The following is a 72,089-nucleotide window of genomic DNA, read 5'->3' as shown; positions in this document are numbered from 1 at the left end:
CTGGGTTCTGTTCTAGCCAAGGGCACGCACCTTGGTTGCAGGCTCCATCCCTGGGCAGGTCGGGAGCCAACCAATCACGTGTCTCTCTCACATCCACGTTTTTTTCTCTCTCACCCTTCCATTCTCTCTGAAAAGCAAGGGAAAATATCTTTGAGTGAGGATTTTTAAAAAAAGAATCGATTTGCCCACAGCAGAGGCAGCTTGGGGATCCAGCGGGGATCTCAGATGGAACTGCTGCTCAAAACCATGTGCCAGTAGGCATAGCCGCAGAAAGGAAAAGCGTCCATCTCAGTGCGAGCAAACCCTTGGAAGCTGGCTTAGCTCTCCGCTAGCCTTCAGCAGCGCCGCTCATACAGCTGTTGCTGAGGCGACAGTCTCCATTGTGTGGGCAGCCTCCCAGGGTAACTGACAGCCACAGAGGTCAGGAGAGGGGGAGAGGCCACGGGACAGACATCAAAGGCAATTATCACAACCCCCAGCTTGCTGCGAATGGAGGCAGTCACTCAGAATGTCATTTTGGAAATAAATTCCCTAGACGGATTAAAAATTTTAATAGTCACCTGAGTAAAAATGAGACCCCAGAGCTTTCTGTGAGAAAGATGTTTTGAACAACAGCAGAGCACCATCTGCTTCCTGGGGTTGGGTATTTCCTGGTTTGCAAACACACGCCTTCCCAGCACCTCAAAAGCTGTTTGATTCCATTTCCAAAGTAGTCGCATCTGTTTTCCATTTCACAGTAAGTTCATACATTCCTTCCTGCCAGCTTGCAGTAAATAGTTACGTAGCACCTACTATGTGCAAAACATTGCTTCAGGTAATATGAAATTTTGACCACAGAGGTGGACAGGGGAGCACATTAAAGTAAACCAGAGATCTCGCATTAATTCACTCTGTCAATTATGTTTGTCTGCATTGGCTCCAGGCCGTCAGGTAAAATTCCTCTCCAGTTGACCATAAAATCTGATAAAGCTGATGTTTTGATGGTCCCAGAGAATTAAGCTCACCCCTAACCCATTTTTTTTGGTTAATATTGGAAAGTAGATTCCAAATTCAAATGCTCTAATTTTGTTTTAGTACTTTACATACTTACATTTTAGTCTATGTATTTCTCAACTTCTTTTTTGGTAATACACCTACATATACCCTAAATTTGAGGTCCCATACCTTATTATTTTGCAACTCCCATTTTTCATTTGATAATACACTCCAAAGATCTTTTTATATCTATAAATATCCAGGCTAGCCTTCCTCTCCCCACACACACTCAGAATGTCTCCACTGAAGATTCACTTATAAATGAATGTTTCACTTAAAAAAATAAAAACTTAACCTAAGATAAATAAATAACTAAATTTGTAATTTTTCTTCATAACACATATCACTAGCTAAAATGAAATACTCTTTTATATTACTTATTCATCCTCTCCTTATCCCTGTTGACTGTCATGTTCTCCCACCTTAATGCAAGCTCCAGAATGCAGAGAACTTGTCTGCTGTATTCCCCATGTCTGAAACAATTCCTGCACCTAGTAGGAACTTCATAGATACTTGTTTAATGAATGATTGAATAATTAACAAAAATAATTTACTTTAAATGCTAAGATATATCTACTCTTTTATTAAATTTTTACTATTTTACTTTTGTAACCTTGTGGTTTATATCATTTTAAAATAGCCATAGAAGAACTTCCCCCAAAAGACAGAAAAACCAAAAAAAAGATATAAAAAAATAAGTTAACTAACCATAGAAGATATACTCCTAAAAACATAAAAACTTTAAGAATAGCCCAGTGGGGAGTGGCTCAGCGGTTGAGCATCAACCTAGGATCCAGAAGTTCACGGTTCAATTCCCAGTCCCAGCACATGCCTGGGTTGCAGGCTCGATCCCCAGTCGGGGCGTGCAGGAGGCAGCCGATCAATGACTCTCTCATTATTGATGTTTCCATATCTCGTTCTCCCTCTCCCTTCCTCTTTCTGAAATCAGTAAAGATATATATATATATATATATATATATATATATATATGTAAAATTTTAAGACATAATATAAAAAGGGTAAATAATTCTTTTAACATTTGGTGGGTAAAGCTTAAAAAAATGGTGAACTACTTCCAAATACAAATTTGAAAAAGTAAGAAAAATTTTTAAATACATTTTATTTTATTTTTTCCATCACCATTTATCCCCTCTATGCCCTCTTCCACCTCCACCCAGCCCCCTCCACTCCCAAAATCACCACACTTTTGTCCATGTCCATGAGTTCTTTTTCCTCTTTTTTTCTTTTTGGTTCAATTCCCTTCATTCCCCAACCCCAAAAGTAGGAAATTTGATTTTAAATAACCTGTTCTAAAAAGTTAACTAGAACAACCTGAAATCTAATATGTTCTTTTCAAGAAGTCATGGTAATCTTCCCACGACTGAAATTCAAGGAACACTGAACACCTGAAATGAGCAGAAGAATCACTGGCTGAACTATGGACAGAAGAAAAAATATTAAGGATTGTAGTTATATGCTCCATTATATAGTCACTTGCTCATACAGACCGCTTGCCTGAAAACATGAACTTCTTCTTTATGCCTGGCTCACAATCCTTCTTTGAGTACAGATATTGTTGAAACATAGAACTTACGGGCTGCAAGAGGCTGAAGTTGTTGCTTCTTGGGAATGTGTTTCTAGATCTCTCTAAATGAGAAACAAAGAATGATATTCTTCCTGTGTTCCTTGCATGGAACAAAGGAACCTCAGAGTAACATGCAAGAATCAGAGAGAAAATGAGGCTCAACCACAATAATAAGAGCTCTGGATTATTCTGTTTGTTGATCATCATTAAAGATACTGTGTATGATTCACAAAACAAAACAAAAAAGAGAAGAAATTTTCTCTTCATTTTAACAAATGTTTACTGTGGGCATTCTCAAGGTCCATGGTGGGATCACTGCCATGGGGCCCTTTCTTTATAATCTTGTGGAAGATAAATCTGAAAAACAGTCTTCGTATAAATGAAAATATGGGGTCCCTTGTTAAAATGTTTTTAAGAATTTCAAGACAGTGACAACAGAGCATTGAATCAAGCAAAGGCTCCTTGTTATTTCAGGGCCCCATGTGACTGCGCAGGTTGCATACTCATTGAAGCTGTCCCTGAAGAAAACAGCAAACCATTAAGATAAAATAGAATGAAATAAATGCTAGAGAAATGCATAAGATGCTGAAGAAATAAAAAATAAAAAATAAAGCAGCTATTAGGCACTCATACTACAGAAAGGAGGCTAAAAGATTACACATAAAAATGTCAATACCTCCTCCAAGGGCAGTGCATTTAGGGCAGAGGAGGGTAGGGAGTTGATACAGGGGAATTTTCTTGTTTGGTCTCTGTACTTCTCTGTTGTTTGACTCTTTTACAGTGAGTTTGTATTTATTTATGTATTTGTTATTCAAATAAATGACTTACCAAAGAACCTAGGCTATAGCCTACTGTTTCTTAATGTTTATCTCAGGAGTCAAAAGGAAGACAAACTTTGGTATTAGTTCTTTATTTCTGCACTAAGTCAAGGCTGAGTAGCTTAAAACAACAATCAACACTAGTTCAGACAATTCTGGGAATTTGGGAGCTTCTTTGCTAGGTGTTTCTGGCTTGGGGTGTCTCATGAAGTTGTGGTCAAGATGTCAGCTGGGGCTGCACTCTCATCTTAAGGCTTGATGTGGCTAAAGGATCCACTTATGAGACAGGCCAGTAAGCCAGGACAAGTGGAATAGGGAAACAGACAGGTAGGTGAACAAACTGGTTGAGCAATTTACAGTCAGATACAGAAGGTGACATCCTTAGATATAACATCTAGGCCTCAGTTGTATTTCAGCTCCAGGCCCAGAAAAGCAGCAAAACCAGGTGAATGACACCAGGACCAGCTGCAATGACTAATGACCCCCCTGTGCTAGCACTGACCAATCAGTAGAGACCACAACTCTGAAGGAGCACACCTGGAAAATTGATGAATACTCTGCTAAAACACTCCCCTAAAATTCCCACCTGCAAGAGAAAAATAAAAACCCTCAAGGCAAGGAACCCAGCATGAGCTCTCCCTCTGGGAAGCACACCCATGCCATTCCCTTCCTCCTCTTCTCCCCCCCCCCCCCCCCCCCCGCCCAGGCACACATCTTTTTTTTTTTTAAATATATCTTTATTGATTTCAGAGAGAGAGGAAGGGAGAAGGAGAGATAGAAACATCAATGATGAGAAGGTCATTAATTGGCTGCCTCCTGCATATCCCCTACTGGGGATCGAGCCTGCAACCTTGGCATGTGCCCTGCCCAGGAATCGAACCTTGATTTCCTGGATCCTAGGTTGTTGCTCAACCACTGAGTCATGCCTGCCAGGCAAATGATTCCAATCTTTAGTAAGAATATGGAGCAACTGGAACTTTCATACATCATTTACAGGATTATAATTGGCACAAGCTAAAAAACCCCCAACTATTTAGCATTGCCTACTGAAACTTTGCACACATATACACTTTGACCCAACAATTGCACTCCAAGGTACATACCCAACAGAAATGTACATATGGTCACAATAAATGTCCAAGAATGGTCATAGCAGCTGGGCAGATTGTATTTTTCCAAAGATGGCTATGACAATTGCTCCTGTCTGATATGCTTTCCTATACTGTAACCTAGGAACTCCTCACAGGCGAGGTAGGATCTGCGTGTCCTCCCTTTGAACCTAGGCAAGCTTGTGACTCACTTGTACCACATAAGATGCTGTGGTGTGTGACTTTCAAAGTCAAGTCAATGGAGGGTGGTAGAATATACCACCCCCAAACAAGCCACTTTGACATTAAGATTATTTTGAGCTCAAGGCAATTCAGAAAAAGGAAAATATAATAAAAGCTCTCTGCCTTCTCTCTACTTGGCTAAATGCAGGACATAAATTTTTGAAGTTGCCCTGTCTTCTCTCTATCAGGAAGAAGGGCAGTAAATCACCAAAGACAGACAATTCAAGACCTTATCAGCTCGGAGATGGCACCATAGCAGACCTTGCTGAAACTAGCCCTTATCTCCCATTAGTTTTCTCATATATTTACCTTCCTATAATTTGCCTTCCTAAAAACTTGAAGTCCTTTTTATTTGTCTTGTCACTTCTCTAAAAATGTATAGTTCTTTTGTTAAAATGTTATATAAGCTCAAGTTCTAACAACCCCTTGCGTTACTCATCAGAGCGTTCCCATATGTGTGTGCTATGCTCACGTTAATAAATTTCTGTTCGTTTTTCTTTTTTTTATTAAAGTATAGTTGGCATACAATATTATATTAGCTTTAGGTGTATAACATAGTGATTCTATATTTATATAACCTATAATGTCATTATCATGATAAGTGTAGTAATCATCCGTCACCATACAAAGTTACTGTATTATTGACTATATTCCCTGTGCTTTATACTACATCCCCACGACTTCTTTATTTTATAACAACTGAAATTTTGTACCTCTTATTCCCCTTCACTTTTTTCACCCATCTCTCTCCCCTCTGGCAATCATCAGTTTGTTCTCTGTATCTATGAGTCTGTTTCTATTTTATTCTTTTTTTTTTAAGATTCCACATATAAGTGAAATCACACAGTATTTGCCTTCCTCTGTCTGACTTGTTTCATTTAGCATAATACCCACTAGATCCATCCATGCTATCACAAATGGCAAGATTTTATTCTTTTTTATTAATGAATAATATTCCACTCAGTCTAACATATACCTATATTCTATATATCTCACATCTTCTTTATCCCTTCATCTATCAATGGACACCTAGGATGCTTCCATAGGTTGGCTATTGTAAATAATGCTGCATGTTTTCCTCTTGTTAATCTGTTTGTTTGTTTTTGCCAGTCACATTTGCAGGGCCCAACTAATGAAACTAAAGTGGATAGAGGGAAAATAGTCGTCCCCCACCCCACATCAGAAAAAACCACGTAGCTTCTACCTTATTCCTGAGGACACTCATGCCTGCAAATGTGAGCCACCATGTAAGAAGTCTCCCTGAAGCCAAACTCCCAGACAGTCCACATAGAGGTGACCCAATTGGCAGTACTTGGTCTTATACTCTCAGCTCAGATGCCAGATATGTACTGGCTTCACCATCAATTAATCCCCTGTCATTGAATCTTTTCAGCCAGGGCCCCAGACCTCAGACATCATCAGAGTAGAGATAAGCCAACTCCACAGTGCCTTTTCCAAATTCCTGAATCATAATATCTGTGAGCATGAGGAAATGGTTGCTCCTTTACACTGCTCTCTGTAATGGTCAAAAGCTGAAAACAACCCAATGCCCACTAATAGTAGAAGGAATAAATGGCAGCGTATTCATCTAATGAAATATTTGGTGGCAATGAGGACTACGGATACATACAACAACATGGAAGACTTCACACGTATAATGCTGGGTAAAAGAAGCAAATACAAAAGAAGACACACCATATGATTTTATTTACATAAAATTTCCAAAGGGCAAAACTTATCTCTAGTACTAGAGATCAGGCTGTAGTTTGCTCTGGTGGGGGTAGTGACTGGGAGAGCACATGAGGAGGGTTTCTGAGATGTTAGCAATATTCTGGTTGGTTCCATAGGTGTGTTCATTCTGTAAAAGTTTATTGAGCTGTACACTTTTGATGCTCGTATTTTAAAAAAAAAATTTTTTTTTATTGATTTCAGAGAGAGGAAGGGAGAGGGAGAGAGAGATAGAAACATCAATGATGAGTTCCTCAAAAAATTAAAAATGGAGCTGCCGTTCGACCCAGTGATTCCACTCCTAGGAATGTATCCTAAGAATCCTGAAACATTCATCAGAGAGGATAGATGTACCCCGATGTTCATAGCAGCACAGTTTACAATAGCTAAGATCTGGAAACAGCCCAAGTGCCCATCAGTAGATGAGTGGATAAAAAAGCTGTGGGACCTTCACACCATGGAATACTATGCGGCTGTAAAGAAGAAGGATCTCGTACCCTTTGGGACAGTATGGATGGTCCTGGAGAATATTATGCTGAGCGAAATAAGCCAGGCAGAGAAAGACAAATATCACATGATTTCACTTATACGTGGAATCTAAAGAACTTAATAAACTGATGAACAGAATAGATTCAATGACATGGAAGCATAGTTGAGACTGACGAAATGTCAGAGGGATGGAGGAGGGCGGGTCTGTGGAGGGGGAGAGAGTAACCAAAGAATTTATATGCATATATACACAACCCAAGGACATGGACAATGGTGGGGAGAGGGACTGGGGAGGGGGAAGGAACGGGGTGGAATGGGTCATTGGGGAGAAAAAGGGACATCTGTAATATTTTAAGCAATAATAAAACTTAAAAGAAAAAAAGGAAATATCAATGATGACTCATCCATTGGCTGCCTCCTGCACGCCCCCTACTGGGGATTGAGCCTGGAACTCAGGTGTGTGCCCTGACCCTGAATCAAACCATGATCTCCTGGTTCATGGGTCTACAGTTAACCATTGAGCCACACCGGCCAGGTACGATATGCGCACTTTTTTGTTTTTAGGTTAAACTTCAATAAAAATTTTAAAAGATGCTGGCCATGACCCACAGATTGATTTCCCAACCCACAAAGAGATTATGACTCACAGTTCTATGAGAACGGTGCCCTGTGGAGTCATACAGGACAGTGGCCCACGGTGACCTTGCCTCAGGCAGCCACATGGGCAGTTCAGGTCAGTTGCTCATGAATGAGCATCCCTCACACAAAACACACTGCCTCCCAGAGCCAACTGCCCTGAATACAAAGTTATGGGAAGACTATCCTTCCCCTTCAAATCAGTATTGAATTGGAGTGTGACCCTAAAGAAGGCTGAAATACCTTGGTTTTTGTGAAGAACGTGGACTTGGATATTTGATAGGCTTGGGCTTTGAATGGCAGCAGGTTGATTTAACCTGAATGAAAATATTTCTTTAGCACCTACTCTGTACTAACACTTTATGTGTACAATGTCATGTTTCATCAGAACAAACCTATGCAGTAACTTAGTTACTAGACCTGTCTCCAATTTACAGATGAGAAAAGTAAGGCCAGGATAGGTTAAATCACCTGCTGGAGGTCCCACAGTTAGGTTCATTAGACAGTGTTTATAAGAGTCTAAGGATGGAACCTAACATATTACTATATTTATTGAGTTGCCTGAATACATGAGCAAACTTAAAATTGAAGGAATGAGCCCGGCTGGGCGTGGCTCAGCAGTTGAGCGTCGACCTGGGATCCAGGCAATCAGGGTTCGATTTCTGGTCAGGGCACATGCCCAGGTTGCAGGCTCAATCAATGACTCTCTCATCATTGATGTTTCTGCCTCTCTCTCTCCCTCTCCTTTCCTCTCTCTGAAATCAATAAAGATATATTTAAAAAGAAAAATAAAAAAATAAAAAAAATAAAATAAAATTGAAGGAATGAGAAGTATGGAACTAGTCAGCCAAAAGTGGAAGGAAGAGCTCACTGATGAGGCTGAAGAGTCCTGGCCAAGAGCAAAGTCAGGCTGGGAATACATAAGTCTGGTTTGAGTTTCATTCTCTCTTTTTGACTCATCTTTGACTCAGTTGAGTCATTTCAGTTTTTCCTTCATACTATTGTTAGGTTTGTTTTCCTTCTATAGATCACTGCTTTTAGAGAAATGATTGTTAAGAGATCTTTGACTCCAGATCTTTGCTGTGATGAGCTTCTTTCTATCATTCAGATCTCTGGTTAAAAGGCCACCTTCCTCAGAAAAGCCCTTTTCTAACCACCTTGCCTAAAAGATCCCTCCTGTCTTTCTCCGACTCCTTTTATTCTTTTTTTCCTAAGTAATCATCAGTGCTTGAAAACATACTGTTTACTTGTTTATTCCCCCAAAGATTTGTCTGTTTTGTTCACCCAACACCTCCAGTGCCTAGAGTAGTGCCTAGAAGGAATGTGTTGTTGTTAGTATTGGGAAAGGAAAGAAGGAAGGGAGATAGGGAGGGAGACAGGGAGGGAGGGAGACAGGGAGAGAGGGAGACAGGGAGGGAGGGAGAGGGGGTGAAGAAGGGGAGTTGTATAAATATACTTGAGGACTTTGAGATGACATTTTGCATTTAAGACTGTATGGGTGATAGTAGCTGCTATAAGAGATGAACCGCCTCAAATCTCAACACCCTAATACATAAAAGCGTACTTCTCACTCACAAAACAGTCTAATGCAGATGTTCCTGGTTGGGCAGTTCTCTGGCAAGTTGTTGAGGGATCCAGGCTCCTTCCATATAAAACTGTGGCTCCCAAGGAGTCATCTTCCTTCCTGTCAGCTGGGAGGGTTCAAGGGCATGGAGATGGATGGATGGGAGTTTTAAGGGGCCAGGCCTGGAAGTGGTACATATCACTTTTGACCACATTCCATTTGGCACACCTGGTGGAAGGTTGGGAAGTACAGTTTAGCTGCATCCCTAGGAGGGGAAGAAAACAGATTTGATGAAAGGCTAGCCAATCTCTCCCACTGTGGTTAAAGAAGTTGGTCCCTGTCAGATATCTATAAATAAAGAGTTTAGAGTAAAATAATTCGCTACTGTATATTTGTATTTATAAAATCTGGAAACCATTAGTTTCAGAGAATTTCCAAAGTCCATCTATAATAAAACCATTCCTTACTCTTTTTTTCCCCTATTTTCAGTTCATATTTTATGAGAAGTGACTTGCCAGTCAGATGATATGTTAAAATTATCGAGGATTAAAAAAAAAAGAATGAGTAGTTTCATGAGAATTGTCTTTGTTCATTTTAAGCACTTCCCTGAGGAATTATGCACAAAACTAAAATTCTAGCTGACTTCAGCAATGGGCCAGATATGCAGACCTTTGAGAAAGAAGATAACTACCAATAAGATCTCCTGGTGGCTAACTGGGCTCAAATTTGAAAACAGAGCCTAAAGCAATGCTTCTTGCTGCTCACAGAAGGTTCTGGGAGCTTGTGAGCAGCTGAGCTGGCACACAGGACCTGCTAATCAGGTTGTGGCAACTTTAGGAGCTGGGTTGATCCAAGGACAGACAGATGGCTGAAAATTCAGCCTCAATGTGGCTTCTTCTATATAGCCTTGGTGGTAAGACTTCTGTTCAGTTAGATTTCAGGTGGTTCTGAGTGATGGTTGTTCTGTGGTTTAGTTGTACTTTTTTCTAAAACCATTCCCTATTCTCGAGAGATGCTTTTTATAAGATCTGGGGAGAGGAAAGAAAGGAGATACTTCACCTTGATTTTTGTAAAAACCCCATTTGTGTCTAAATTGCTTTGCAAGATTGTGTAATATTTAAATATAAGCTATAGCTGCCTGGCTGGCATGGTTCAGGGGTTGAATATCAACCTAGGATCCAGGAGATTGTGGTTAGATTTCTGGTCAGGGCATGTGCCCAGGTTGCGGGCTCGATCCCCAGTGTGGGGCGTGCAGGAGGAAACTGATCAATGACTCTCTCATCAATGATGTTTCTATCTCTCTCTCTTCCTCTCCCTTCTTCTCTTTGAAATCAATAAAGACATATGTTAAATAAATAAATAAATAAATAAATAAATAAATAAATAAATAAAGTTATAGCTTTGATTTGATTACAACACCTGCCAGACTTGCCCCCAAAGGTGTGGATTTTCTAATGGTGTGGCTGTCAATACTGAGAAATACATTTCTGAGACTTTGAAATTTTACTGCCTAGAAAGGAATGCATATTTTTTAAATTTCCAAATTCTAATTTAGGCATAGGCGAAGCCTGGTGCTTCCACTCAGATTGCCTTACCATAGTGATTTTTTTCTAATTTAATACTGGTCAAGACTAAAAGCTCTAGAAGAATGGGTTTTAGGCCATTGATCAGAAAAGTAGAAATGTGATAATAGGAAAGAAACTAACATTTACTGAGGCTTATTTGTCAGGACTGTGTTAGTCACTGTGTCCATACAGTTGACTTCCTTTAATCCTCATATCGACACCACAAAGAAGGTAGAGTGACCCACAGTTTTTTGTTTTGACCTACAGTTTTATTGGTGAGGACTTTTTTTCTATGGGAGACTAATTTTTTAAAAAATTTATTTATTGATTTTTAGAGAGAGAGGAAAGGAGAGAGAGAGAAATAGAGAGAGAAACATTGATTTGTTGGTCCATCTATTTATGCATTCATTGGTTGATCCTTGTATGTGTCCTGACTGGGGATGGAACCTGCAACCTTGATGCATCAGGGCAACGCTCTAACTAACTGAGCAACTGGTCAGGGCAACTTAAAAAAAAAATTTATTGGGGTGACATTGGTTAATAAAATCATATAGGTTTCAGGTGTACAATCCTATAATACATCATCTGTGTATTGTATTGTTTGTTCACCACCCCAATCTGGGATGCCCAATTACCAGCCGTCCCAAGCCAGCAAGGGACAAAGCGTGCTCCAAAGCCTACACTCTTGACTAGACCAGACTGGTAAAGAGAATGAAAAACAAAGAACTTGGGAAATGAGCTGGAGACCAGCACTAAGGAATTCGGCTCCTTGGAATTTGATTACCCAGTCTTCTTGTTCCTAAGAAATCCCTGGAGATAATTAATTCCTTTGTGTCTATTAGCCACTAGCACTGTACAAAGACTGAAGTCACATGTATGGTTAGAGCTTCGGATCCCAGCACCAGCTCTCTGATGTTTCTAGTCCCTTACTGAAATCGCCTTGCAAGTTTTCCCAATCAGCTGTCTGTGGGAGCAATCAAGTTCTAACCTCGATTCCGCCTGGGAAGGTTTGGTCGCCCTGATCACGCCTCCATGGGAAAAATGAAACTGACAGAGTAAGGGAGCAATTCCAAGAATAATTTTGGCACTCGATTTAAGACTGGAAAATAATTTTCCTTCTTACTTGGGGAAGGGAAATGCCTCAAGAACAGTAAAAGCCTGCAGGAGAGGCCAGCTGAGAGCCCCTTTTCTTCTTCCCCTCTGCCAGGGCTTATGTCTGTACAACAGCTGAACTATTTGCTACCTTCCTGAGTTTGTACTCAGTTGTTCATAGCAGATCTGGAAATAAAGTAAAAAGTAAAAAAAATTAAGCCAAATAACAAGACTTCGGAATGGGAGAAACAACAGTCTTTATAAGTACAAGAATTAAACTAAAATTCCAGCCTTATCATGAGGTAAGTTTTTTGAACCCTAAGAATTATATTTTGCAATATTAAATGTATCATTTTTGAAAAAGCCATTCCTTTAGAATCTTCTTGGTTACCACTATTTTCAAATTTCCTTTCTAATAGCCATTCTATATAGTACAAAAGAGATAAGGGACATCTGTGCAAAAATGCATTCCTGAAAATTTGTACAATCTCTCTGTAATCTTGATGAAGGGTACACTAACAACATTTATCAAAATTACAATACAAAATTACTAACTTTTTGACTCAGAATTGTCACATCCAGGAATTTATATGATAAACACACTTGCACATCCACTGATATATGTACATTGTTATTCTGCACCATAGTTTATCTAAAGGCAAAAAAGAATAGAAACAACCTAAATGTCAATAAATGGCTAGCTGAATAAATCACAGTACACGTATGCAATGGAATACTATTCATTCATCAGAATGAACAGGAAGCTAATATTTAATGTCTTGATATTTAATGACCTCCACAATATATTGCTAAACCAAAAAGCCAGGTGCAGAACAGTGTAGAAACTATAGACAAAAGTCAATTTGTATGCGGGTGGGAGTGGGGATATATATGTTTTTTGCTTTATATGCAGAAACTATCTCTAGAAGAACACAGAGAAACTTGTAAGATTGATTACTTCAGAGAACTGAGTGACTGATAAGATGGAGACCCTTCACTGTGTGCTTTTTGTATCATTTGTGTTTTGAACTACAGTAAGAATTTAAAAGGATAATTTTTAATTGAAAAGATTGAGAAGTAATGCATAACAAAACAATAGTTTCTTTAATATATGATTTGTTTTTCCTTTAAAGAAATAGTAAATAGCCCGGCCGGGTGTGGCTCAGAGGATGAGCATCGACCTAGGATCCAGGAGATCAGGGTTCGATTCCCAGTCAGGGCACATGCCCGGGTTGCGGGCTCCATCCCCAGTCGGGGGCGTGCAGGAGGCAGCCGATCAAGGACGACTCTCTCCTCACTGATGTTTCTCTCTCTCTCCCTCTCCTTCTCCCTTCCTTGCTCTGAAATCAATAAAAATATATTTAAAAAAGAAAGAAAGAAAGAAATAGTAAATAGCCCTAGCCAGCTTTGCTGAGTGGTTAGAGAGTCAGCCTGCAGACTGAAGGCCCCGGGTTCGATTCTGGCCAAGGGCACATACCTCCGTTGCAGGCTAGATCCCCGGCCCCAGTCTGGGCATGTGCGGGAGGCAACCAATCACTGTGTCTCTTTCACATCGATGTTTCTGTCTCTCTCTCTCTCTGTCTGTCTCTTCCAATCTCTCTGAAAAGCAATGGAAAAAAACATCCTCAGGTGAAGATTAAAATAAATAAATAAATAAGTAAATAGTAAATAACAAAAATTGTGGAGTTGTATGTTGCACCCAAACACCTGGACATTTAAAAGCTCTCTTCACAATAACACTGAATAATAATAATAATAATAACAATCCAGGAGAAGCTTCAAGACCAAACTGCAAATTGTACAGAAGATAAATATTACAAAATTTCTGGATATTTTTATGGTCTCAAAGTGTCTCTCCACAGATTGTTTATCAGTTGCAAGGAGCAAAAGAGTATACAGTGAAGAAACCAGATGACACCTTGAATGGATGATCAAAATTAACATTGCCAATCAGAGGCCGACAAACATCTTGTGATGCCCTGAAAAGGACACAAATCACTTATGGGAATGTAAAACCAGATTTAATAAAAAGGAAACCCAAACTGAAGAACATTCTATCCCGGCCAGCATGGCTCAGTGGTTGAGCATCGACCTATGAACCAGGAGGTCACGGTTTGATTTCTGGTCAGGGCACATGCCCAGGTTTCGGGCTTGATCTCCAGTAGAGGGCGTGCAGGAGGCAGCCAATCATGACTATCATCATTGATGTTTCTATCTCTCTCTCCCTCTGTCTCCTCTCTCTGAAATCAATAAAAACATATTAAAAAAAAAAAAAAGAACATTCTAATAACTGAGTTGTATTTTTTAAAAAATGTCAATGTTATGAAAAGCTGACTGTTCCACATTAAAAGAGACTAAACAGATATAACATCTAAATTCAGTATATCTTCCTGTACTGGGTCTTGCACTAATGGAAAATTTAATATTATAAAGGATATTATTGGGACAATTTATAAAATTAAATTATGGGTTATATATTAGATAAAAGTAATGTACCAATGGTTTTATATGAAATATTGTTCTTCAAAAGTACATGTAAAGGATGTGTATACAATTTAATCTCAAATGGTTGACAAAAAATAATGATGAATAATTATACATGCATTCATATGTACACATATAGTGAATTATAAAGCAAATGTGGCAAAATGTCAAAATATGATGGGTTCATTGTGAATGTACTTATTGACACTGAATGGTTCATTTTAAAATGGTTAATTTTATATTATGTGAATTTCACCTCAATAAAAAAAAAAGGGGGGGTCGATTTGAGTAAAGGGTATAAAAGTTATTCAAAATTTCTCTGTACCATTCTTAGAACTTTTCTATAAGTTTAAAATCATTTCAAAATGAAAAGTTAAAGCATCTCTACATATCGGTTAGGTTCCAGGAAAATAGAAACCATAGTAGACAGTTCTATAGAGAAAATTTAATTTGGAAATTAAATTGGTGATGCAGACAGTAAAGGACTGAAAAAGGAAAGGGACACTGAAGTAACTCCAAGGTCATGCCTGCAGGTAGCAGCTACCATGCTCTAGGAGAGGTCCCACAGAACTGAGACTCGGGCCTCTGAGGGGTACAGTGGGATTGGTTCATGAAGCATCGAAAAGAAACTAGAGGCTATGACCAGCTGCTCTTGCCCCTGTCAGGGCAGAGGCATTACTGGCAAAGTTCCTGCTTCCTCCTCTTGCCTTCGAGTCTCCCTCTAATGTCCCCTATCAGCAGAATCTAACAGCATCCAGATGACAAAGAAGGAATGTAGTTTGTAGAGTTCCAGCCCCACTTTACAAAGCTCAGCAAGGAGGTTTGAAAAGCACTAGCATATAGGACTCAAGGTACTTGGAAAGCAATTCTTTCTGGGTTTGGAGGTGACAGATAATATAGCTTAACAACATGTACGCTGTACATATCAGAATTCTGAGAGGCACATAAAGCCCAACTCGGAACTAAAGTCATAGTGTCCAATGCAAACACGGATACAGCTGATTTATGTTATTTGCAGTAGTTATGTTCTATTAAGTTGCCACAAACACCAAATTAGCAAATACTGAACCATTGACCCTCGGGATAATACAGGATTAGTTTTCTGGGAGCCTGGTCACAGTATTTTTGTCAAACAATCAATACATAACTTTGTGTTCTTGGTGTTTGTGTTTAAAGAGATCTTATTTAATTGGTTAGCATTGAACTCATGTCCAATAGCGCTATAACTCATGCCCGAATAAAGCTCATCTAGCATGTGTATTTTCTCCTTAAGGCCCATCCAACCTTCTTGCAGGTAGAAACACGAGGCAATACTTCAGCACTTAATGTGGGGGAAGGGGGGGGGCATAAACAGCAAAATTACCAACCAAAAACACTAAAATGTGGAAAATGTGGCACTAAATTGACTGTGCAAAGGGCACTTGCTTATAGTATGAAAGCTAAAATAAGAAGGTAGATTGTCACCTTATTTAACCTCAGCTGGGAACAGGCACATCAGCCAACTCAATATTTATGCCATTCTGTGCACGTGGGAATGAATGCTGAACCACCCCAGGACCCACTGTTTACAAGTGTGGTGGGCAGTTCTCCCGGCTCCTAGTGACCCCTGCTTCCTGGCGTTCACACCCTTTGGCTATCTTTCCCCCTTACGTATGGGCTGGACTTGATGATTCACTTCTAGTGAAGAGAATTTGGCAATAGTGATGGGTAGAAGCTTCTGTCATGAGGTTACTATAGGGGAGGGAAAAAAAGCTTTTTGCTTCTAAGTTCTCAGTAGGGACCTCTGTAACAAAGGACAGACTAACAAGAGAAAAACAAACCGCCTTATTAATGTGAGTATCTTATATGTCCTTGGGAAGAGTTCTGTGGCAACAGAACTTGGGAAGCCTTGGGGCTAATACACAGTCTCATGCAAGAGCAGGCACAGCGCTCCGGGCACACTAGGAATGCCTTCAGCCACTCAGCCCCAAACAAATGAGCTCTTCATAGTTGATACAACCATTGCTGTCCTCGTGCCCTGCCACTAGGATCCCTACATCTTCCTCTGTCACCTTCTCGCTCAGTGTGGCTAGAACATGTATGATCTCAGCACCCAAGACAGTGCCATTCCCCTCCCTGCCAAACACCCTAAGGCCTTCGACACAGTCCTCATTGGTGCCCTGGTCCTTGCTCTTGGCCACAGTCTGCAGCATGGGCAGGAAGTGCTCAAAGTCCAACAGCTTCACATTCATCTCATCACTCTTGGGGTTCCCCAGGACTTTGGGCACCTCGGCGTGGGTGGGGTTCTGGCCCGGGGACCTCATCATGTACTGGCTGTATGCAATCTTGCCATCCTCTGTTCTGTCAAATGGCTGGAAGGCCTCCTTGAATTCTGCGGTCTGGTTCTTGGTGAAGTCACAGATCTTGGCTGTTCATCTTTGCCGGACCTTCAGAGCAGTATTTTTTAACCTGTATGTCACAACTTATTAATGGTTCATGAAATCTGTGTAGTGGATCTTGACCAGAATTTTAAAATGACATACAAAAGAATATAAAAGTCTGAGTGCGTAGTACATAAGGTTAAGCACGTTTTCATAAAATTTGTACTTGCGTGTTTGAGTGGGTGCACATTAGTTGCTGTGTAAAATGTATTTCTTTCTCTTTGTCCAGGTCAAAAGGGTTTGAAAGCTACTAGTGCACAGTTCTCAGGGTACATGGGAAATAATTCTATACACACAGATAGTTCTCCAAAACATTTTTAATTGTGAGCCCTAAGTTTGAAACAGGAGATACAACGTTTCTTCAGTAAAATGTATGCACAACCTTCTAGGCTTCAAACTGACTCATCTTTTCCAGGGGTTAACTTTCCTTTCTCTACCTGCATAATATCATCCACGATTTCCATCCGTTCCAAGGATCTTGTGTTTCATGGCAATTGTTAGACTTCTTCAGTTTTATCCATTTTAAAATTATACTTGCATGTTTTTCAGATTGAGGATTTGTTCATTTCTTGCTACATGGTGGATTCCTGAACTTTGACTATTTTTCCTTTAGTTTTAAGTTATAATTTGTTTCCATATGGAATCTACCCGCCTAACATATGGAAAAACAAAAGAAAAACATTGATGTTCAAGCCATTTCACCAGTCCTTTGGGTTGCCCTTGCCTCCCACCCTAATTCTTTCTTTCTGCTCTTTTCTGCTCTCTTCCTAAGTATTGCATTGAGAAGGCATTTACTACCCCTCTATTCCCCCCGCCCCAGGGGAAGCCAGCTGCATGGTGCAAGCAGCCCTATGGAGAGGGTCTATGTGGGAAGGAACTGATGACTCTGGCTAACAGCCAGTAAAGACCTGAGGCTGCCAACAGCGACGTGAGTGAAATTGGAAGTGGATCCTCACCTAGCTGAGCCTTGAGATGACTGTACTCCTGACTTGACAACATAACTGCTCCTTCATGAGAGATCCTGAGCCAAAGGACCCAGCCAAACTGTATCTAGATTTCTGATCTACAGAAACAGTAAGATAATATTTATTGTTTTATGTTGCTATGATTTGGGGTAACTTGTTACACAGCAATGAAAACTAATACTGGGCAAGTCACCTATTGTTTGCACTTTGGTTGAAGGTATGGCTCAGCCTCCATATGGAGGTGGGACAGGAACAGGGGACAGAGGACAGGGGACAGGAGACAGGGATAGGGGACAGAAGAACAAAGACAGGGGACAGAAGACAGGGACAGGGGACAGGGGACAGGACAAAGGACAGAGGACAGGGACATAGCACAGGGACAAATGACAGAGGAGAGGGGACTGAAGACAGGGGACAGGGTGTGTTGAAAGGAGCCAGATAAGGTCTGTTCTCAATTCCTGATGAATCTGGGCACATGTGAGCACATGACCCAGGCTCAGCCTATCCAGGAATGACCTGGGATTTAGTGACCTAAATGTGTAAGTATGGTTGAGAAACGATTCTTCAAAGTGGCTGCCCTGAATGTCCCACAGCAGAGGTGTCAACAGCAGCTTCCTAGCCAGACTGCTCCTGCAGTGAATCTTGGTCTCTGGTCCTCAATTTTCCTGTCTGTAAAATGGAGATAACAGTTCCTATAATTTAGGGTTGTTGTGAGGATTATATGAATTTAAATATGGAAAGTGCTTAGGTCAGCACCTGGCAAACAGTGTTATTTTAGTGTTGGCTTTAAAAAAAATTATTTTATACATGAGGAAACTAAGGCTCAGAGAAGTAATTTGCCAGGATTAGAAAATTCTTACTACAAACTGAGAAGGGAAATATGAAAATGGAGGCTCCTTTTCCCCTTTGCTCTTAGGGAACTTACAGAAAGATGATCTAAAATTGGAAGATGTTGATACTGAAGAGAGATTCAATTGGAGAGTCTGAGTAGCAATGTAGAGTCCTGCTTCACCACCCCCAAGTCATTGTCTCTCCTACATAATGCACACCTGAGGATTCTAACATTCCATACCTGTGGCTGTGCTGAGAGAGTCCTGCCTGCAGGCTGGGACCTCAGGGCCTTACTTCCCACAGGGAAGGGCCCTGGGGCCCTGGTTTGCTAATCTCAAATACAAATGTGGGGGTGGGACAGAGGGTGGGACCTCCCTGTGTCAAAGGTCGTATGTCCTAACCGGTATTGACCTTGCATTGCACTGCAATGATGACACTGGCAAGTGTTTTTGCTCTTAAACAAAGGGCACAGATCCACAGTGACCTCAGCTCCATGTCAACTCCTGACTCAAGAGGTCATCCAGTTATTTTGTCCTATTCTCTCCTGTCCAATTCGGGACAAGGGGTGCTCTGTGGGGAAACTGAGCGTGGACTTCCTGGGTCAGGGAGAGGATGAGGAAGGGCTCCTTAACTGCGAAATGGTTGGGGCAGGGGGGTGGTAGGTGGGTTGGATTTTGCTCTGAGACCAGGACCCAAACAGGGAGGTCAGGTTCACAGGGAAGGGATGAGGCTGAGACCACCATGAGAAGACTGCAGATTCCCAGTGTAGTTTGCTTCCTCAGGGCTGAGTGGCTGACACAGTCTCATGTTGAGAGGTGAGATCAGGGAATCCCTGGGTTTTCTCTGTGAGCTATCCCAGCTGGTTAACACTTCCTAAGGGCTTACTGTGTGACTGGCATGCTTTTCATGTATTAACTCATCCCAGCAACCATAGGAGGCAGTTATTATCTCCATTTTAAAGATGAGGAAAACTGAGCCTCAGAGAAGTTAAGAAACTTACCCAAGGTCACAGCTAGTGAATAGCAGATTTGAATTTGGGCAGTCTGGCTCCAGATTGAGCTCCTACACACTATGTTTCCCTGCTTCTCAAGTGAAAAGGTTCAGTCCTACCAACCTCAAAGCAGCCTCACTGAAATACCCAGTAGCTACCTCATGTGCTGGTTACTGTGGTAGACTGAATAATGGCTCCCCAAAATACCCATATCTTAATGTCCAGAACCTGGGATTGTTACCTTATATGGCAAAAGGGACTTTGTAGATGTGATTAAATAGAAAATTAAAATTAAAAATCAGTTTAAAAAATTTATCTTTACTGTTGAAAGTATTACAGGTGTCCCATTTTCCCCCCCTAATTGACCCCCTCCACCTCACTCTCACCCCCTCCCCAGGCCTTCACCCTGTTATTGACTGTGTCCATGGGTTATGCATATATGCATATAACTTCTTGGGTTAATCTCTTCCCCCCCTCCATCCCCCCTTCCCTCTTTCCTCTGAAATATGATCATCTGTTGCCTGTGTCAATGTCTCGGATCTATTTAGTCCGTCAGTGTCTTTTGTTCATTAGCTTCTTCTTAAAGAAGACCCTTCAACATTTCCTGTAGTGCTGGTCTGGTGGTGATGAACTCCTTTAGCTTTTTCTTATCTGTGAAGCTCTTTATCTGACTTTCAGTTCTAAATGATAGCTTTGCTGGGTAGAGCAATTCTGGTTGTAGTTCCTTGTTTTTCATCACTTTGAATATTTCTTGCCACTCCCTTCTGACCTGAAAAGTTTTTGCTGACAAATCAGCTGACAGTCACATGGGTGTTCCCTTGTAGGTAACTAACTACTTTTCTCTTGCTGCTTTTAAGATTCTCTTTGTCTTTAACCTTTGGCATTTTAATTATGATGTGTCTTGCTGTGGGCCTCTTTGGGTTCCTCTTGTTTGGGACCCTCTGTGCTTCCTGGACTTGTAAGTCTATTTCTTTCCCCAGGTAGGGGAAGTTTTCTGTCATTATTTTTTCAAATAGGTTTTCAATTTTTTGCTCTCTTTCTTCCCTTTCTGGCACCCCCATAATGCAAACGTTGGGCTGCTTGTCCCAGAGGCTCCTTATACTATTTTCATATTTCTGGATTCTTTTTTCTTTTTGCTCTTCTGGTTGGGTGTTTTTTGTTTCCTCATGTTCCAGATTGCTGATTTGATTCTCAGCTTCCTCTACTCTACTGTTGTAAATTATTCTTCATTTCAGTTCGTGTAGCGTTCACTTCAAATTGGTCTCAGTTGTTTTGGTAATACTCTTACTAATATGGTTGAGCATACTTATAAACAAAATTCTTAACTCTGTATCTGATAACTTGCTTGGATCTATTTCATTTAGTTCCTCTTCTAGAGATTTCTTCTGTTCTTTCCTTTGTGACATGTTTCTTTGCCTCGACATTTTGGCTGCTTCCAAGTGTTTGTGTCTATGTATTAGGTAGAGCTGCTCTGCCTCCTGGAATCTGTAGAGTGGCTTTGTGTAGTAGGTGTCCTGTAGGGTCCAGTGGCTCAGCCTCCCCAGTCCCCTGAGCTGGGCCTTCTAGGGGCTCCCCTGTGTGGGCTGTGTGCACTGTCCTGTTGTAGTTGAGCCTTGGTTGCTGTTGGCATCACTGGGAGGAATTGACCCCCAGGCCATTCAGCTGTGAGGACCAGATGCAACTATAGCCAAAGAGCTGCTGTGCTGGAGACACCCCTATGGAGCAGGATTTACTTCAGTGGAGCTTTGGTGTTCACCAAGTGTGCTCCTTGAGTGTGTCACTCGTGGATGTGGTAGGGTTGTAATCCAGCGTGGTTGAGTCTGACCACCAGGTGCACTGTCTCTGGGGCCTCCCGGGAGGTGCAGAGTCAGCCTGTGCCAGTGCCTTGCCCAGGGCCACCCAGCATGAGCTACACAGCAAACCGTAGTTGGCTGCTCCTTGTGCTGGGCTTGGAGGTTCCCAGGAGAGGCCAAGCTCTGAGCCAATGCAGCTGCCGCTAGTGCTAGGCCTAGGGCTGCTTATCAAGCTGTATGGGGCCCGCTGCTGCTTGTTTGAGAGATTTTAGGAAAGTCCTAAGCATGAGGCTGGAGAGGCCACTTGCACAGAAAAGCCCCTGGAATTGGCCAGGATGAGCTGCAGGTGGGGAGGGGCGGGGCCTCCGGGAATCACGGGGCGGGGCCAAAGGTGTGAGTCAGGTGCTGGCGACTCAAATATGGCGCCTGCCTGCGGGCTGTGTGGGGAGGACTCGCCACAGGAGCCATGGCCTCCGCCGGCCCTTCTGCCTGGGAGGAAGCCGCCCCTCCGCCTCTCGCCCGGATCTCAGGCAGGTTAGTTCCTCCCGAGTGTCCCGGGTCCTTTCAGGCTGCTCCCGGCGCTGGGCTCAGAGGGAGCGTCCGAGTGAGTCCGTGCCGGGCCCTTTAGAGGAGCTGCTGGGGCTCCCGCACCCTCCGGGACCCTCAGCCACAGTCCCCGCTGGTTTCACAGCCCGAAGGTGTGGGGACGTCTCTTCCCGGCCCTGGAGCCCTGGGCTGGTGACCTGATGTGGGGCTGGGACCCCTCTCTCCTCCAGGAAACCTCCACCTCGGAGATTCCCTCCCGGGTTTCAACCGCGGCACCGGGTGTGGGCCCCCGGCCGCGTCTCCAGGATCCAGCCTTGATCCGCCCGTGTCCCCGCCCCTCCTCCTGCTCTCGGTGCTTCTTCAGCACCCTGGTTGTGGGGCTTCTGTGCAGCCAGATTTCAGGAGGCTCTGAGTGACGGTGGTTCTGTATTTAGTTGTAATTTTGGTGGGAGGCGGCGGGTGCAGCTGCTACCGGTGCCGCCATCCTGTTTCCTTCTCCTTAAATTTTTTTCAATTACTGATGACATTCAATATAAATAGAAGATTTTGAAAGGCAGAGATGATCCCGGATTATCCAGGTGGGCACTAAATGTAATCACAAGTGTCCTTATCAGTGAGAAGCAGAGGGGACGTGAGTACAGAAGAGCAAACAGGAGGCCTGAGGAAGAGGTTGCAGTGATTTGAGAAAGGAGTCAGGAGTCAAGGAACGCAGGTGGCCTGGAGTTGGGAAAGGCAAGAAAATGTATTTTCTCCTACGTCCCCAGAAAGACCCAGCCCTGCAGACACATTGCCTTTAGCTCAGTAACTGATTTTGGACTTCTGACCTCCAGAAGTATAAAAGAAAATTTTGAGTTTTTTTTAAGCCTCTAAGTTTGTGGTAATTTGTTACTGCAGCAATAGGGAACTAACACAGTCACTATATCCGAGGTTGTTTTATTTCAGGGTCATGACATTAGGGCAGGGATTGTGGCAAATTCTGCCTCCCTCGACCTCACCCCCCACCCCAATCAGTCACCTGTCAAATCATATGCCAGCTGCTCTCATTCCTTCATTCACATATTTATTGAGTGCCTCTTCGGATCTAAGCACTATTATAAGTCTTGGGCTTATACTAAGCAGTAAAGAAGACAAAAATTCCATCTCATGGTCTCCATTTCAATGGAGGAGAGACCAGGCACACAAAAAATGAAGACAAATACTCTGAAGACAGTCATCTGTTTAGCTTCTGCCTCAGTCATCTCTCATCTTTCACCTGGGAAACCTCACAGCCTAGATAACCTCTAGCTGCCTCCTCATGACAGAAATCCTTGTGCACTTTCTAAGTATGTCAGAACCTGTGTGAAGCACCTTCGTTCTTACAACCACCTGCCCCAACGAATGCATTCACCACACTATACAGAATAATTTCCTTAAATGACCCTTAGTATGGCTCAAAAGGTCCTTCATGCTCTGACCCCTGCTCTCCACTCCAGCCTCATCCTACCTTCCCCTTGCCCTGACTCACCTTGCCCTGCAGCCCAGCTGACTTACTGGTGATCCTTACCTAGGCCACAGCCCCTCTCTCTAGGCCTTTGCCAGTACACTCACCTGCCTGAAGTACCCTTCCCCGTTCCTCTTCCTGAAAGCCTTTCCAGGACACCCCCCCTCAGGTCTGGGTTGCTTTTCCATGGTACTTGGGAACCATCCTAAACCTACCTACCATATAATGTGCTTACGTGTTGTCTTCCCTCACTGAACTGCGCGCTCCTTGGGAACAGGACTGTCCGCTTTACCCATCCTGGAACTGTTGGCGCACCTTACAAGATCTCCAGGCTCGCAGTAAGCCTTCATAAATATTTTCTGAATGAGGGTGAGTGAGGACTTTTACAACTTTAACCATAGAAGTGAAGAGAAAGAAGTCATTCATGAGGGCTAGGTGTGTCTTTTGGAGAATGTGACATTTCAGACACACTTCTCGGAAGGGCCAAGGCTTGGCAGGGGCTGTGCCTGTTGGCAAGCAGGCTTCTGGAGCTTAGGAGAAGGTGAGCTTAGGAGGCTGGGGCAGAGGCTGAGGGGAGGAAGCTCACCCAGGTTGAGGCAGTGGCAGGAGGCAGGAAAGTTTCAAAAAAACATAAAAGTTTTTAAAACCGCTTTGCTGAGGTGCATGAGTCTTAATTATTAAGGTGCCAGAAAATGGTTGAAGGCGGGTAAGTAGCTGGGCTTCCTATTGGACGGGACCGTTAGCAGGTCACTCTAGTAGAGCCGCTGCTGAGCGCACCATCTTTGCCTGTGGAAGCACTCATCCTGGAGGGAAGCAAGTGGCATGGTTCTTGCTTTATTTGGTCCAGGCCGCTGTAAGATCGCTCAGACTGCCCCAGGGAGGAAGAAGGCCCCTGAGAGCAGAGGAGGCCTTGGCCCAGGGGTAGGTGGGGTGAGCCTCCAGAAAGCCAAGTAGATTCTTCTTGCCATTGGCCCTTTTAAAGCTGGGAGGAGAGCAAGCGTCCTGGTTGCTAGTCTTAAACTTGTTTACTCCCCAGGGTTGGCTCTTTGATTGCTGTACTTCAAAATATTTGCATATGAATGAGACCCGAGGGGGACAATAGTTACCTTTCAGGACCAGAATTGGAAGAGAATTGACCTTCAACTCTTCCAGAAATCTCTATAGCCACTTAATGGGTTGCTGAGCTCATCCAGAGGATGGGCTGGGTGTGGCTGGAATACTTTATTCTCTATGAATTGTTTTTAGGCTGAGAGGAGATAGGGGAGGATGAGGTTTCTCTTTTGCATCTGCATCCCTGCCCCCTTCCTTCAGGCCCTGCGCATTGTCGCTGCACCCACAGCGGCCCTGCGCTCCCGGGTGCCATCAGAAGGACCAGAGTTTTTGTGGTGGTTCCTGGTCTGGGATGCCATTCTGATGCCGAATCTCTTCCTTGCCTCTGTGTCTTGACCCCTTCACCAAGCCCACATAGTGTTATCTCACTTAACATCTCTTCAAAGTCTGGGTGTTTTCACCTTATGTGGCAGCTGGTGCCAGCAGTGATGTTGTTTGTGGAATTTTAGCCTAAAAATGGAGTCCCTCAGTGACAGAAAGAAAGAATGCTTAAACATAATTGCAAAGAAAACCAGGGACCATTTATACATATATATGTATAAGCTTTCCTGAATTGGGCTCACATAGAAAAGATTGCTCATCACTAACCCATGCTCAGTTTACTACCTTCTCAAGGTTTCAGGGAAGAGGAACACAGGTCCCTTAGTACTCAGGACTACGAGATCCTGGAAACGAGACTGTGTCATATTTATTCTTGGAGCAGCCACACAGTTGACATTCATCACACATGTTTGTATATTTAGGAGAGAAGTTGCTTGTATTCTCTGGGCCGCCTTCCCCCTCACATAATTTCTGCATAAATTATGGCAGGCAGTTAGACTGACTTGAGCGGAGCAAGGACAAGGAGCCAGGTATGAAGTTCACCAGGGCGGAAAGCCCCAGGTACCTAGTAAAGGACAACTGTAGGGTGGGAACTCACCCCCAGGGTAGCCTTTCCTCCCCTAGAATATCACTGGTCATGCCTTTGGACCCCCTGGCCTTTCCTCCCTGGAGATAACATCTAGGCCTCAGATGTATTTTAGCTCCAGGCCCAGAAAAGCAACAAAACCAGCCCCTGCCCTGGTGCTGACCAATCAATCATTAGCTTCCTCATTTTCAAGTTTCAAGGGCCCTTCCTTTACTTCTATAACTTGTTTCTTAATCCCATTTCTTCTAGGAACTACTTTTTCTACCTCTGTGATTTTATAATAGTCATCGTCTTGGCTCTGAATTATTTTCTAGCCAGAACTCAAGTACTGAGCTTGCTGAACCCAGGCCCAGTCCAACCCTACCGGCCTAACACCTGGTGCCCTTCCCGTTGCCAACAACAAAATCATAGACTTGGGTTTCACCCTTGTAAAACCAAGCTAAAGAAGGGTCCCCATAATCCGTCCCCTTCCTCACCTCACTTTCTCTCACTTGCCCCTGTCATCGGCCTTAGCTACTGTTTTTTCTCTGTCTTTCTAGAAAAAGAATGACTAGTTCCATTTCTATTCTCCTGCATTATGAATCCGCTTTCAGTCTCCATCAGTATTCTGACCATCTTATGGATTCTAAATCAAGACGAGATGGTTACTGTGCTCACAGGAACTGCACTCACTGCATTCATCAGCAGCCGCTTCATTGAGAAACCAGCTGTGCCTGCTTAGCCTCTTAGCATGTATTGCTGTTGATTTTTTCCCCTTGACATGTTTCCGTCATGGCCTCAACAACACAGAAAAAGACAAATACTGTATGATCTCACTTATATGTAGAATCTGAAAAAAGTCAGACTCATAGGAACAGATAATAGAAGGGTGTTTCCCAGGGGTTGGGGGTGGGGTAGGGGAAATGGGGAGATGTTGGTCAAAGGGTACAAACTTCCATTTATAAGATGAACAAGTTCTGGGGACCTAATGGACGGTATGGTGACTATAATTAACAATGTAAGAGTCGTGGCAAAGATTAAATGATTATAATACCTGTAAAGGGTTTAGGAAAATGCCTGGCATATAATCACAATGCTTTGTGATAGTGAAGATCATAATGAAGAAAAAGATGATGATAACTTATGTTAGTGATTTGTGCCTGGGTTTGAACCCTGATACTCCCTCTTATAAGCTATTGGAGTTTGAGTATGTTTCTTAAATTCTTTAAGCCTTAGCTTCCTCTTCTGTAAATGGAATAACAGCGCAGACAATACCTATGTATCACATAAGATCATTATGGGGGATAAATAAGATCATATATAGTGCCTGGATCACAATAAGCTCAATGATATGAAGTGTTCTAAAAAATTAAAACAAATTGGAATAAAAGTGTCTATTTCATAAGTGACTGTATAGATAAAATGAGAGCACTTTGAAAACTACATATAAATGAGGCAATTGTTATAATGTCAATTCATTTCCACTGGATGGCAGTAAACACCACCAAATACATTTAGCTCAACTAAACCGCTAGAAGGGAGAATAAATAAATATAGGACAGGTTTTGTGAAATTCCTGTCTCGCCTAGTCTCACTCCTGTGACTATACTGAAGTGTGGTGGGAGTGCACGTTATTTCTTTTTTAAAAAAATTTATCTTTATTTTTGAAAGTATTACAGATGTTCCCTCCCCCCCCCCCCCACTGATCCCCTCCACCCCACATCCACCCCACCCCCAGGCCTTCCCCATACCTATGTCTGTGTCCATACATTATGCATATAAGCATATAAGCTCTTTGATTAATCTCTCCCTGCCTTCCCTCTGAGATCCTTCATTCTGTTCCATGCTTCTATGTCTCTGGATCTATTTTGTTCAAGAGTTTATTTTGTTTGTTATATTCCACATATGAGTGAGATCATGTGGTACTTGTTTTTCTCTGAGTGGCTTATTTTTGCATATGTTATTTCAAATGAGTGAAACTTCTTGGGCTTAGGAATCTTTTCTTTTTTTATGTAGAGTGTAAAAAATGATCCTTTTTATTAGAAAGCCTATTCTAATGCCACATTCACCTCTCCAAGTTTCTGTCTTCATCTCTGGACATTCTCACATGTGCCTATGCTCTGGCCTAGCCCCTTATTACTCAAAGTATGGTCCATGGAAAAGCAGCATCAGCTTCATCTAGGAGCTTGTAGAAATGCAGAATCCTGGACCTCACTCTAGATTTACTGAATCCAAGCGATTCACATGTTTATCAAAGTTCAAGAAGCTTTGCTTTAGCCACATTTGGAATTCTCTAAAGGAGTCATGCTGGCCTTTGCACTTGATGGTCCTCCCAAATCAGTAACACTCCTTCCCCAACTGCCAAGCAAACAGGCCTCTTATTTACTCTTCTTAATTCATTGGTGAGGGAACCAGTAGGACATAAGCCCAGCTCAAAGGAGAATAGAGGAGACTGGTAAATATAGTCTTTGATAACAGGAATTTTGGAATAATACTACAAAATTAAATGTAACACTGCTTTATATTGACAGAGCAATAAAGCAGTAACATTTGGAGTTATTTTTTCTACCTGATAAACTCACTTGCAACTTTTCTTCTATAAGTTAATATCTAATTTTATAGACTCTGGGCCCTATCAATAATAAATGATAAACCAAATAAGATGACATCCCTTAGAATCAGATGATCCCCATACTCCCATGTAGGCTTCTCAGTGCTCTGTCTAGTATGACTTTAAAAAGGCACATAGTAATATTTTGCCTTATTTCCAAGTTTTGGATAATCTTCCTTAAAAGTTTAAACTTGACAGAGGTAATAAGGAATACATATGTTGGGCTGCCAAACCTGATTTTATACACAATTCCAGTTATGTTGGTTTCAAAGGATGAAGTAAATATATCACAGAGCTGAATGGAAAGGAAAACAAGATTGAACTAGGCTTGTCTTTTAAAAGATACCTTCCTTGGCTTCTTTGAGCCCCACTACACTAACCATAACATGAGGATAATATTTATTTTATTCCAACACCAAATTTTTATACTCTTATGAACTGAAGATCCCCTAAAGAGTGTTTTCTGTTATGCCTATCAGTATTTAATATTAGAAATTAAAACTGAGAACTTAGAAAATATCAACTCATTTAATAATAATTTAAAAACTCATTACTTATTAACATAAACAACATAGTTTTTATGAAAAGAAACTATATTTTCTAAAACCCACAAAGGTTTGGCTTTAATTCAGAGGACCCAGTTAAAGTTTTCCACAGTGCCTTTGGTTCTCCTGTAACTTCCATTTAGATGAAATCTGATAATATGCCTAGGAGTGACAGCATATATCTTTGATATATACATATATATGTGTATATGTGTGTGTGTGTGTATGTATGGCCTGACTTACTATATATATATATATATATATATATATATATATATATAGCCTGACTTACTATATTGAGATATATATATATATATATATATATATATATATAGCCTGACTTACTATATTCTCTGATCCATAGGTCTTATGTAATCAATTAACAGTAAGTTATATATTGATTGTGACCATTATTTGAACACTTAGTAGTTGTTGCAACTGGGCTTTTTATCATAGTAATATCACTAGAATATAAACTTCTTGAGGGCAGGGAGTTTTAGTATGTTTGTTTCCTGATAAATCTAGTTCCTAGGACAGTGCATATATAGAATTTTATAATTATTTGTGGAATGATGAATGAATAAAATTTGTAGGATCATATACCCTTCTGGGTTGTAGGGATGGTTTATTAAAAAATAAACTTATCTTATCTTTGATTTTTTTTTTTTTCTGTTAACTTCTAAATTGTGGCCCTGCAAAATACCTTCCAATATTTCAAAGAGGACTCTGTTGGGAAGGAAAATTTTTCCTCTACCCTTTTGGGTTCTTTTGGCTTGTCTAATAATTAAATTGACATAAGACAGATTAACAGGAGACAAATTTAATTACATACATACAGGACCCCCATAAAAAATATGAGATCCAAGAACAAGTTAGTCAGTTTAGGCTTGTATGCCATCGTAAGGAATGGGACAGGGGCATGGGGCTTCCAAGGGGAAAAGGGAAATTCACAGGACAACAAGAAAAGCAGATGTTTGGTAATTAGAGTTTGCCTTGCCATACAGAGAGGCCATTCAGATAATAGTTATTTCTGGTAATTTCAAGAGACTCACTGGCACCTGTAATCACAGGCAGACCAGCAGCAAGTGGCAGAAAACTGACTTAAAAGACCTCTATAGGCACAGTCAGATAATTCAAGCATAAAAGAACAATGATTTGAATGAAGTGACTAGAAAATTTTGTTTTTCCTAAATTGCCTAGATAACTTATGAAATTTTCATTCATTTTGAGCTGTGAGGACCTAAGACAGCAGTGTGTACCTAAAAAAGGACTGAAAACCCAACCACAATGAGTAACAACAGACCATATGACCTAGCTTGCTCTTGGTGTTCCCTTTCACAAACATGCCAGTGATCAGCAAATTGGCCATTTTTGTTTGCATATTTGGCCAGGAAGTCAGTAAACTATGGCCTATAGTCTAAATGTGGCCTGCTGCCTGTCTTGTAAAGTTTTCCTGGAACACAGCCATTCCCATTCTTAGAATGGTAGTCCATCCTGTTTTTGCATTATAGTGAAGGAGTTGACAAGTTGTGACAGATTGTATGACTTGCAAAGTCCGAAGTGTTTACTCTTTGGTCCTTTACTGAAAACATTTGTTAACCCTTGTTCCACATGGCTGACAAATGCTGAGACAACTATGGGAAAAGCACCATAGTACAAAATATTTCTAAGGTGTAATATCAACTGTTTGGAACAAAATAACATAAAGGCAGCAACATCTACCCACATGCATTTAGAGCAAATCTATCTTCAGGAGTAAATGGCTTCATTTTTTAAAAGATCTTTTTAATTGATTTTTTTTTAAAGAGAGAGGAAGGGAGAGGGAGCGAGAGAAATATCAATCACCTCTTCCCAGGGATTGAGCCGGAAACCTGGGCATGTGCCCTGACCAGAATAGAACCGGCAACCATTCAGTGTACTGGATGGTGCCCAACCACCTAAGCCACACCAGCCTGGGCAGAAATGGCTTTCTTTTTGAAGCTGAAATTCCTATGAACCCAACTCTAAGCATTGTCCCTGAGTCTGTGTTAGATTTCAGTTTGTGTTCCTGAAGCATCAGAGTTTATAAGCAAGTGCATATATTATTTGCACAGAAATCCAACATAGGTAAGGAAATATTTTTGTGTATGTCTCACTGAGCCTTGACTCATGAACCAAGAGGTCTCGGGTTCAGTTCCTGGTCAGGGCACATGCCTGGGTTAGGGGCTTAATTCCTGGTGTGGGGCATGTGGGGGACAGCCGATTGATGTCTCTCTCTTGTTGATGTTTCTATCTCTATCCTTCTTCCTTCCTCTCTTTCTAAAATCAATGAAAATATGTTTTAAAACAAAAACAAAACACACACAAAAAAACCAAACAAACATGAAGAACTTACTTACATTATGTGACTTGGGACTAAGTATTAACACTAATTCCAAATTTACCCTTTGGCCTCAAACAGGACACTAGCCAGAACTCAGCTGTGCGTGGTGCTAGCTGGAGCTTAAAACTACTGCATGTCATTTTCTTGTCCCAGTTTTTGAGGTTGCTAAAATCAAGGGGCAGGGTATGCGACTGTGCCAGTCATTAAGTTATTGTATCTCTTTTCTACTTTGCCAACCGGCTTCCTGAAGGTTCTGCCCCAACAGGATGTGTTAAGAGGATGCTACAAGGCAAATAACGTGGAGGAGGACCTGCTCCTGTGTGTTTGCTGTTCTTGCAGCAGTGCCTCACCAATGTCTCTTCACCTGGCAGTAGCAGCTGGTGCCAGTCTCAGAACTGCCTCATTATGCTCCCTCAGGCCCTCCAGCACCAGCTGGGCAGCACCCCTGCTCAGAGGTTTGAGCCCCCGCTTTCCAGGGCCTCTCCTCCAAATTTCTAGGTTCTGACAAAGCTGGTTCTTTGTTTCCCCTGACGTAGGGGTGATACCAACATCCTGAAGTTACCACCTCCGTGTGTTGCCTCATTGTTCCCTTTCTGGTTTTTTTTAGTTCTCCTATACTAGTTTGGCCAATTTCTTATATTAATTTCTCTCTGGTGCAATACCTAGTGAGTCTTGTGTTTTCCAGACTGGTCCCTGACTGATACAGGGAGTATGTCACAGAATCAGTGTTTGACGCACAGGCAGAAGAGGCGGAAAGAAAGTGCAGCTGCCAGTGCACTAACTTGCTATTTCTTTGGCAAAATTATTTCTCTCTCTCAACCTCTTGCTAAATAGCTACCAAAACTTGTGTTCAGAATTAATAAATTAAAGGGAGCTTCTTAGGGGAAAAAAAATTAGTAAATAAATATTCTCAGCCCAGCCGGTATGGCTCAGTGCTTGAGTGTTGACCCATGAACCTGGAGGTCAAGGTTCAATTCCTGGTCAGGGCATCTGCTTGGGTTTTGGGCTTGAACTCCAGTAGGGGGCGTGCAGGAGGCAGCCAATGGATGGTTCTCTCTCATCATTGATGTTTCTCTCTCTCTCTCCCTCTCCCTTCCTCTATCTGAAATCAATAAAAACATACTTTAAAAAATATTCTTGAATACTATATGACGTACTGTTGGAGGGCACTCATGTATGTGTCTTGGAATAACTTTACTTTTATCTATTAAATTTCTTAAAATTTAATTTTAATAAAAAATGATACATGCATATAACCTTACTTTTTTTAATTACTTGTACATGCTGTATTAGTTTACTGGGGCTTCCATAACAGAATACCACAGACCAGGTGCTTTAAACAACAGAAATGTATTTTCTCACAGTTCTGGAGGCTAAAAGTCCAAGATCAGTGTGTCAGCTGCTTGTTTTTTGTTGTTGTTTTTTTCCTCTGAGTCCCCTCTCCTTGCATTGCAGATGGCAATGCTCTCTCTGACTCCATTTTAACTTAATTACTTCTTTAAAGGCCCTATCTCCAAATACAGTTACATTCTGAGGTACTGGGGGTTAGGACTTCAACATGAATTTGGCGGGAGACAGAATTCAGCCCCTAACACATGCAGTTTGTTAAGAAGAAAAGCAGCGGGCTGGCTGTTCCTACTCTCACCCTCCTGCCTCATCCCCCAATTCCAGAAGAAAGCAATTTACATGGTTTTAATTATTTGGATATTTATCTTCACATCTCTAAACAATATGTATAAATGCCTCTTCTTGGTTGTTCAGGTGAGATTTTTTTGTCCCTTGGTTTTCACTAAGAAAGAGTTAACCCTATCTCACCTCCTCTCCCTCCCACTACCCATAAGTACATTTCCTCTCCCATTCTCCCCAAACAGTTAATCATAATTTTGGTTAGATCAGTGATTGATATTTACAGTATTGAACAACTTTGTTTTTCCTGAAGCCAATAGCTGTCTTTTTATTTTTTCTTAGTTTTCTTTGTTCCTTAATTTTATTATATATTTGCAATGCAAACAACCAAGACAGGTGATACAGGAAAATTTTTTAAAAATCATACTGTGTTTATCAGGAGTTTTCCTCTATGAAGCACAGTACCATTCCTTAACCTTCTCATTTTTTTTCTATTGCAGAATCACTTTGCTGTGATAATCACATGGATCTCCTTCACAGTCAATATTTAGTGCTCCCTACACTACATTTTTGGGTGGCAAGCGTTATTATTCTTGTCTTCTATAACCAATAATAAAACCATTACTCTGCAAAAATTTAGGTAAGAAATAGTTTACAGAAACAGAATTTCTTAAAAACTTGAGCTTACTACAAGTCATTTATTATTTTCGAGCGAAGCAACTGGCACGGACTTAACGTGGTCTCATCCTTTTCTGTTTCTTTTCCCCATCAGTAGCTCAAAAAAAAGATGGAGTAATTGAGTTTTAAAATCCTGCCAGATTCCCTGTGGTGACTATTTTAGATGAACAACGTAGGGCCCCACTGAAGCAGTCCAACCTCATGCAAAATTCTAACTAATGAACACACGCCATCACATCAGGCAATGCTGTCTTTTCTGTATCTAAAAATTCTCACCTATGGTGGCAGTGGTTATTCTTCATTACTTTAGCATCTGACCTCAGGGACTTAAGACATAAAATTGTGTTTTAAATGTTTTGAATGATTTGAAAAGTATCACCAACACACTATTTGGTGTTAGCTCAATAGTTACTCTGTGTTGAGAATTGAACAACCCTAAACTATAAATGTCTTACTTCACAAAGCCTAATTATAATGAAATTAGGCTCTACTATATATCTAATAGAAAAAAATTACACAGCATCTTCTATCAAATAGCAACTACTACATACTAAAGGAATGATAGAGCCTTAGTCCGGGTAGCTCAGTTGATTAGAGCATCGTCCCAATTTGTCAACGTTGTGTGTCCAGTCCCCTGGTCAGGGCACATATAAGAATCAGCCAATAAATAAATGAATGGGACAACAAATCAATGTTTCTCTCTCTCTCTCAAATCAATAAGCAAAAGGAATGATAAAAAAATGACTTCACAAAAATACACTAAAAAATTTGACAATTTTATGTGGTCACCACCAAAGTTTTAGTGTTTAATTAATAGCACAACTGATCATGATCCAAGATGTGAAGTTACCATGTTCAAGAAACTGGGGGAAAAAAATCATTCTATAAACTAACTATTACAGTACGTGATAAGAAGAATGCACACTTTACAAAACAAAACCTGTTTGTCCATAATAGTTGCAAAAAGCCATCTGGTCTTCTCTTGGCTTGTAAAAACCATGTTCCCAATTTCAGTGTAAATTAGCAACCTTCAACTCTTCTGTGTAGCAGGTATCTTGTTTTCACCTTCTAGTTGTTCCACCCCAGCCTGTGGCATGAGGTCTGCAATGTTTTTCTCCAGGTCATCAATGCGACTACTCACGTCACCAATTCTTCCAGTGATCTGGTTGGACATGGTCTGAAATTTATCTTGTGTCTGTTGCAGGCGTGTCTGCACCACCAAGGTGAGATCCTGCTCTATCTTATGGTCAGTCTAGGCTATTTCCCTGGTTCCCAGCTTGGCAGTGAACTCTTAGACCATCACCTACACTTCTGTTTGTCAGTGAAGACACCCTCAGCCTACTTAGTTTTCTTTGAACTTGTTACTAATTAATCCCTCACCTCAGTTACTGTAAGACACATTTCATATTCTATCTATGACATCCTCTAGAAACTGTCTTCCTGGGCCTTTGCTTGTTCCAGTCTGGCTCGGCTGAATGCTAGGACTGCTGCTGCCGCCTACTGATTCCCTTTGCTTCCCCCTTGGGTTGGAATTCCTGTTTCCCGGATCACATGTCTTCCTCTTTTGGGTCTACTTTCTTATTGTGATGTCAGTTTAACATTGTAAGGATTCATTTATTCAGCCAGCTTTTATTGAGCTTGTGTCAGGCATGGTACCAGGCACTAAGGACACAGAAGTCAGAGAAATAGACAATGTCACTTGCTGGGACAGGCTGGAGATGTTTGGCTCTGTGACAACACAACAGCCTATGTGACCTGAGTTAGGAACAAGTGCGTAGTTGCTTAGGAACAGAGTAACTGCCCTCTTTACACACCTCATCTCTTGCTTCCATCACCGCAACAGCCACCTAATTTATCTCCCTGCCAAATCTATCTCCTGTCCATTCTTCATCCAGTTTATTAAAACATAAGTCAGATCAGGGCATTCCCTTGTTTAAAGTCCTCCACTGGCTTTTAACAGCAAGCAGAAAAAAATCCAAAACTGAATCATGACCTACCCAGCCATACATGATCTTGACCTTGCAGTTCCCTCTCCTGTTCCCTTTCCCCCTCCAGCTGAATCACTGAGCCGGCTCCTGCCTCGGGGTCTCTGCACTCCTTGTCTTTGGGCCTGGACTTCTTGCCCCCAGGCTTTCACCAAGCTTCCTTCTCCTGCCTCAGCTTTCAGCTCAAACGCCACCTATGAAGAGCCTTTCCAGGCCTCCCAATGGAGAGCCTTTCCTTTCCCCCAACATTTTCTAACACTTAATTTTATTTATTTTTTATTTTTTAAATATATCTTTATTGATTTCAGAGAGAGGGGGAGAGAGAGAGAGAGAGAGAGAGAGAAAGAGAGAAACATCAATGATGAAGAGTCATTGATTGAGCCCGCAACCCGGGCATGTGCCCTGACCAGGAATCGAACCCAGATCTCCTGGATCCCAGGTCGACGCTCAACCGCTGAGCCACGCCCAGCCGAGCTCTAACACTTAATTTTAGAAACAATTGTATTTATTCCTTTGCTTTGGAGTTCCCTGTGTCACCCATTCCCAACACCTACACTGGAGAGCTTCTTGCGAGCAGGGACTCTTCCAGTTCAGCCTCCGAAACACTGCCTGGGTAGGAGCAGATGCTGAAGAAACGGGGGCTGACAGCCCACGAAGTTGTTTCCCGGGGCTCTTACAAGGGTCTTGTTGCTGCGGGAAAAGATTCGCCCCCTTATTATTTACTCCCACCCTCAGCGGCGTGGGGAGTGGGACGACGGGGACGCGCACGGCCCACCTTCTGCTTCCCCTCCCCCCTCGCTCCCCCATCCTTTCCTGCCCCCTTCCCCCCCTGCCTGGCTCTTCCACCTGCCCTCGGCCTCCCCTTCCTTCCCCTCCCCGCCCCGCCCTCGCCCCGCAGCGCCGCAGTCCGACCCCGCGCGGTCCCGCCTCGCGCCCGCACTGAAGCGCAGCCTCGGAGCGGCGCAGGCGGAGGATGGTGCTCCTGGCGACGGGCGCGGTGCTGTGGCTCCTGGCAGGGGCCCTGGCAGGTACCGCCTGCCCGCCCGCCCGGCCCTGGGCCCCGGGCCCCGCGGAGGGGTAATGAGCGGCGCCTCCCCGCGATTGCGGGGTCCTGGCGCCCCTGGCGCCCCCGCCTCGCACCCGTTACTGGCGGTTTCTGGCCCCGCCACGGTCCTGGAGCAACGGCGGGATGTGGGGGTGGCGGAACTCCAGGGCCCCTCTAGTTCTTGCTTGGGCTTCGTTCCCGGGGCGCCTGGAGTCGCCCTGCGGGCTGCCCTTTCTCCCTAGAGCAGAGCCCTGGAGCCCAAGATGAGGCGCCGGGTTTTTAGGTCCACGGCGGCCCTGCCCAACCGCAGCAGGAGGTGTATGCGGGTTAGGAACGCTGGGGGCCCGGTGCGCCAGGGTCTCCGGGCGTCTGAGAAGGGCTTCAGTCCAGCCAGACCTGACGCCCTTTTTAAAATGGAGTTATAATGCTAACACCTAATGTTAAGTTTTGCGTTCATTACTCTGAGCTGCAGAGGAAAAGAATATTGTGGGAGTTATATTAGGAGTTACTTCTCTGATTTATTCCATAGCTCCATAGCCCTTTCTCAAGCAACCCTATTAAGGTGGTCACTTTGGAACCCGTACCAAATGTTCTTTGTGTGTGCCTGCTAGGAGAGGTGCCAGAAAAAACGGAATATCCTTTGGAGGTGGGTGGTCAGAGGGGTGGTTCAAAGAAATTAGGCGTCTCACAAGGGAAAGGGAGAAGGTGTGGCCTGGATAAATCACAAGCTGGATTTAAAAAGCCTCTTATGAACAAGAATTAACCATAATCACATACTTTAAAATGTCTGTTTTCTTCTTGCAGCCTCTCTGAACAATCAATTTGGCCAACCTTTAGACTATAAAACAGTAAGTAGGAAACCATTTGTACTGTTTCTGATACAGTGAAGCCCACAACAGTTTGGGTTGGGGGTTAGTTTTTAGATCTGCCACTTTTGAAACTTGACGCTTTAGAAATGAGAATCTCAGGGAGGCTTTTTAATACAGATCAAAAATGTAAATTTTGGTTGAAAATAGCTCAGGCCTTGAAGGCCTCAAGACTTTGTTTCCTTTAATATTTCTTTTAATGATTTGGAATGTCCGTGGCTTAATAGTTAATGTGCTAGACATTTTTAATACAGTACAATTATCAAATTAAATTCTGTGGAAGCAAAGACCAACCAAATGAGAACAAAGAAAAACTATTCAGAACTTGCTGTAACAACAGAGTCATCTACCTCACTTGTATTTGGCAGAGACGCAAATTCAGGTGGAGGGGTTGGAGGAAGGAAGGCTTCAGGCGTGCCCTGATTCGAGGCTGTTGGCATGGGGAAGCTGGAGACTAGACACCTAAAAGCAAATAGTGCATAGGTTGGACGTGTGATTGGTTAGGAGGGCATATTTGGCTCTCTCTGATTGGTCCTAAGTTGCAAGTGGGAACAAAAATTAGGAAAGCTGTCAGTTATTAATCAAGTCCTAGCCATCTCTCTCTCATTGATGTTTCTCTCTCTCCCTCTCTTTCACTCTTTCTGAAAAGCATTGGAAAAAATGTCCTTGGGTAAGGATTAAAAAAGAGAGAGAGAGATCTTTCTTTTTCTTCCCCATTTCCATTGCTAGTACTCCAGTTTAAGGCCCCCATTACCTCTTGCCTAGACTAGCATAATAGCTCCCTAAGCGATTTTCTTCAATCTTTAGTATCTCCACTTTCCAGCTCCTGCTGCAATTACTCTTCAAAATCTTTACTCTGAGTACAGCATGTCTGTGCAAAACCTAGAGACTTCCGGGTGCCCACAGAGAATGTTTCATGTCCTTACTGCAGCCTACCTTTCTCTTTCTACCTGTACCTTTTGCTTGTTTCCCATAGTTTACACCCCTCTATATTTATACTAGTGCTAAATTGTTTTAATCACTGTAGCTTTGTAGTAAGTTTTGAAATGGTGAAGTGTTAATCCTCCAACTTTTTCTTCAAGATTGTTCTGGCTCTTCTGGGCGTCTTGCATTTCTATATGAATTTTAAGATCAGTTCGCCAGTTTCTGCTGCTGCAAAAAAGACATTTGAAATCTTGACAGGCAATGCATTGGACCTATAGAACAATTTGGGGAGTATTGCCATCTTAAGAAAGTTAAGTTTTTTGATCCATGAATATGGGATGTCTTTTCATTTATTTAGGTCTTTAATTTCTTTTAACAGTGTTTTGTAGTTTTCAGTGTATAATTCTTAAACCTCTTTTGTTAAATTTTATTCCTAAATATTTTATTCTTTTTGATAGTATTATAAATGGAATTATTTTCTATATTTTCAGATTGTTCATTGTGAGTGTATAGAAATACAGTTGATTTTTATATATTGATCTAGTATCTTCTAATCTTGTTGAATTTTTCAGTTCTAATAGGTTTTTTGTGTGTGTATGGATTCCTTAGGACCTTCCATATAAAAAGATTATGTCATCTTTGATTAGAGAAAGATTTATTTCTTCTTTTCCAATCTGGGTGGCTTTTATTTATTTTACTTAATTACCTTGGCTAGAATCTTCCATATAATGTTGAATAGAACAGATGAAAGTGGACATTCTTGCTTGTTCCTGATTTTAAGGTAAAAGCATTCAGTCTTTCACCATTAAGTATAATGTTAGCTGTGGGTTTTTTGTAGCTGTCCTTTATCAGGTTGAGGAAATTCTCTCTGTTTCCAGGTTGTTAAGTGTTTTTGTCATGAATGGGTGTTGGATGTTCCTTTAAATTAAACTGCTTTGCTCTCAGGTCAGACACTTCCTTCACCACTGTGCCTTTACTTAGTCTCTTCTATGTCCTTGAGGTAGACATTCTCCCAAACCTCTCTAAATTCTACCCATCCTGTAAGAACACTGTGTGTATTTCTTGGTTCCCTTATTGGATGCTAAACTTCTTACAGGCAGGACTCAATTTGTCTTTGTATTTCTTATAACATCGATCTTAAAATCTTAGCGTATTCATTTATTGAATGAATAAATAAGGGAATATATTTGATAAAGTATATGTAACTTTATGTAAAAGTTTCAGAGTGTAAAGCTCAGAGAATTCCTTAAAAGCATATCACATCCTTTTATAAAAATTAAAATGATTCTAAGGAATAAGTAAGTTTGCCAGGTGGCCCTCCTCCAGACAGACTGTCTTCTGAAGCTCTGAGGAACAGTCCGCAAGGGGAGACTTCCTATCTGCTAGGAGTGAGTTCCTATAGTTGACATCTTGTGGGAATAATTTAGCCTCCCCAGATGATGAACGTATTCTGAATTTTTTTCCTTTGGCACAAATTTGGGTAAATGAATAAAACTAAGGGTTTATTGGGGGAATAATTTATTTATTTTATTTATTTAATTTAAAGCTGTAGGTTTTTATTTTTTTACATTTTTATTTCAGAGAGAGGAAGGGCGAGGGAGAGAGAGATAGAAACATCAGTGATGAGAGAGAGTTATTAATAGACTGCCTCCTGCAAGCCCCCCACTGGAAGTGTGCCTGCAACCTGGGCATGTGCTCTGACCGGGAATCAAACCGTGACCTCCTGGTTCTTAGGTCGGCGATCAACCACTGAGCCACACCGGTCAGGCAGGGGGAGTAGTTTATTAATGAAATTATTTGACCTCATTGTTAAGGGTGAGAAGTGTTTGTTCATGTAGTCTTATGTCTCACATAAGAGAAAATCCGGGAAGTGAGTAACCCAAATGTCATAAAGTTACATGGTAGGCATCCAAACCTAGCTTTGAAGTCAGGAGAATCAGAGAGACTGGAAACAGACTGGAACACCAACATTGCCTTGCAGCTGGCCAGGTTCCTCAAAGAATGAGGGACATCAAAAGTCTTCTGCTTCAAAAAAAACCCCCAAAAACTTCCTTACCAGCTCTTCAAAAGTTATATATTAGTCATTCTTTGAGATGAAAGAATTTGAAAACTCCTGTTGAATATTTAAAAAATCCTAAGACTTTCAGGCATAGATTAACTTTGATTAGCTAGTTGTTTACCTGGTCATCTTTGAGAGAGTGGGACATAGGCAAGATATATCTTGATTATAAAGGAGGAGGTAGAAAAGGTTCTCTGAAATTGTGATTCAAATTGTGTGTCTTTGTGCATTTTCCTTAGCTTTCACCAAGTAGAGTGGACTGATTGTCAGAATGACTGGAAGCAGCGGTTACTAAACCCAGTCTTAGCTGAATCAGAATTCAGGAGCCTCTAGACACACAGATTCTAACCCTGGAGATTCTGATTGAGTAGGTCTGGGGGAAGGCCCCAAATCTGTATTTTTAACAAGCTTCCAAGGTGACATGCACATGCAGCCCTGTGTGGATCCACAGTGGGCTACTTCTTAATAATTAAAAACTCAATCAGCCTCCACTTAAGTATCTCACAAACAGATGACCCTTTCCTTTCTCTCTGAACAATTCCTGCAGCATATTAATCATCCCCTGGTGCAGATAGACTACTGTCTGTATGCCGGTTGACTTTATTCCCACCAGTGGAATTGTAGTAGCAATACTCAAGTGTGTGTGTTCACATGCCTGTTAGGTCAGTCTCCAGTTTTATTTTAATTAAAAATGTACAGACAACATAAATATGAGTGTAAAGAAAGTTGTACTTCAAATGGGAATTGTGTTGAATGCTTTAGAAAGACTTACTAAAAGACAAATTGCTAAAAAATATTGCTATTGAATTAGGTGTCGGTAAAACAACTGTAAAAAAGTTTTTAAAAAATTGGATATTATTGTTTTTGCAAGTGTCTTTAAATTCTCACTGTATTTTATTTTATTTATTTATTTTTCAAAATATATCTTTATTGATTTCAGAGACAGGAAAAGAGAGGGAGAGAGAGAGATAGAAACATCAATGATGAGAGAGCCACCAATTGGCCGCCCCCTGCGTGCCCCCAACTGGGGATCGAGCCCGCAACCTGGGCATGTGCCCTGACTGGAAATCGAACCCCAATCGCCTGGATCCTAGGTCGATGCTCAACCGCTGAGCCACGCCTGGCCGGGCTCTCACTGTATTTTAAAACAATGGTTCCAACTGGGGATGGTTTTGCCTCCCACCTCACCCCGGAAAGACATTTAGACTATTATTTTTGATGAGTGGTGAAAAAATAAGGATTCTACTAAATATCCTACAGTACCAAGGACAACCGCCCACAGCAAAGAATTATCTGGTCCCAAATATGAATAGGGGTTGAGAAGTCCTGTTTTAAAGAAACCAAAACAGGAAATCCTAGGTGATTTATTTATGAGTTTTGCACACAAAAAATTTAGAGGAAACATTCAAAGGAAAGGTCTTACCTCTTGGATTAAGATTAGATTCAGCCTGGCCGGTGTTGCTCAGTGGTTGAGGTTCAACCCGTGAACCAGGAGATGCCAGTTCGATTCCCGATTAGGGCACATGCCCGGGTTGCAGGCTTGATCTCCAGTAGGGGACATGCAGGAGACAGCTGATCAACGATTCTTATCAGCAGTGTTTCTATCCCTCCCTCCCTCTCCCTTCCTCTCGCTGAAATCAACAAAGTCATATTTAAAAAAAAAAAAAAGATTAGATTCAGCTACAAGTAATAAAGACAAAATAATATTGCACAGTGCTGCCCTTCTGCGATGTGGCCTTTGTCCTTCTGGTCTAAAGGTAAGTGCCTCACAGCAGGATGGAGGAATGGACAAAGAAGAATACAAATTGAGCGGGGAAGCAGAAGACAGCTTTTTTAAAAACAGGGTCCCAGAAGCTACTGTACAATAATTCCAGGAATGTCCCATTGGCCTGACCTTAGCCATATGGTCATACCTAGCATTACAGGTGACCAAATGCATTGCTATTCATGGTCTTACATCAAAAGATGGGCAGTTTTGTTTCCATTTATGTTTTAGGATAACATGTTTAGAGTATGCATTACTTTTTTGTTATTGCTCCCTTGCTTTAATCTACTTTTTCAGTTAAATAGCCAACCACCACTTGTCCCAGTCTTGTTGGATGCGAGGGCATCTACTCTGCCTGTGCGAGCAGCCCTAGGCGGCATCATCTTAGTGAACCTGGCGCAGCAAGCACACATCGTGCTCCTAAGTGAAGCGTGGCATGCTGAACGGGATGGGAAGGGCCGGCAAACCCTCTTTTACTTCAGGGTTTGGCCCGTGGCTAGTCTTGCTTAGGCCGGTATAAATCCAGATAGTATCAATAGAAAGGTGCAAGGTGACTTCTTTTACTCTGAAGTGAGGAAAGGTGATCACCATTTACTAAAACAAACAAAATAGATTAAGTTTTGGGGAGTCAGAAGTTATATGCAGACTTTTTACTGCATGCAGGGTTTGTGCCCCTAACCCCTTTGCGTTGTTCGAGGGTCAATTGTATATATAAATGTATGAATATAAAGCAGAAATACAGCAGGCCATATATTTAACTTTTTGTGAAATTGGAACTCTGCGCACCAGTCTGGTCACCATGACCAGTTCTAGTCCTGGCCTTGCTGGACACTAGTGGCTAAGAGCAAGACATATTACCTTTCTGGCCTCAGTTCCATCAAATCAGAGGTTTGAGTTCTTTGACCCCATTACAGTTTCTTCAGGCTGCTGTGATCAAGTGCCACAAACTGGGGTGGTTAAAACAACAGCAATTGATTGTCTCACAGTTCCAGAGGCTAGAAGTCCAAAATCAAGGTGTTGGCAGGGTCAGTTCCCTCGAAGGGCTGTGAGGGAGAATCTGTTCCATGCCTCTCTCCTAGTATGTGGTGGCCTCAGGCACTCCTTTGCTTGTAAATGATGTTCTCTCTGCCTTCACATGATTTTGGACAGTGTGTGACTCTGTCCAAACTTTCCCATATTGATTTGGGGCTCACTCTAATAACCTCCTTTTAGCTTAATTACTGTATAAAGACCCTATTTCCAAATAAAGCCGCATTCTGAGGTCCTGGGGGTTAGGACTTTAACATATCGTTTTGGGAAGGACACAGTTCAGCCCATAATGACCTGAAAGGTCCAATTCTGAGCCTGCTGCATTCTTTAGTGCTGGTGGTTAAATGCCAGTATCTTAAAAAGCCCAGACTAAAAGATTAGATTCCTGAGTGTGTCTTGGCGTAATGCCATGGGATTAAGGTGGAATGTAATGGAACATCCACAAGGAGATAGTAGTGAAGTGCAAATTATGAAGCTAGAGGATAATCAGGTAGGCATGGTGGCAGGCCTCGGACTTTCATTTAAAAATCGGCAGACCAAACCTCCCTCTGAGAATTTTTTCATACATAGAGGCGTTGAACCAATGTCTTAACATTGCACCTGATCTTTGCATTAGAAAAATCATGTTTTGTGTGTGTGTGTGTAAAATGGAAGTATTTTTCTAGGGTATTTCTAGGAAATCTAGGTGTTTCAAGTTGTTCTCGATAATTTCTGCCTTCCTTTCTCTTTTCTAGCCAAACTGTGATCAATATAAATTACCAGGATGTCCCAGAGACTTTAACCCTGTATGTGGAAGCGATATGTCCACTTATCCCAATGAGTGTACCCTGTGCATGAAAATCAGGTAACGCATTTTTACAGTATAGAATAGGCATGTTTTCTTTAGACCTTGAATTTTGGTTAATTAAGAAGCAGTGGCTCTTTTCTGGGATATAACAATCACATGCGACGTAAGTGGTTCTGTTTTCAGACTGCCATTTAAAAGTACACAGACTCCTTCAGTGCATTTTCCATGCTGAAGTTGGAGAATGACATGTGCAACTGTAGACCTGAGAATTTAGTTACGTTACTATCCATGGATGGGCGATTTTCCAAAATTAAGAGTATATTTAATAGTTAAACTCTGTGGAATATTAAATGCTTTTTTAAATTTAGAGGGCATGTACTGCAGCATTAGTTGGGAAATAGATCTTAATAACTCTACCTAGACAGTGCTGAATAATAAATGTATGACACCCGATGCTCTTCATCTAACACACCTGGCCAGGTGACCGGGACTCCTCCTCCAGGTCTGCTGCTTTGTATGTCAGGGGTCTATTCTCTGACCTCAGTCTCTGACCTAGCTGCCTAGGTCTGCTCAGAATGATTCTTTGGGGTTAGTGCCCTGTGCCCTACAGCTAGAGAAACAATGGCAGAGGCCTTCACCTTTATTGTTTTCTTCATTTAGCTTTAAAGATGAGTAAATAAGCATTGCCCAAGAAGGAACATAACCTAGTTTTTTTTTTTAATACAAATACTGGGACAGTGTCAGTATAGTAGGTAATAAATGGGTTGTTCAATTTGCAGGGAAGATGGTCATGATATGAAAATAATCCGAAGTGGACCGTGCTGACGGAGCAGTTTGCAGAAGAGAAATTGGAGAAACTACCTTCAACTACACACTAGATGAATTGCATTTCCCTTTTTTCTCTTTTCCTGTGTTTTTTTGCATGAGATTTGTTAACCCACATTTTCTGAGAGGAGATGTGGAAGACAGCCATGTGCAGTAACTGATGATTAAAGCAAAAAACAAACAAAACAAAACATCCTTGTTTCTTGGCTTTTGCCCCTTGAGTTAAGCTTATTGCCCAGATGACCTGTGCTTTATTTAGTTGGAATAAAATCAGCATTGTTCAGTTACTGCTGTTCTCTGTTGAATATCCATCCTCACTCAGCAGCCTCTGGGTGGCTCTTTTCCTCTCAGGCAAAGGTGAATTTCACTCTGGAAGTGGAGCCATTGTCGAGAGCCAAGATTTATTCTAATTCACCAGCTCCCTGAATCTTGGATAGGTATATGTAACTAGTACAGTGTTCTGCACATGGTGAGTAACTGTGAAATACATGGAGCTGACTTTACCCCGAGCTGGTAAAGTCAAAGAATTATACAGCTGTTTACTAGATTCAGTATCTCCTTTCAATACATTTTTCCTTCCAGGTCAATGCAGGCATTTGGCTTTACCCTCCTTTTAAAGCAGTGCTTAACTCCAGGGCGACTTTGCCCTCAGGGGACATTTGGCAGCATGCCTGGAGGCATTTTTGGTGTCCCATCTGGAGGGTGGATGCTACTTGCATCTAGTGGTTAGAGGCCACCAATGCTGCCAAACATCCTACAGTGCCCAGGACTGCACCAAATGAACTTTTCTGTCTATAAGGTCGGTAGTACTGAAGCTGAGACCCCCTGTTTTAGAGCTTGATACAACATACAGAAAAAATAAAACTATAATAGTGGCCAGGGATTAATTTAGAACAATAATGTGTTCCAGGTGGAGGATTTTGAGTCGAGTTCTGGGTTTAAGTGTATCATTATGGCACCAGGAAACCGTGAGACATGAGGTAAGAGGTGTCTGGGAGAGTGCAATGGAAACAGTATGGCTTCTTGGGGCCACCTAACCCGAGTTCAGATTCTGATTCCAACATGTGCTTCAGTTTTCTTCTCGGGAAAACTGAGATGATGCTCAACTTGTGGAGCTGTTGTGAGGAAACTGCTTAGCGCAGTGCTTGGCACCTAGAAACCACTGAGATAGTCGCTGCTGTGATTTTAAGCACCCTTCTTTGTTTTTTTAATCGTCACCCAGGGATATTTTTTCCATTGCTTTTCAGAGAGAGTGGAAGGGGGAGAGAGAGAAACATCCCTGTGAGAGACACATCCGTTGGTTGCCTCCTGCACATGCCCGGGCCAGGGCCAGGAATCGAGCCTGCAACCGAGGTACGTGCACTTGGCCAGAATCAAACCTGGGATCCTTCCGTCTGCAGGCTGACACTCTAACTACTGGGCCAAACTGGCCAGGGCACAAGCACCCTTCTTAGAAAGACAACAGAGGCAAACCAACTTCCCCGGTTACAGAACACACTTGCAATAGCCCGGACTAGATGCCTGGGTCTCCCAAGTTCCCAGGCCTCTCTTCTTATATGGAATAGAGACAATGAAGTAGGACGCTGTATAACATAAAATGTGTCAAATTAATGTCCTGCGGTTATTTTTTTTATTTTTCAATTACAGTTTACTGTCTATTATTTTGCATTGGTTTCAGGTTCCTGTAGTTATTTTTGGCCTAAAAGTTTTATAAAAGTATGATATGCTTTTTTGAAAATTAAAAAATACACAGAAGTATATAAAAATGAAAAGTGAAAGTCTTGCCCATCCTAGCCTCCAGAGGTGAGCAATATTAATCTTTTGGAATATAGCTTCCTTTTCCCTCTCTATAAGTATGTGTGTGAATATAAAATCCGCCCCCCACGCACGCGTGCGCGCACACACACACACCCCTGCCTCGTAAACTTGCTTTTCTCCCTGTATTTGGGTTTTCACATCAATGGATGTCATTTCTTCTTTTTAAAAACTACTTAGTGTTATGCTGTAAGCTACCCAGCCTCTATTGGTCTACATTTGGATTGTTAGGGTTCTCTAGGTTGAAAGTGGGAGAATCCCAAGTCAAACTAGTCTAAGCAAAAGGGAGAGTTAGTCGTTTCCTGGAGCTAACAGAGTAGCTCCAGGAAAGCACATGAGCTTAAGGTCACTACATGCATTAACTGAGCAAGTTCTGGTTTGACTCAGTTTCTTCATCTGTAAAGTGGGGATGATGACAGTATCTGTTTCATAGGGTTCTCATGAGGAGTAAATGAGAACATATGTAAGGTGCGTAAAACACTTGAAATGTTGTTATATTGTAGAAAACTCTTCCTTGAAAAAAATAACCTGCCTTTTTGACTTATCCCTGACCCTAAAATGATATATCATGGATATTTTTCCATGCCAGTACTTACAGATCTACTTCATTGGAAAAAGAACTGCATTGTATTCTATCATAGAAACATAACATTATTTATTCAGTTCCCTAGTGATGGACGTGCAGGCTATTTCTCATTTTCCACTATCACAAATAATGTTGCAATAACGTCTTTGTACACATTCTTTATTTGTGCAAACACTCAGTAGGATAAATTTATAAGATTGGAAGTACTTGGTTAGAAGAGAAACTTATTTAAAATGTTGAAAGGGACGACAGAATTTCTTTCTGAAAATTTATGTACTCTCTATTTATGTACTCTCTGTGGTAAATGAGTGTCTGGTCTTTTCACCACCTCTGCTGTGTAATGAGACAGAGCTGTCCCTATTTGTATCCATCCTTTATTAAAGAATTCCACTTTCCTCCCCTTTTAAAAATATTCTCATTATAAAAGTGATATGTAGTAATTATAATCACCTAAAGTAAATGGTGAAAATAATAGTCCAATAGTCTATGGAGAGTTCTAGAATAGAAGCTTCCAGAGAATAGAGATCTTGCCAGTCTTGCTTATCATGGCATCTTCAATGCCTGGGACAGTGCTTAGCCCAGTGCATATTTGTTGATGGAAGGAATGCCTAGAAGGTCTCATAATGGCAATAAAACCACTGACTTCTCTAAATTTCCTTCCTTCCCTCACAACAGGCAAGCTAACTCAGACACAACCCACACACCACAAAGAAAATAAGGTTTTGACTCTTGCCCAATAGTGAATTTAATTTTTTTTCTATGTTACCCTGAAAAAGGGAACAATACTGAAGTGTTTAAGTGCTCTTAAACAGCTCTAGGAGCATACCTTACACTCAGTTTAGGTTTTTTGTTAAGTATTCACTTTATATCGGATCATTCATTCATTTATTCTGGGAACATAGGTGGATACCTTAAAATGTGCCGAGCACTAGGTATACAATGCTGAGTGAAACAAGTCCTGTCCATGCAGAACATAAAGGATAATTCTTTTAAGTTTCTCTGAAAATCAGAACAACTCTGATTTCTGGAAACCAAGAATCTGATGTCTGCAATAGACTCTCAATTCTATGAGATTAGAACCCACATTATGTTTTCTATTATATTCCCAGCCTGGCAAACACAGTAGATGCTTAATAAGTATTTGTGGGCTGGCTAGCTGAAGTCAGTTCCATTCTGTTGGCTTCTGCATTCTATGGCCAGATACAGGGTGGCAAGTGTATTTTAAACAGGAGAATCTGAAATCCAGGTAGCAAAGTAGGCTGAACAGTTAGACATAAATGATTCTCATTCAGCCTCCAGGGACAGCTCCTTTCTCACTGGGTTATGGGGGTGGCTCATCCAGTCCATGAACCTTGAAATAAGGGGAACTACATCCTAGTTTATTGGAATAGTTGCTGAATAATATCTGCTTTTAAGGAAACATTATGTTTTGTTTTTTATTTTTAATTAAGGTATAAATTTATTTTGACACACTAGGTGGTTTTTTTTAAACCCTCACCTAAGGATATGTTTTTATTGGTTTTAGAGTGGAAGGGAGAAAGAGAGAGAAACATCAATTCGGTGCCTCCTGTACACACTCAACTGGGGATCTAGCCCGCAACCCTGGCATGTGCCCTGACTGGGAATCGGAAGGGCTCCTCCTATAGTGCTCAGACGTAAGCCTTTGTTTCTATATTATCCATAGTTTTCTTTTTTGGGGGGGGGGGGGCAACATATTTACACAACATTTAGAAATAGGACTAAGCACATTTAAAAGCAATTGCCAATAACTGTGTAATTTAGACCACTCAATTTCCTAACTCCCACAGGCCATCTTTAGAGCAGGAAGTTTTATTTTTGTCTTGAAAATTAGGTATTCAATTTAATGTGTCTAATAGTTGCATTCACTGCAGTATTATTAATCCACAGAATTGAAATTACAGGCAAATTTTGTGAGGTTCTGTGCTCTGAAGTGCTATCTTTTATGTTTTATACTTTTTAAGAGAAAAAGGCAAATCTTTCTTAGTACTCTAGCAAATTCAAAAGATAATTTTTCTATTGTGGGGAAGAGATCATGTTTACATGACATTTATGATAAAATTAGATTTCATAGTTCTTGTGGCTTTTTTTTTCTGACTCCAAGTAAAATTAAGTTTCCTTATATGGAGGAAGAAAAACATTAGGGAGGAAATACATCAAGACATTAACAAAATTAAATAATTATACACAAAATTTCTTCAAGAACTATACATTATTTTGATAATTATAATAAAAAGTGCCCTTTTAGAAATCTGTGGGAAGAAAAGTTATAATTTAAAAGTAATGAGATGAAAGAAAATCTTATTTGAACCAACAAATCTAAGAGCCAGAAATAGCCCGCCAATAATCTTTCATAGACTGTTGCCAAATGTTCTTCCCTCTCATGGAATAATTCTCTGCCAGCTCTGAGACACAAGGGGGCAGTGGCTCCCTGGGAACTCTGGCTGCCAGTAGCTCAAACAGCTCAGCCTGAAACCAGCTAAGTGATGTGTCTCTAATTCATGGTTTCTGTCCCAAATCTGGGGGAGCCCCGTTTCACAAACTGCTCCTTTAATAAGGGCTCTTATGTTTTGATTCTTTGAAGACACCATTTCTATGAATAAAACTGAACGAATGGTCCAAGTGGAATTAATGTGGGGTAAAGGACCTAGGTGAAAAGATGGGAAATAAAGAAATAGAAACAAGTTGACCCTCTGTAGAGGGGGTTAGACAAATGGTCTTTGGTTGTGGCTTCGAAAGCTGGAATTTGAAAAGCTGCCAGAGGAGGCGGGTTCAAACTTTGCTGACTTGAGCAAACAGCTCTGATGCAGGGACCAGCGACCGGCCTAAGACTAGAACACTTCTCTGTAGTGGGCACATTTATGAGGAAGCTTCCAACTTTCCGTCTCTAGATTTTCTGCCTCCCGCTTCCCCTCTGGTTCATTGCCTTTCACACTAAAACTTCTGCCCTGGTGAATATATGCATTACTTCAGATAATGCACGATATCCAATATTTGCTTGGCTATTTACAGTTTTAAAAGTCCTTTTATACTTTATAAAGCACTTTCACATATATTTTTTACCCATGACTTTAAATACTTTGACTTTTGCCCGGCTGATGTGGCTCAGTGGTTGTGTATCAACCTATGATCCAGGAGATCCCAGTTCGATTCCTGGTCAGGGCACATGCTCGGGTTGCGGGCTCCATCCCCAGTAGGGGGCGTGCAGGAGGCAGCTGATCAATGACTCTCATCATTGATGTTTCTATTTTTCTCTCTCCTTTTCCTTCCTCTTTCTGAAATCAACAAAGACATACTTAAAATAATAAATAAATAAATAAATAAATAAATAAATAAATAATAAATAAATAAATACTTTGACTTTTGACCCCCACTTTAATGACTGTTATTACTGAAAATAAGAACTCCACCATAGAGACCAAAGTTAATGTGATAAACCAATGAATGACTGGGAGTAAATGCCAAGTACAGGGCATTGGCCTGGCAACAAGGACCAAGCTGCTTGGTCCCAATGTGGGAGTTTTAGAAACTCAGTTATCCAGCTCAGCAATGAATTCCTTTCTGAAAAGGAAAAGCAAAGCATCTCTGGAGAAACATTTACCAGTCGAAGACTTTCAGAGGGATTCTTGCACATGAAACTGGCAATGAATATTTGTGAGATGGATGAGTCTAATTTTCCATGTGGTGTGTTAATCTTTGGAGGAATAAAGAAATCCTTTGTTAGCCAGAGGGTGATTTATTAGAGAAAGTTGTCCTCATCAGCCATATATTTTGATAAGCTGCAACAAGTCTAAGCCAGTCAGAAAAGTCTCTCAAAAGGAGCTTTCTTTACATTGTTTTTAGGGTTGTGTGATTTTACATACTTTTGTTTGTCTGTTTTTGTTTTAATTTATCTTTATTGTTGAAAGTATTACAAATGTTCCCCTTTTCCTCCATTGATCCCCTCCATTCTGTACTTCTCCCCCCGCCCAGGCCTTCACCATACAATTGTCTGTGTCCATGGGTTATGCATATATGCATATAAGTTTTTAGGTTAGTCTCTCCCCACCCACCCACCCCCGCCTTCCCTCTGAGATTCATGTCTGTTCCATGCTTCTATGTCTCTGGATCTATTTTTTTCATTGGTTTGTTTTGTTCATTAGATTCCACCTATGAGTAAGATCGTCTGACACTTGTTTTTCTCTGACTGGCTTATTTCACTTAGCATAATACTCTCCAGGTCCCACCATGCTGTCTCAAAGGGTAAGGGATCCTTCTTTTTAACAGCTGCATAGCATTCCATGGTATAAATGTCTGAGAAGAGGCTTGATATGATTTTAATCTTCTTGAACTTGTAGAGACTAGTTTTGTTTCCTAACATGTGGTCTGTCTTTGAGAATGTCCCATGTGCACTTGAGAAGGATGTATATTCTGCAGCTTTGGAGTGGAATGTTCTGTAAATGTCAGTTAAATCCACCTGATGTAGTGTATCATTTAGAGTCACTATTTCCTTGCTGCTTTTTGTCTATAAGATATATTCAGTAAAGCCAGTGGGGTGTTAAAGTCCCCTATATGACATTATTGCTGTCCATCTCTCCCTTAAAGTCCTCCAGAAGATTTTTTTTTCTTTTTCAGCCTGTGTGAGCCTTTTGTTCTCAGGTGGGTCTCTTGTAGATAGTATATATTTGGGTCTTGTTTTCTTATCCATTCAGCTACCCTATGTCTTTTGGAGCATTTAATCCATTTATATTTAAGGTTATTATTGATAGGTAGTTTATCTATTGCCATTTTATTTCTTTATGCCTATGTTTCTCATTCTCTCTATTTCTTTTTTCTTTTTCTTTCTTTTTCTAAATATATCTATTGATTTCAGAGAGAGGAAGGGAGAGAGAGAGAGAAACATCAATAATGAGAGTCATTGATCGGCTGCCTTCTGCATGCCCCCTGACTGGGGATTGAGCCCGCAGCCAGGGCATGTGCCCCGACTGGGAATTGAACTGGGATCTCCTGGATCCTAGGTCAATGCTCAACCTCTGAGCCACGCCCAGCTGGGCTCTATTTCAACTTCTAATTACAGCAGTCCCTTTAACATTTCCTGCAATGCTGGTTTGGTGGTGATCAACTTAGCCTTTTTTTGTCTGGGAAGCTTATTATTTCACCATATATTTTGAGTGATAGCGTTGCTGGTAGAGTATTCTTGGTTTCAGATCTTAGCTTTTTATTACTGTGAATACTTCATGACATTTCCTTCTGGCCTGTAGAGTTTCTGATGAAAAATCAGCTGACAGCCTTATGGGAGTTCCTTTGTAGGAAACAGATTGCTTTTCTCTTGATGCCTTTAAGATTCTCTTTGTCTTGAATTTTTGGCATTTTAATTATGATGTGTCTGGGCATGGGTCTCTTTGGGTTCTTCTTGCTTGGGACTCCCTGTGCCTTCTGAACTTGAGTGACTTTTTCCTTCCCCAGGTTAGAGAATTTTTCTGCCATTATTTCTTCAAACAGGTTCTCTAACCCTTGCTTACTTTCTAGATCTTCTAGCACTCCTAAGATAAAAATACTGTTGTGTTTCATGTTGTCTCATAGCTCCCTTAAACTGCTCCTGTTTTTTAAGTGTTTTTTCTTTTTGGTTCTCTGATTGAGTGACTTTTCTACCCTATCTTCTAATTCTCTGGTTCAGTCCTCAGCTTGCCCTAATCTGCTGTTTTTTCCTTCTAATGCTTTTTTTTTTTTTAATTCTACTATGTCATTCTTAGTTTCCTTCAGTCTCCACTTCTTTTCTCATGCTGTTGAGCATCCTTATGATCAGTATTCTGAACTCTATATCTGATAGATTGTTTATCTCCATTTCATTTATCTCTTCTTCTGGAGAATTCTCTTGTTCTTTTGTTTGGGGCTTGTTTTTTTTTTGGTCTCCCTATTTTGGCTGCCTTTTTGGTTTTGTTTTATTTATTAGGTAGATCTGCTAGGACTCCCAGTCTTTTGGATGGTCTCTGGTGCAGGCCAATGTCAGATGCTGTTTGTGACTGGCCTTCAGTACCCTGTTTGAAGTTTTCTGCACTCCACAGCTTGTGGCTTCCTCTACTGGGGCTGGATGTGTTTGGAAAGGACCAAAATGCACACCAAGGTCTGCTTTTCCAAGCCCTGAGTCCAGAAGCAAATCAGGCAAAGACTCAAAGCACCAGAGGCTGATTGTTATTCAGGATCTTAATGAGCCTCAGGCTGTAGAAACTCCACAGGGTGGGGTGAGAGGTTTTCCAGCAGGGTGGGGCAATTGCTCTCCCCGCCCTCCCCCCCAGGCAAAAGCTGTTTGGAAGATAAAGGCCTGCCTGAGAAAGACGTTCTTTGCAGTAAGAGGGGAATGACTCAGCACAGGAATCCAGAAGGCTGCCCTCTGAGCTCTATACCCTCAGCCTGCATCCCTAGATTCTCCTCACACAGCTCCAATCCACTCTGCCCTCCCTCTGATGGAGCCCAAGGTGAGTGGCTGCACACAAAACTTTGTGAGTTGGCCCCTTAAGAGCTTGCCTGCATTTCCAGCAGGCTCTCCCTGGCAGACAGAAACTCTGCTGCTTTTCACAGCCAGATGTCATGTGTGCATCTTTCTCAGTTCTGGTGTTCTGGATTGGGAAGCCCAGCTTGGGAATTAGGCCCCAGAGTTCTCAGTGGGAACCCCCCATAGCTGAAATCTCCCTCTGGAACTTCAGCTGCTGCCGGTAGGAGCCCAGCCAGACCTCTAGTGCCTCTGCATTTCCTGCCAGTCTCTATGCAGTCTCTGCTTTACGTCCTTGGTTATGAGTGTGCTCTCCAGCTAGTCTTCAGTTGGTTATTTAGGATGCTTTTTCTATATTTTGGTTGTAATTCCTGTTTGGTACTGGGAAAGTGTCAGTGTAGCTTCCACTCAATCCACTGTCATCTTGGAATCTCCTAATTTTACATACTTAATGCTTGTAAATATATTTGGAATTTGTTTGGTTCTACTTTTTGTGATTAATGTTATAATTTTTGTAATATTGAATTTTCAGATAGCATTGTGCTTATAGAAATCAAGATTCAGTTCTTGATGGCCTCTCTTTTTATGTCAACCAACAATGATTTGGTTTTAAGTGTGTGGGGGGCTCTATTTTATGGTTTTTGGAAACAGTCTGAAATCAGGCAAATGACCTTGTGAGGCTGGCAGCCTATGAAGGTTGATTAAAGTTGGCACATGAATTGAAGCCTATTTGGCATCCCTATCTTGGCAGTATAATCTGAATGAGTTGATAATATCCCCCTGGTCAGGGTTCTACAAATCAGGAAACTGGATGATATGGGCATAAGGAGAGGAGCTATTAAGGTCAAGCTTGTTCTATGTCACATTTTCACCTCAGGCTCTTTGCCAAATACTATTTTAATGAGAGAAATAAGAAATCAGGGTGGCTGATCTACAAAATTCTGCAAAATAATACATTTAGGAACATTTACTTTACAACAGTGGAATATATTCAGACCTCTCTAAATGGGTAACTACCCATCTCTAAGTAGCTCATTCATCAAGCTTTGCATACAGATATTCTCCTATCCCTAAGCCAAGGGAAGCCCACATGTAATGTGTTTGAAATTGTTAATGGAAAATGTTGAGCAGCTACTGCCAAAAGGAGTTCGATATTGTCATCCAGAAGAGAACTATTATGTCAGTATCTCCTGCACGTTGGGGGAGACGTCCAGGTTCTTTGGTGTTGCTTGAAGAACTACTTAGAATTGTTTGTTCTCTTCCTAAACAAAAGTCAGCTGACATGGCATAATATAAAAGCAGAGAAAAATCACACAGAAAGAGAGAAGTTATTTTAAGAGAGCGGCAGCTGCGGCTAGCATATTACAGAAAGCACCTCGAAAGTGAACAAAACTCCTAATAAATGCTAATAGCAGTAGTTAAGTCTGTGATGGTATAGTCAAGTCTGTTCTTGGTCTGACATTTGACCTGTTGCAGAGTCACAGTTAGTAGTGAGCATAAGTCTGTAATTATTCCTTCCAAAAAAGATTGATGCAACCACTGAAGAGTATTAGCAAAAAATACAGACTGAGTTGACAGAAAATGGGAGGGTGGGTGGTTCATTCTGAACCAAGGCAGAAATAGTTACATTAGCCTCACCTAACTAAGAGTTGATCTATTCCTTAGTGATGAGTGTCACACTTTATAGTATATAAAAATCATATTTTTGAGAGTGATATTTTATAGTATTAGTGTGTTTTTCATACCCAGACACATGTATACATATGTGTATTTAAAAATATATATCAAGCCCTGGCTGGTGTGGCTCAGTTGGTTGAGCTTCATCCCATGGACTGGAGGTTGCTGGTTCTATTGCGGTCAGGGCATGTGCCTGGGTCCCGGGTTCAGTCCCCTGTGAGGGGCATGTGGGAGGCAGCAGATTGATGTTTCTCTTTCACATCGATGTTTCTCTCCCTCTCCTTTCCTTTCTCCCTAAAATCAATGAAAAGCTATCTAACAAATAAAAAATAAATCTATATCCTGCCTTGTTCCAGTAAGGATTTAAAATACCTGGAAATGCACGTGCCCATGTGTGTTTTTGGATGGCTGAACAGGTGGACGATTGGATGAGAGATGGATGGATGGATGGATGGATGGATGGATGGATGGATGGATATGTCTGACAGACCATTTAGGTTAGGTCAGTTGAAGCTGGCATGTGAGGTTAGACAACAACATCTCTTCAAAACCCCTGTGAAATTTAGGTCAGTCCCCTGACTGTTAGAAAATATTCTCAGAAATTATACACCGTTTTGCCATGTTCAGGGATACTGACTAACACACATATCTCAATGTACCCTTTGCTTCACATAGGGTCCTGAAACCCTGTGGGAAAGCAGAGAAACTCAGTCAAGTGTTGTAGTTCAGATATGTAGAAATTGGGCTTATGGACTGTGACCCTTAAAGAAAAGACTGAAAGCAGAGACAATAAGACCTTCTAGTAGAGTCAGCTGGGTTTGAGATTGTCCTGAGGGAGCAGTGTTCTAGGGGCAGCTGGTCTTGGTGACCTTGGCCTCAGTCCCTTGAGAGACAGCAGATGTGCCTGGGAAAAGGAGAGCCATGGTGTAAAGCAGGGGTGGGGAACCTTTTTTCTGTCAAGGGCCATTTGGATATTTATAACATCATTCTCACACAAAATTATCAACTTAAAAATTAGCTATGAAAAAAGTTCCTAGATTTATTGAACTTCAAGTCCCACCTGTAGGTGCCTTGGCAGGGTCAGACCAAGTGATTTCTCAGGCAGTATACGCCCACGGGCCGGACGTTCCCCACCCCTGGTGTAAAGAAAAGAAAGGACCGTGTCACTAGGAGACACTAGCTCTGTCTTGGGAACTCTTTTCCCCTTGGTGGGGTAGCATGAAGAAATAAGGCCCATTGAAACAGATGGGAAGGTTTTGCTGCAGGCTGTGATCAAATGTGAGATCAACACCCCCTCAGACCTAATGGGACTTCTGACAGTTGAGTCATGCTTGTCACATATGAGTGTGTGTATGTGTTTAAGTTACTAATTCAACAATCCTGTTTAGTTATTTCACAGTATCAGTTCACTCATTTTCAAATAATTTTTTTAAAGAATAAAGTTTAAAACAAACCAGTTATTGTAGATCTGTGATTCTAAAACCCTACCGTACATCAGAATCAGCTGGGGGTTTTGTTAAAACACAGGTTGCTGGGCCCCACCCTCAGAGTTACTGATTCAGTAGATCTAGGGTGGGCTCAAATTGTTTTATTTCTAATAAGTTCCTTGAAAATGCTGATGCTGCTGGCCAGGGACTATACTTTGAGAATCACTGTGTAGATAATTGTCTGGACCTAGGAGTCCTTAGCTAAAAATATTCTGGAGGACAGATTGTAACACGAGATAATAGCCCTTTCATAAGATAGTATTTTAACAAGGTACATTTCTGGCTAGGCAACCCTTTTAATATTTTCCAAAATTTTTTACATTTAATAATAACAAGTCTAAAAAGACTCCTTATGGCCTCTCTCAGATCCTTTATTTGATTCAAACCTTACAAAACCATATATAATGGATATTTTCATGACTGTTCCAGCTTCAAAGTTGGTCACATTATATAAGAACCAAGAACACTTGATATTTTTCCAGTGTCTGGTGTTTGAAGCCCATTATCCAGGGTATCCCATTCCTGGCATCAAGATTTATTGGACTAAGATGACCAATTTGGAGGTGACTTGTTGAAATGGAATCAGAGTGAACTGATAATTTTATGGGAACTGTGCCACAGTTTCTGACTTCCAAGTACAGATGCATCATGCGATGAATGGTTTAATACATGTTTTGAAAACAGAACAGTGTATTTTAAATTGGAACTCTTCAAGAGCGTCCTGGACATATGATTGTCTTACATATGGGAGTCATTCATTTATTCATTCTTTAATAAATTTTTATGGAGTCTTATGCCAGGGATGGGCCTAAGTGTTGTGGACCCAACAATAAATTAGGACTAGGCAGTATTGTGTAGTAATTGAAACACATTCTGGAGCCAGATTGCTTGGAATCAAATTCCAACTCTGTCCATTACTAGCTTCATAATTTACTTAATCATTTTGTGCCTGAGTTTCCTCATCTGTAAAATGGGAATAATAATTGCACCTATTTGATATGAGTGATATGAGAATTAAATGATTTACCAGTTGTAAAAAGGAGAGAACACCATCTGGCACATGATATGTGTTTTATAAATGTTGTCATGTAAATACACCAGTCCTTGTTTTTGAGAAGCTCACATACTGGAAGGTAAAGAGTGACACGCAGAGAAAGCAAACTTCAATAAACTGTAATAAATGCTATAACGAAGGTATTAGTGATGAGCTGGACTTTCTCTGCTGCATGATGGAATACGTTAATTCTCAGGGGGCTGGATGGTGTGCGCTTGCCACGTATAGCTTCCCTCTGCAGAACCACGCTGGAGAAAATCCAGCAAGTTTTTACCCTTCCTTTTTATGGCTCCTACTATGAAAACAACCTCCAGGATGTTAACGTATAATTACCATAACCGGCTTTCAAAGGCCTTCCTATCAAATTTAAATGACAGTGAAACTCATTTAGGAGACCACCTGCTTAACTTTATAGGGTGCAGGAACAATTTATGTGAAAATAAGATTGGGCAACCGTTCTGCAGTTTCTGCAGTTGAAGCCCTGGGTGGGGCACCAAGTGAGTTAGATGTGGCAAAAACCTATAGAAATAGGGCGACCATCATATTCTGGCTTGCATGAGACATTCCCAGCTTTAAAACCAGAGGTCTCACTTCATAGGAATCCCCTCAGTCTTGCACAAAAGTTTAAAATCATTACAATGATTTTGATAGGAAATGGAAGCTTTAAAAAGAAAATATAAAACAAATATAATGTTACATGCCGTTTATATCTCAAAAATGTTTTAAACGCATATTGCAAATGCACTATTTCAGGCTTCATTAAAAAAACGAAATATACATTGGGGGAAATACTTTAATACTTTCAACAATAAAAATAAATTAAAAAAAAGGAATTACAGCTATTGGGCCCCTTGGATTTGAGATCACTGGAAAGTAAGCAGAAATCAACAATGTTTACTGACTTTCTGTTGAGGGGACACACATGTGTTTCCATCCTTAAGTGACAATCTGAGGGAATAAACAATAAACCACTATAAAGTTAAATCAAAATGCATTTACTATCAGTTCAAGACAAGAAGAGAAATGATGTTACAAAGTGGCTAAGGGCCAAATCGATGCTCCGTTCTAGAACTGCTCTGGAAATGGAGCTCAGGAAAGGAAGAGCTCATGGCGGCTGGAGCACTGGGGAAATTTTACTAAGTGGTTCTACTTTACAGCGGTTCAGAAAAGCGTGGGATTTTGATACACAGAGATGAAGGGGGGAGCCATTACAGGTGGGGGGTACAGCTACAAAAACGTGAGAAGCGTAACAAATTCAGGGGACAGGGAGGAGGTGGAGGCAGAGGAGACACAGTGAGGTGAAGCTGGTCGTCACACGAGTCTGTAGCAGCTCACACGCTCGCGAGCACGGGTTGGAGGATTGCCCGTCAAAGACCACTCTCTTTTCTTCGTGTAAAGAAATACTACCTCTCTCTCACTTTTTTTAAAATTTATTTTTATTGTTGAGGGTATTACAGATGGCCCTCATTCTCTTCCCCCTTGAAATACTACCTTTCTGCCTAAATCTTTCTGTTTCCAAACCCTAAACGTAATGCAGTATAGTAGCTCTTTGTTCTGGTTGTTTGCGTGCGATGACAAACCAGCCTAGGCCTCCTGCGGGCTCCCTCAGGGCAGCGGGGCTCCCTGCGTGGCAGCTGCTTGCCCTGGAGCGTGGAGGGCAGACGCAGAAGCTCCCAGGCCTCCTAAGTCCTAGGCCCGAGACTAGCCTCGCATCTCTTCTGCCTCGTTCTTTTTTTAAAAAAATATATCTTTATTGATTTCAGAGAGAGGAAAGGAGAGGGGGAGAGAGAGAGAAACATCAATGATGGGAGAGTCATTGATCGGCTGCCTCCTGCACGCCCCTGACTGGGGATCGAGCCCTCAACCTGGGCATGTGCCCTGACCAGGAATCGAACTGCGATCTCCTGGATCCTAGATCGATGCTCAACCGCTGGGCCACGGCCATCTGGGTATCTTCTGCCTCATTCTGTCGGTTAAAGCAAGTCACAGAGCCATGGAGAGTCAAGGAGAGGAGACTACACGGGGTGTGAATGCCAGCAGGCGTGGCTTATGGGGGTTACCAATGCCACAGCCTCCCACACTCCTCCTTAGGCTTCTATTGCAAGGCTCTTCAGTCAGAAACCTCTTTCGAGCACAGAGGTTTTGTTAACAGTTAATTTTATGCACCTCTGTTTAGAGCAAGAAGGCAGCCAGCGATCTCCCCCCAGGGAGCAGGGAACCTAACCAGGAAGTTAGGTCTGTGGAGTTCTAAAGGAGACAGCTGTGTAAAGGCTGACCCAAGCCCTGAAGCCGGGCGGGGGCCAGCCCAGGACAGAGCAGCTGGGAGGGGAATCCAGGGTTTGGACTTGAGATATAAGGGCTGGCCAGCAGCCTGTGCCCTCACAGCGGGACTGCCCTGGGTTCTTGCTCACGTCTGCGGGGAAAGGCAGTGGAAGCAGGGAACTGGCCTTAGGCAGCCAGGGAGGACCGGCTGCTGCACCGGGACGTTTGAGAACTCCCAGGGGTGAAGTCAGAGTCTGGCAAGGCTGGGAAGATTTGGGGCTGGGAGAGCTGTCGTGGTTTCCTGAGTCAGTTGATGCCAGATGAATTTTTTGCATCTGTCACACTGCAGAGTTTCATAGGGTTACTGACAGTAATTTTTTGCACTGGCTTTTCTTTTCTTCCTCCATCCCTACCCTTCTTCCTTGAAGACACCAGGCGCAGAGCTGAGCTTTAAACAAGCACCTCTCCGGAACACATTCTCATCAACAGTCTGCAAGGCCTTCTCTCTTTGAAAATGCGTTTTTCCCCACCCCCACCAGCTACCGCTTCTCATCGCCCGCCCTGTGCAGCATCCCGCTCTGATGTGACCGAGATGTGCTCTTGAATAGATATATCCTTGCAATATAAGTAGTGTTGTTGTGTGATTGTGCTTAATATACATAAACAAGAAAAGGGAAGGGGAAACATGAAGGGGGCCTTCCAGGTGAGCTGTTTCATTTCCCCTTTTGAGGAGCTTTGCAGATCCTATTCAACAACTTCTGCTTCCCTCTCGTCAGCCAAAATTTTGCCACTTACCCACCCTTTTCCTCCTGGGAAGCTGGGAAAAGTAATTGATCATAAATATTGAACCGAACATATTGACACTGGCATAAAATAAAGGTTTATTAGTGAGGAAAGAAGGGGGATGTGACTGTGGGTATACATCTAGCTACTCCTGTCACCTGCAAGAATGAAGAAAGGACTGGCAGAGATTTCCTTGTCTCTGGGGTCCTACGCAGGAACAAAGGGAAGGAAACAGGAAGGCTGGAGAGAGAAGGCTGGCTCTGCTCCATTCCATCTGCACCCACTTCCTTAGGAGCAGAGACCATAGACAGTGACCACAAGGGACATTCACCATATATGTGTTTTTTACCCTAGAGGGAACACGGCCAGATGATCTTGGGATAATTTTTTAAAAATTATTATTATTTTTTAAAGATTATCTTTATTGATTTCAGAGAGAGGAAGGGAGAGGGGGAGATAGAAACATCAATGGTGAGAGAGTCATTGATCAGCTGCCTTCTGCACGCCTCTGACCAGGGATCGAGCCCACAACCCAGGCATGTGCCCTGACAGGGAGTCGAACTGGCATCTCCTGGATCCTAGGTAGATGCTCAACCGCTGAGCCACGCCTGGCTGGGTTTGGGATAATTTTAGAAGCAAGGGAAGAGCAGAGATGGACAACTCGTGAGCATGGACTACAAGTGAGGAGGAGGTGGGGACCTACCCTTGTCATCCTTTCTACCTTCCTTCCGAGTGCAACTGGCCTTTACTTGGAAAACATCCTCAGCATGCTGTTTAAATGAAAATGTTTATAAATTAAAGCCAAATTTAAAGATGATAAAGAATTTTTTAATGAATACTTTGTACAAGTCACCCTGTAAACTCAAGTGAAGTAGAAAACAGCTAAACATTTCAAAGTGCTAAACTAAAAAATAGAATGAAAAACTCTCACTTGTGTGACACATTTTGTGATTGTGATTGTGATGGTTAATTTCATGTGTCCTCCTGACAGGCACAGGTTGCTGGATTAAACATTATATGTCTGGGTGTGTCTGTGAGAGTGTGTTTTGGATGAGATCAGCATTCGAATTGGTGGAACCAGTAAAGTAGATTTACTTGTCAATGTGGGTGGGCATCATCCAACCCCCTGATGGCCTGAATGGGACAAAAGGTGGAGGAAGGAGAAATTTACCATCTTTCTTTTTTTTCCTGCCTCACTGTTGAGCTGGGACATCTCATTTCATCTTCAAAGTCCACAGAGAATCTGCACCCCAGGCTTCTCCGTTCACTTTTCTCTACAGAGTGACCATGGACTAGGATTTACACAATTGGCTCCCCTGGTTCTCAGACCTTTGGACTCAGACTAAATTACACAACTGGCTTCCCTGAATCTCCAGCTTGTCGATAGCAGATCATGGGACTTCTCAGCCTTCATAATTATGTGATCCAGTTCCTCATAAATCACCACAAACCTATATCTGTGTCTCTTTATGTCTATCTATATGTCTATATCTATATATCGATACCTTTATATTTATCTTTTTGGTTCTGTTTCTTTGCAGAACACTGACTAATACAGTGATCTTTGGGGGATACTGCTGATATTTTCATTGTCCTGATTCTAAGACGTCAATCCTGACTTTGCAAAAGACTCGATTTCTTTTGGATATTTTTTCAGTCTAGACATTAGTGTTGATTTATTTTTACACACCCACTTATTCTTGTGCCTGCTGTTGTCTCTTGGGCACAGTGAAGGGACATTTCACCCCAGTCCAGTTTCTCCCTCTGTGAAAGCCCTGGGGCATACTTACCCACTGCGTTCCAAGCTCCAGCACTAAGGTCTGCTAACCTTCTATTGAGATGAACTAATGATTGCTTCCCTGATGTAGAATCAACAAGCATTTCCTTGGCTCTTGGTAAGAGCTTACTTCACCATACCAACCCAGGGGCTGAGAAGCTAGCAGGGCCGTTGGCAGAAAGGGTAAAGATCTAAAAAGAAGTAGAAGTAGGAAGTTCCATCACTTAAATCTGTTTCTTTGCTTTGGAGAGTGAGAGCTACTTCCTGCAGTAATTAGATTTAGTTCAGCAGTATCTTCTCATCAGAAAACCAAGCCTCCAAGTGGCTGGCCTCCACACAATTCATTTGGTTCCAACAAATCTGTCTTTTCTCAATGCTCTTGGCAATTGGGTGTATGTGTCTAATTTCTTTAAGCCAACTTATGTGTAGTACAGTGTCATAATGACATAGTTGTCTGCATCACAAGCCCAGGAAACAATTTCAGGAGTTGGCATATGTTCCAGGGTTTCCTTCTACTGTAGTACATCTCAGTTATCTTTTTCCTTAGAAAAACATCAACTAATCCAGGACAGAAAACCACTGCCAAGAAGGCCAGACAATTAATTCCCTTAGCGCCAATGTCTATTGCGAGGAATAGAGAGGGGGAAGGGAGGGCATCTCTGCTTTCTTTCTAAAGTCTTCCCAGACCCAGACCAGGTCCTGCTTTTGCACAGGTACGGTAGATCCTAGGCAGAACTGAAAAGTCTACAAAGAATCTCTACTCCAGGCTTCTCCATTCACTTTTCTTTACAGAGAGACCCCCTCTCCAGCTACTTGTTATTATCTTCCGTTCTACCTTACCACCTCTTTTTTAAAAAAATTCTCAGCTCTTTTGGTCACCCAAGCATTGATTAGCAACTCAAAATATTATTTCTCTCAAGTGTGTCTCCATTTTAGCAAGGATCAAAATCTCTAGTCAAAAGAATGGAGGCTTGGCCGGCATGGCTCAGTAGTTGAGCATCAACCTATGACCCAGGAGATCAAGGCTCAACTCCCGGTCAGGGCACATGCCCGGGTTGTGGGCTCGATCCCCAGTGGGGAGCTTGCAGGCGGCAGCCGATCAATGACTCTCTCATCATTGATGTTTCTATCTCTCTCTCTCTCTCCCTTCCTCTCTCTGAAATCAATAAAAAAATATATTAAAAAAAGAATGGGTATTGACAGTGGAATATCAGGCATCACTCAGCAGAGGCCAATGAGAAGGATTTGCAGGGAGCTACTTGGGTTCCTAAAATCATACCATGGAAGCAAAGGTATAATTCACCTGCACTCAAACCAGACTTATCTGCAGCCTTTGGGCTGATGCTGAACTTCAGGCGCCTATAAGGACATCCATTTGGAAACACGGAGCAGAGTTAGACACATGGGTTTGTAGTTCAGGAGAGAGACTGGTATTGGAAATGAAAGTTGAAACTCATCTGTATCTTGTTGGTAGATGAAGACAGGGGAAAGGAAAATTTATTCAGGGAGAATGAATAGCACTAGAAGGAAAAAGGGCCAAGGAGGGGCCAATAGCTGCAAGGCTTAGGAGGCGTCTGTTAGAAGAGGAGCCTACGGAGAGACAGGGAGAGAATCAAGGTGGGAGGTGACGGGGACCCCAGGGAGAAGAGAAAGATGCACTCCCGCTGTTGGGGAGCTCTCAGTGCCGGAACCGGTCAGGCGGGAGGAAACCGCGTGGTACAGGGAAGGTGGAGCCTGAGCCAGAGTTAGAAGCTCTAGGGGTTTCTTTCTGGTTTTTCCACTTTTGCACAGTTCTTCTCCCAAGGCCTAAATTCTCTTTCCATAAAACAGGCAACTATGAGATTAGCTTATTATATATAATAATATAATTACATGTAATAGAATTAGCAGGGTTGTTTTCTTAGATGAATGAATTTGTGTCTACAGGATTCTTTGAAGTCACAGGGAAACAGTAGTCTCGTTTTCCTTCTCATCATTTTTCCGTCATCTGTAAAATTAATAGCTTTCAGCATTTGTTAACTTCTCTCCAGACTGAAAAACAAAACTAGATCTTAAATTTCTTTAGCCCTAGATGTAGCCTCTGAGGAACAAGTTTTAAATGACCACTCTCATTCAGCCACCACATCAAATGTGTTCACGTTGTTTTTCACACATGAAAATAGACAACTACATTTTAGCAAATACATCGCTCATGCCCACATTTTACATATGAGAAGCATGTACTATGCTTTGAATATTTTTTATTTTGAGCCCTACAGCTTGTAGAATTCACCTGTTTTTTAGAAAATATTGCCATATGTTCAAAATGCTTCTCTTGGTACTAATAAAATATTTATTATTATTATCTGCCTGGGCTTACTCAATAATTTAGCAGGTCCACCTAATAATTTAGCATGTCCTAAGGCATGAAATAAGAAACCGTCTGACCATATTTTCAGAAAAATTCTGAGAAATACTCAGGAGCTAGAAAGAAATATGTGAGTGTAGCTCCCTCCCGCCTTCCCCCCATTTTCACCCAAGTTTAATATGATGTAAGTAGGTATTTTTAAAGCATTTATTATAGCATATTGTTCATTTATGTTTTTTCTACATCAGATCGCTTCATTTCTATTATTAAGAGGTGCACTTAGTTTTCAAGTGCATTCTATTATTTATAAATGGCGACTTTGTGGCACTATTTGTAGTCTCTGGTAGGGAAGGCCTGGACCTATACATTTAGTTCATAGTATACACGTATGTGTGTGAGTATCTATCATCTGTGTATCTATGTATGTATATATCTATCTACCTATCATCTATATCTATCTAGTATTATGTACTGACCTTTCTTGTCTCTTGTTATGGCCTTCATTTTGAAGTCTGTTTTGTCAGATATGACTATTGCTATCCCAGCTTTTTTTTTCATTTGCATGGAAATTTTTTTTCCATCTCTTCACTCTCAGTATGTGTGAGTCTTTTGTTCTGAGGATGTTCTCTTGTAGACAGCATATATTTGGGTCATGTTTTCTAATCTGTTCAGCTACCCTATGTTTTTTGATTGGAACATTTAATCCTAAGGTTATTATTGATAGGTACTTATTTATTGCCATTTTAATTCTTTTTAAAAAATATGTATTTATTGATTTCAGAGAGAGGAAGGGAGGAGAGAGAGAGATAGAAACATCAAAGATGAGAGAGAGTCATTTATCGGCTGCCTCCTGGACACCCCCTTCCGGGGATTGAGCTGCAACCCGGGCATGTGCCCTAACCGGGAATCAAAGTGTGACCGGGAATCAAACTGTGACCTCCTGGTTCATAGGTCAGTGCTCAGCAACTGAGCCACACTGGCCTGGCAAGATGAAATATTTGATCACAATTATTATCTGCTTCCTAGCGACATTATTCCAGTGTATATTCTTTGTTTACCATTTGGTTTCCTGCTCTTTTTCAACTTTTCCCCTTATAATAGCTTCATATAGTTTCCTGTGCTCATTTCTTTTAATTTGTCATTGCAGGAGGTGAATTTTTCCTTGATGGGCCATTTACAGAAGGTTTGGGTGGGGAAAGCATCAGGCTAGCTGGAATTTCTCTCTCTCTCTCTTTTTAAAATATATCTTTATTGATTTCAGAGAGAGGAAGGGAGAGGGAGAGAGAGAGAAACATCAATGATGAGAGAGTCATCGATCGGCTGCCTTCTGCACGCCCCCTGCTGGGGATCGAGCCCACAACCCTGTGCCCTGGCCCGGAATCGAACCCCGATCGCCTGGACCCTAGGTAGACGCTCAACTGTTGAGCCACGCCTGGCCGGGCTGGAATTTCTCTTGATTTGGGGTTTAAAGTGAACTCCTTTAGGTTTTGCTTCTCCCTAAGCAATAAAGATGAGCAGCTGTGAAGTTTTTGCAACCTAAAGACTTTTCTGTGCCACCATAGGCAGAGCTTCTTCAAATATGGCTACTCTCTGGTTCCTTGGAAGCCTCACCTTTGTCTTTTGATACCAGACAGAGTCCAGGGAAATTCTTGGCACCAGTAGACACACGCTTGTCTCATTATTGCAAACAAATAAGGTTTTGCCCCTTGGTTTCGAGAATTGCAACTGGCTCTTTCTTTTTTTTAAATGGACAACTATTTTATTTTACTTTTCCAGTTTTATTGAGCTATAACTGACATATAACATTGAATTAGTTTAGGTATACAACATGATGATTTGATTTACATATATATTGTGAAATGATCACCACAATAATTTTAGCTAGCATCCATCACCTCACATAGTTACAATATTTTTTGTGTCATGAAAACTTTTAAGCTGTAGTCTCTTAGTAACTTTCAAATATATGGTAATGTATTGTTAACTTTAGTTACCAAGCTGTACATTACATCTCCAGAATTCATCTATCTTAGAACTCAAAGTTTGTAACTTTTGACCGCCTTCATCCATTTCGCCCACCTCCTACCTCCAGCCTCTGGCAACCACAAATATGTCCTCTGTATCTATAAGCTCTTTTGCCTTTCTCTGTCTTACTTGTTTCACTTAGCTAATGCCCTGAAGTTTCATCCATGTGAGATGGGAGAATTTCCTTCTTTCTGTTGCTGAATGCGCACACACACACGCGCACACACACACACACACACACACAACACCTCACAACCTCTTTATCCATTCATCTGCCTATGGACACTTAGGTTGTTTCCATGTCTTGGCTATTGTAAATTATGCTCCAGTGAACATAGGACTGCAGATATCTTTTTGAGATAGTGATTTCAGGTTCTTTGGGTAAATACCCAGAAGTGGAATTGGTGAATCACATAGTGACTCTACTTTTAATGTTTTGAGGGTCCTCCATACTGTCTTCCACAGTAGCTGTATCAATTTATATTCCCGCCACCAGTACACAAGGGTTTCCTTTTCTCCATGTTCTCGCCAACACCGGTTGTCTTTTATCTTTCAGTGATGGCCATTCTAGTAGGAGTGAGCTGATATCTCCTGTGGTTTTGATTTGCATTTCTCTTATGACTAGTGGCCAAAATACCTGTTGTCCATTTGTGTGTCTTCTTTGGAAAAATGTCTACTCAGTTCCTCTGCCCACTTTTTTCTTTAAATATACCTTTATTGATTTTAGACAGAGGGAGATGATAGATAGATAGATAGATAGATAGATAGATAGATAGATAGATAGATAGATAGATAGATGATAGATAGATGATAGATAGATAGATAGATAGATAGATAGATAGATAGATAGATAGATAGATGATAGATGATAGATAGATGATAGATAGATGATAGATAGATAGAAGCATCAATGATGAGAGAGTCATTGATCGGCTGCTTCCTGCACACCCCCAACCGGGGATTGAGCCCACAACCCGGGCGTGTGACCTGATCAGGAATCGAACCTGGATCCTAGGTTGATGCTCAACCTCTGAGCCACGCCCAGCCGGGAACCTCTGCCCATTTTTAATTAAATTGCTTGAGGGTTTGTTTGTGTGTGTGTTTGTTGCTACTGAGTTGTATAGTTCTTTATACATAATTTTGGATTTTAGCTTGTTTCTTAGATATGTGACTTGCAAATACCTTCTCCCATTTCAAAGGCTGCCTTTTCATTGTGTTGATGTGCCTGGCTCTTTCTGAGATACACAGCCACTGTGTCCCCTGCTGCAGGTTCTCTTCCCTGCTCGCTCCCACATGCCCCCTTACTTGATCTTTTCTGCTTTTGGCAGCCCTTCCAACTAATTGGGGGCCTGGGGTTTTAGCTATCTCCTACTATCTAGGAAAAAAATTCTGAGTTTTTGTTTCTCTCTCTTTGTTGTTTTTGACTCATTTCAGTGCAGGGAGAAGAGAAATGCTACCTTTATACCACCATGTTCACACTAAAAATAGAAATTCATGGGTTTTAAAGTCAGACAGGCCTGGATTTGAACCTTGGCTCCACTACTGTTACCTTGGGCAAGCCCTTTAACCCTTTTACTCCTAAGTGACCTAATCTTGAAATGGGGATTTAAACGGCCATCTCTAAAAAGACTGTTAAGAGAGTTAAATGAGGTGCTGCTTGTAAAGCTCTCAGGGCAATGCTTGGCGCCTGACAGATGCTCAATGAATAGTAGCTATGACTATTAGTGTCACACCACAAACTGGCCATCAGAAAGCTCCAATTAACTTCTACTCTGCTGTTATTTGGGGAAAATATCCTCCTAAATTAATATAATCACCCTGAAGAGGTTAGAGTTCCCAAAAATGTATTCTACAGAACACTACTCAAGAACTAATACTTAGGTATGATTCAAAAACAAAGGGAGGGAGTGGATTTCATGGGCAAATAAGCCTAGAAACGCCGTGTACCACAGTCTACCCTTCCGAAGACTTGCAAGCGAAGCCCTCTACGATGGCGATGGCGTTGCAGTAGGTGCCATCGTGGGAGACTGTAACAGGCGTTATCACAGGGGCACAGAGAGTGTCCTGATGCATTTACGGGAACGACCCCTCCCGCGCGCAGGTAAATGTCTCAAATGAAGATGAAAGAATCGGCAACCCTCCTCCCACGGAGAGAGCCTGCAGAACCTTAGCCCTGGAGCCTGGGAGCTGTTCTGGGTGACAGAGGGAGCCCGTGGAGCCTGGGAGCTGTTCTGGGTGACAGAGGGAGCTGCAACTCAGAAGCACTCTGGTCGCTGGCTGTTGGGCGAGCGCAGTGCCCCGCAGGCTGGGCGCTCCCTAAGGCCTTGGGCACCTGCGAGCGCTTGAAGGGTCCTGTTCCCCTTTACACGAGGAGAGGATTCTTTCCCAAAGAAGGAGGAAAGTGTCTCTCCCCCGGTAATAAAGACCTAGATGAGGAGAGTTGTTGAAAGAGGAAGTTTCCTTTGGAGCATAGGTTAAATGTTACTGGTTTAATTTAACGTGTTCCCTGATAAAGGAATCAGTGTGTCTAAGAATCCTGGACAACACTGACCTTGGGGATCTAGCAGCCCCAGGTCCCTACCCCTTAATGCCCTTGATGCTTTGCAATAGGGGCAAGGAGCATTACTGGCCACATGTTAAAGGGGTGTGTGTGTGTGTGTGTGTGTGTGTGTGTGTGTGTGTGTGGCATCTCAGTGCTCTTGGGACCAACACCTGCGAAAGGGAAGTAGCAGAAGCAGGAGTAAATAAAGGGGGAAACTGAATTGTGATGCAGACCCAGCAAAAGACTTCACAGGGAGATCTGGATCGGAAATGGTCCCCCAGAGTTGCCACGAATTGGAATGAGGGGTTCGGGCCGTTACACTCCTATTTGGGTCAGTCATTGAAGGTGGGCTGCCCCTGGAGAGAGGTTGACTCTGGGAAAGGTAGTTCTTATTACCAAAGGCAGTCGCCAAGGAGGGGTGACAGTTGAGAGAAGTCTTCTGGCCACATTTCCAACAGCTGGGGGATGAAGTTCTTCATTCCAGAAGGGGCCCCAGGTGGCACATTGCAGCATCCACCACAAGGTGTCTTTAGAGACAGGAAGTTTTTATGCTTGAGTGTGGAGAAGGAAACCACTCCTGGAGTGGGCCCCCTCCCTGTGGTAAGCCTGAGTTTACCTAAGGAAGAACAGAGCTTCTAGAGTTGGGACATACGTGTTTCAAAGAAGAGGAGACTTGGAGGAAGGCCCACCCTGATCAGTATCTGGAATTGTCTCCTGGATAACGATCATCCTAATGGGTATGAAGTGGTATCTTATTGTGGCTTTGCTTTGCAACAATGCTGAGCATCTTTTCATGTGCTCGTTGGCCATTTGTGTGTCTTCTTTGGAGAAATGTCTATTTAAATCCTTTGCCTATTTAAAAATAGAGATATTTATCTTTTGTTGTTGTTGTTGACTTGTAAGAATTTTTTATGTATTCTAGATACAAGCTGCTTATCAGATACATAATTTGCAAATATTTTCTCTCATTCTGTTTTTCCCTCCCACTTTATTGATACTGTTCCTTTGACTCATAAAAGGAGTTTTTAATTTATCTATTTTTTCTTTTGTCATTTGTGTTTTGGAGGACCAGGTATAGAAATCATTGCTAAGAAAGCTTGCATCTGGCCCTGGCTGGTGTGGCTCAGTAGTTAGAGTGTCGACCTGTGCACCAAAGGGTTGTAGGTTCGATTCCCAGTCAAGGGCATGTAGGTTCGACACCTGGCCCTGGTTGGGGCTTGTGTGGAGGCAACCAAGTGATGTGTCTTTCACATCCATGTCTCTCTCTCTCTCTCTCTCCCTTCCTCTCTCTTTCTCCCCCCCTTCCACTCTCTCTAAAAGTCAATGGAAAAAATGTCCTCCGATAAAAATTAACAACAAAAAAGAAGACTTGCCTCTGTTTTCTTTTAAGAATTACAGTTTTAGCTCTTACATTTAGGTCTTTGATCCATTTTGAATTAATATTTGTATATAGTGTGACGTTGGGGTACAACTTAATTATTTTCATGTGGCTATCCATTTGTCCCAACACCAATTTTGAAAAGACTATGATGTTTATGTGTGGTGCAGGAGCAAAAGAATGGGTTATTTTTAGCAAGGTGGTGAGCGATGCGGGCCTCACAGGGGTTGTGATCTATAAATTTCTCTCCATCGCTCACTCAGGGAAGTGGCCTTAGCCCCACTTGAAGCAACTGCAGGTGCCTGGAACCTCAGAGAAGGGGCAGGGACAGACCCAATCCTTACTTAAATTTTTGATAATTTGTTCATTACAGATTTTTATATTCATTCTGATCTGGTAACATATTCCACTGACATATTCATTTTGATTGCTGAGTTTTGGGCATCCCTGTCTTGCCCCGCCCTGGTCCTGGTCCTGGCCCTGCAGGGGCCTCGCTGTGTAAAACTTTCAGGTGAGGGTCCTTCATTGAGCTCACCTATTGCATAATAAAGGTCAGTTTAGACACTTCTCATTTCACTTTTCAGGAACATAACTAGTATATAATAAAAGGTACAAACAACTCTTCTATTTTCCTTCTTGGTGTTTTAAAGCCCAGAGATGCAATCAAATGCTTCCAATGCCACAGCCGGGTCTCCAACACCACGACTCCTGCCCTCTCTCCCCCAGCTGGGAAACTCCCTCTGCCAATGGGCGCTCTTGATTCTGAAGAGAACTTTGTTTAACCCTGAGTGGGAATGAAATCCAAGTTATGTAAAAGCAAAACTTTTTTTTTGTCTCCCTATTTAACTTTCACCTTGGCCTCTGGTATTTACTCAAAGTGCTTTTTTAGCAAACTGGTCTGACAGAAACTGATACTGCAGGAAGCAGGAGCCCAAAACAAACAACCATATTAAAAAACTTGGGTTCAGCTGGTGAAGAGCTGAACAGGCTCCCAGCAAGTAACACCCAGGTCTTTGCCCTAAGCCCACCCACCTGCCTACCGTGTCCCCGACAGGCCAACCCTGCTAGCTAGCCCCTGACCCCAGAGCCAGGCTTTCCATTACAACGGTCTCCCCAACTTCCAGGCCAACCCCAAGGCTCCAGAGATGCCAGACTTCGCTCTGTGCCCCCTCCCCACGGTGGCCTGAGCAGGGGTTTCGCAATAACTGGGCAGTAGAATGGTTGAGGTGACAGGACCCTCCCCTGCTACTTGAGTGTTTGGGGGAGGCGCTCATTTTTATCAAGCAGCGGATTAGTAAGGAAGGTCAGCAGAGAAAAGGACAATGGCATAATTTGTTCTTGTAGTTTATTAAAACAAAGCAAAACAAACACAAAGCTCAGGCTCTGCTTAGAGATCTCAGGACTTGCCCACAG

At 41.9% G+C, this 72,089-nt stretch overlaps 1 protein-coding gene and 1 pseudogene across 2 annotated transcripts; one reads left to right on the top strand and one right to left on the bottom strand.

Annotated features, from left to right (window-relative positions):
• Window positions 1–16,279: 16,279 nt before the first annotated feature.
• On the bottom strand, window positions 16,280–34,345 carry LOC308562942 (myosin light polypeptide 6 pseudogene; annotated as a pseudogene). Its single transcript has 2 exons — window positions 34,237–34,345; window positions 16,280–16,734 (listed from the first exon to the last, which is right to left on the bottom strand). The product of its transcript is annotated as a myosin light polypeptide 6 pseudogene (transcript).
• Window positions 34,346–35,900: 1,555 nt separating this feature from the next.
• On the top strand, window positions 35,901–47,261 carry SPINK2 (serine peptidase inhibitor Kazal type 2). The gene is made up of 4 exons (XM_081141487.1): window positions 35,901–36,184; window positions 37,006–37,049; window positions 43,579–43,688; window positions 44,411–47,261. The coding sequence occupies exons 1-4, from the start codon at window positions 36,130–36,132 to the stop codon at window positions 44,454–44,456; spliced, it is 255 nt and encodes an 84-aa protein (XP_080997613.1). The 5' UTR covers window positions 35,901–36,129; the 3' UTR covers window positions 44,457–47,261.
• Window positions 47,262–72,089: the final 24,828 nt, after the last annotated feature.

The sequence above is a fragment of the Miniopterus schreibersii genome (assembly GCF_964146895.1).
Source record: "Miniopterus schreibersii genome assembly, chromosome: 1".
In the NCBI taxonomy this organism is placed as follows: Eukaryota; Metazoa; Chordata; class Mammalia; order Chiroptera; family Miniopteridae; genus Miniopterus; species Miniopterus schreibersii.
The sequence above is the reverse complement of the archived record's forward strand: the minus strand, read 5'-3'. Positions and strand labels throughout refer to the sequence as shown.

What these genes read in the sequence shown, in the direction of transcription:
- SPINK2 (XM_081141487.1), top strand. Translation starts at nt 36,130, where the DNA reads ATGGTGCTCCTGGCGACGGGCGCGGTGCTGTGGCTCCTGGCAGGGGCC. An exon ending in CCTGGCAGGGGCCCTGGCAG is followed by an intron (nt 36,185 to 37,005) that starts GTACCGCCTGCC and finishes TTCTTCTTGCAG; the next exon opens with CCTCTCTGAACAATCAATTT. An exon ending in ACCCTGTGCATGAAAATCAG is followed by an intron (nt 43,689 to 44,410) that starts GTAACGCATTTT and finishes TTCAATTTGCAG; the next exon opens with GGAAGATGGTCATGATATGA.